The 61,745-nt window shown below is 33.9% G+C and overlaps 5 protein-coding genes across 6 annotated transcripts in view; 2 read left to right on the top strand and 3 right to left on the bottom strand.

Annotated features, from left to right (window-relative positions):
• The first annotated feature begins 997 nt into the window (after window positions 1–997).
• On the top strand, window positions 998–17,406 carry LOC110095452 (DEAD-box ATP-dependent RNA helicase 52B). The gene is made up of 7 exons (XM_020820993.2): window positions 998–1,158; window positions 1,253–2,146; window positions 2,235–2,318; window positions 12,504–12,746; window positions 14,482–14,649; window positions 14,824–14,937; window positions 16,616–17,406. Exons 2-7 carry the CDS (start codon window positions 1,358–1,360, stop codon window positions 17,150–17,152), a joined length of 1,935 nt encoding a protein of 644 aa, XP_020676652.1. The 5' UTR covers window positions 998–1,158; window positions 1,253–1,357; the 3' UTR covers window positions 17,153–17,406.
• A 786-nt stretch (window positions 17,407–18,192) lies between these two features.
• On the bottom strand, window positions 18,193–27,600 carry LOC110095462. The gene is made up of 2 exons (XM_020821012.2): window positions 27,027–27,600; window positions 18,193–18,418 (listed from the first exon to the last, which is right to left on the bottom strand). Exons 1-2 carry the CDS (start codon window positions 27,501–27,503, stop codon window positions 18,413–18,415), a joined length of 483 nt encoding a protein of 160 aa, XP_020676671.1. The 5' UTR covers window positions 27,504–27,600; the 3' UTR covers window positions 18,193–18,412.
• Window positions 27,601–33,557: 5,957 nt separating this feature from the next.
• On the top strand, window positions 33,558–43,306 carry LOC110095483 (dolichol kinase EVAN). The gene is made up of 15 exons (XM_020821039.2): window positions 33,558–33,795; window positions 33,972–34,224; window positions 35,138–35,250; window positions 36,336–36,542; window positions 36,731–36,835; window positions 37,189–37,259; window positions 37,374–37,451; window positions 37,526–37,752; window positions 38,391–38,580; window positions 38,662–38,727; window positions 40,099–40,187; window positions 40,286–40,400; window positions 41,776–41,827; window positions 41,918–42,018; window positions 42,866–43,306. The coding sequence occupies exons 2-15, from the start codon at window positions 34,037–34,039 to the stop codon at window positions 42,977–42,979; spliced, it is 1,716 nt and encodes a 571-aa protein (XP_020676698.1). The 5' UTR covers window positions 33,558–33,795; window positions 33,972–34,036; the 3' UTR covers window positions 42,980–43,306.
• Window positions 43,307–52,597: 9,291 nt separating this feature from the next.
• LOC110095437 lies at window positions 52,598–54,332 on the bottom strand. The gene is made up of 2 exons (XM_020820980.2): window positions 53,798–54,332; window positions 52,598–52,881 (listed from the first exon to the last, which is right to left on the bottom strand). Exons 1-2 carry the CDS (start codon window positions 54,296–54,298, stop codon window positions 52,846–52,848), a joined length of 537 nt encoding a protein of 178 aa, XP_020676639.1. The 5' UTR covers window positions 54,299–54,332; the 3' UTR covers window positions 52,598–52,845.
• A 3,211-nt stretch (window positions 54,333–57,543) lies between these two features.
• The window catches only part of LOC110095463 (carbon catabolite repressor protein 4 homolog 1), a 24,011-nt gene continuing 19,809 nt past the window's right edge, over window positions 57,544–61,745 (bottom strand). For both annotated transcript variants that reach the window (XM_020821014.2, XM_020821013.2), the window contains exon 12: window positions 57,544–57,851. The gene's annotated coding sequence lies outside the window, so the exon portion shown is untranslated. The remainder of the gene's footprint in view (window positions 57,852–61,745) is intronic.

Raw genomic sequence — 61,745 nt, forward strand, 5'->3', positions numbered from 1 at the left:
TAAAAATTTTCCGTGCTAAAAAAATTGATTTAAAAAGCAGTAAGAAAGTCATCCCAAATGAAACCTTATAATTTTATGATTTGTAATATGAACATTATCTCAGCTACCTTCATATGAAGAGTATATCTATTTATAATTTTATTGAACGATGTTTTGATAATTTTAATTAAAATCACTCAAATGTTCTATTGGACACATCTTGTTGATTCTCTTATCATATATTTTCCTTTTAGTGACTTTATAATTGAGTGTTTTTATTGTCGAAATGCTCATTTGATTGTAGTAACCATTCAAGATGTGGAGACCGTTTTATACGACAAATAATATCATGAAATTTTATGTTGTTCTTAAGATGTTTGATATGGGCTCATTTGGATTCATATCCTAATTTTTTTTTTGGCTAGTTTCTTTGAGACTATCAATTCAACTATAAATTCATTGAAATCGAAGCTAAGATAGTTCTAAAATTAATTCTAATAATTTTTAATTCAAATATTATATTAAAAATCACATTTTATTGCTATATCTTCGGCATGCCTCAAAGATACATACAAAATATAATAAATGAGCCAATTTCAAATATATATATATATATATATATATATATATATATTAAAATTGTATAATACAAAATTTCAAAATTATTTTCTTTTGACAAAATAAGTAATTCTTATATTTAATTTTTATCCAATCCAATAATTTTAAGTATTTCAAATATATTATATATACTTAAAATTAAAATTTAAATGCAGTTATGCTGAAGACTTGCAACGAAATTGAAGTCCAAAGTCTCTATAAGTTCCATTATGTGGTCAATATTTCTGTCCGTGTAATTATAGCACATTTTTTTACGTTCAGAATTTGTTCTCCTGCTCACTGCATCGGAAAACGTGTGATCCAATCCCAACCGTCAATAAATGCCGCATGGTCAATCCGACGGTGGTATACGGCTCTCTGGTATTGTTTAATTGGGCTAAATTAAATTTCGCGAGGAGGGATTCTATTTCAAGTCGAAGATATTTTTCGGTGGCAAAAAAGCTTATTTCTTTTAGGGTTTCTTCTGCTGTGTTCTCTTGTTCTCTTTTTTTTCTCTCTGACCATTGCGAAGGAAAATCAATCAATTCTAGGGTTTCTTGGTGGGACGCTTCTTCTTTTCAGGTACAGTCCCGTCCGATATGGATCTGTTCTAGATCTCGCATGCTAGATCGTCTTTCTTCGAGGTGTTTTTGATGCTTGATTTGTGTTTTCGCAGAAGAGATATACATTAGATTTCATACTGGAATTGTTTTCTCGATCTGTACGACGTGCTTTGGGCTGTGTTTGGGATTAGGTTTAAAGCGTGTTTGTCCTTCCAATTATGCGATCATCATGGGCTGATTCCGTCGCGAACGCCGAGAGCTCGGCGGGCGCGGCCTCTGGATTCAACACCACCTCGTCCTCCAGCGCAGGTGTTGCGGTGACTTCTCGCCCTGAGCGCAATTCTTACGTCCCTCCTCATCTCCGTAATCGTCCTGCTGCTTCAGATCCCCCGGCCCCTTCTCACTCTGACGGCGGTTTTTCCGCTGTTAAGCCTTCAGGGTTCTCCGTACCTTCTGGTGGTAATCGCTGGGGAAGCGGCAGTAGTGGCCATGATGCGGGCCGCCCAAACGTCGGTGGTGGGCGTCCCTTAGGTGGTGGTGGTGGTGGGTGGAACTCCCGGACCAGTGGTTGGGACCGAGGCAGGGATCGGGAACCCAATCCCTTTGGACATGAGGATGAGACAGCAGAAGCTGCTTTCGATGATCTGCAGAACACTGGGATCAATTTTGATGCGTATGAGGACATTCCAGTTGAGACTAGCGGTGATAATGTGCCTCCGCCTGCTAATACCTTTGCTGAGATTGATCTTGGAGCGGCTTTAAATGAGAATATTAGGAGATGCAAGTATGTGAAGCCGACACCAGTGCAGCGACATGCAATCCCAATCTCACTATCAGGAAGAGATCTGATGGCTTGCGCACAGACAGGATCAGGAAAGACTGCCGCATTCTGCTTTCCTATTATAAGTGGGATAATGAGGAGCCCACCTTTACAGAAAACAAGAGGGGCTCGGATTGTGTACCCACTTGCTCTGATTTTATCGCCAACCCGTGAACTTTCTGTTCAAGTATGCTGATTTGAGTTATTATTGGCTATAAATATTTGTTCTTTGCATTTCTTGTTTTTACTCCTGTCGCTCCATATTTTATTCACAGATACATGAGGAGGCTAGGAAATTTGCTTATCAAACTGGTGTTAAGGTGGTGGTTACTTATGGTGGAGCCCCCGTTAATCAGCAGGTTTGTTTTATTTTATTTTATTTTCATATTTTGCTTAATGATTCAACTGTGTTGTGACGTATGGTACAAAAATATGAACAATTTGGGTCGAATGTTAGACAACTTTGCATTCTTTTCGTTAATCCATATTTTTACGGAGATCAGGCTGCGTGTTTTGTGCATAGAATTTGGCTGAGTATGTTTGGTCTCATTAGCATTTTCAGTGTTATATGCACAATGTTTTTAGATTTCTAGCTTTGAGTTTAGTGATATGTAGATTGTTTCTTGTTTTGGCACTACTGAGTGGCATTTTCTAGCTTTGCTATAATATTATTGGGAGATTTACATAAATAACGCTTTATTTTTTACTATACACATATCTAACACCCAAAACATAATATTACATGTCTACCATCCATAGAACAAATTTGGGTGCATTGAATGAAATATTAAAGTTTATAAGATGTTATGAATGGTAGAAATGAATTATATGAGTGGTATATTTGAGATTAAAGTTGTATATGAGTGGTAGATTTGTAATATTAATATTTTGGGTGTTAGATACGTAAATAGCATGAAATAAAGTGATATGTATGTAAATTTCCCAATATTATTTATAAGATGATTCTTTTTTTACGGTCAAATTTTTGTTCTCTTGTTTTTTTCTATCTGCTATGCTCATTTTCTTGCTGAATATGACCTTGGATTATTATGGATGATATTGATATGTATAAACTTTATGTTATTTGGATTTTTCACCTATGAAAATAACGTGAAACATTAATTTTTGCTGTAATGGAACATGCAAAATTACTATAATCATGACTTGCATCAGCTGCTTTCTATTGATAATATCTTATGTTGTTCTGTATGTTAATCTCTTTTTTTAATGCAAGGTCTAAATAACTGTTTTTGAATCATTGTATGATGAATATTTGGATTACTCATGTGCAGTAAGGGTAGTTTAAATTTCTTGTATGATGAACAGATATATGTTTAGCCATTGCCTTGAATGCTTGTTATTTGTTTCTATGAATTTGCTTTGCACAATCAAAGGAGACCCATTCTTACCCATTATTCTCTGCATCTTGTTTTCTAATGTTTTTTTTTACCTTTTTTAGATTGTAGCTTGACTCAATGGTGTAAACTTTCTATGCCATTGTGAGAAATATTTTTTAGGGCTGTCAAGTTATGTATAGTGGTGATATCGAGTCCAGTTTGGGTGAGCTAACTTTAAGTTGAATTTGAAGATTTGGATTTTGACTTTCTCGAGTTTGAGTGGAAGCAGAAGTGATTGAATACAATTAGAATTTTGAGTTGATTCAAGCCAAGTTTTTTAGTTTTATAATTTTTTTTATTGTTAAGCTAGATTGTTGTCTATATATATGATGCTTATGTGTTATGTAATATGAATGCATGTATACAATTATGTATACTTATGATAACACGCACATGTATATATATATATATATATATATGCATGTATCACATTTGCAGTTGATTTTGTGTTGAGTGTAGTGAATTGATTTTGATTTCTAGCTAATTAATTTCAAGTGATTATCAAGTGATCTTCAAGTGTTGCACATAACTATTGGCCATGTCTTATAATGGCATAATTTACTTTGTAGATTGTTGCTTGTTTTGCATGTTTATTCATTGATTAGAATGATTTTTTTTTCCATTGACATATTTTTATTTTTATTTTTTTCTATTTCCTGTATTCATTTTTTCTGGTTATCACTTTAGACTATTAGGGATGATTTTGATATGCATACACCTTATGCTATTGACGTGTTATCTGGATTTTTTACCTGTGGAAATAAAATTGAAACATTATTGCTGCTGTAATGGCACATGCAAAATTACCATAAGCATGACTTATGTCAGTTGTCTTCAATTGATGCTACTGTCTTATATTGTTCTGTCAGTTAATCAACCTTTTTTAATGCAAGTTCTAAGTAACTGCTTTTGAATTATTGTAAAATGAATATTTGGATTATTTATTTTCACTAAGGGCCTCTTAAATTTATTTTATGCTCTACAGATACAATCTTTAGCCATTGTCTTGAATGCTTGTTATTTGTTTTTATGAATTTGCTTTACACAATTAGATGACACCCATCCTTACCCATCATTTGCTCCATCTCTATATTTTATTATTTGTATCTATTTCCTTTTTAGATTGTAGCTTGGCTCAAGGGTGTGAAATTTCTGTGCAATAATGAGCTATATTTTCTTAAGGTTGTCATTTGTCAAGTTGTATATGGGAGTGATATCGGGTCCAGTATGAGTGAGCCAACCTAAACTTGAAATTGAAAATTTTGATTTTGACTATAGAAAATTCTTTATGAGGCAAAAATGGTTGATTGCAATTCAAATTTTGAGTTGAATCGAGTCAGTTTTATAAGTTTTATAAAATATTTTTTTAGTTGATCTATATTATCTATATATACAATACTTAAGCAATATGAATAAATATATAGGAATTTGTATATAATAATACACACATATATGCACATATATCACATATTTGGTTGATCTTGAGTTGAATCAAACTAATTTTGAGTTAGCCATATGGAACACATTGATTTTATTTTGATCCAATTTTAAGCGATTATCAAGTGAGCTTCAAGCTTTTCACATAACTACTAGTGCCTATATGCATATTTGCTTTGTTGATAGTTGCATGTTATGCATGTTTATTCATTCATCAAATTTGTACATCTTGGTGCTGTTTTATGTGAGCCATCAAAATCCAAATGCTTGACAGTTAAGATGCTATTACTTCCCACATTTAGGGATACACTTCTTTTGGCTATAACTTATTAAAAAAAATATTATTGATTGTGCATATGTTGAAGCACCCACTTACAATGATAATGAATACTGATGGCATCCCTTACATTATATACTATTTTTCTTTTTTGTCTAGATTTGAATCTAGTTCACGATCATTAATAAAGAAACCAAGCAATGAGCTTTCTTTTTTTTTTTTAAGATAGGAATCTTTCTACATAATTCATTTATATTAAGCTCTTCACATGGTTTGTTTTTCTAGGAGGTTATTCTATTGAGTTTGATGCTGATTAAGATTTTTGAAAACGATGGATTTATCTTATTGGATGTAGTAGTCTCTGAATGGATGCAATGTTTAAAATCCAACAAAAATTCGGTATTGAAGTTGCTGGAAAATATTGAGCCATATTAGATAATTTTTTGGACAAAGGACGAAAGATATTGTTATCTTGGCTTAATGAAAGAAGTTTCTAGATGGATTATATTTGTAACTAATATCATTAGTGGTTTGTTAGACCGGTCCCTCCTGGACCGGCTCTAGCATATTTGAGGCGAAATAGGCTTCCACTTGTTTCAGACGAAACAAGCTTTCGCCTAGGATGATTGCCCGCCATTTTGGGTGGGGCCTAAGGGCAATTTTGAATAGGAGAAAAGGGACAGGCTAGGAGGGAAAGTCAATATAGGAGGGCTGTTTGTGGATTTGGAAAATTGTTGTTTGCCTTAAGTTGGTTGTTTCCCTGGGATTAGGGTTATGTTGTGTTTGCTGAATTTAGGTTGTTCTTAGGTTGAGTGGGATCTAGCTGGCAATTAGGGATTTGGGAGAGCTGGATCTTCCACTCCAATTGAAAATCCAATTGTATATTGTCTTTCTTTCATAGCTACTTCAATAAAAAGGGTTTTGTTTGTATTATTCTCTATATTTTCTCTTGTTATTTGCTTGGTGGCTTTGCTGAAATTCAATTTCAGCCAATGGTTAATTGTTTTCTACAAGCATTTCCTATCATGTTTGTAAAGTGGAGAGCTTGAGGATAGGAAGAAATAATGATAGGGAACAACAAGTGAAAATTTACTTGCTTGCTCGGCTTTTAAATATTTTTTAATAACTAGTTTCATAAGTACGTAGAGATTATGCTTCTTTCATAACGATCCCTTCATAAGTTCTCATGAACCAATTTGTTTGAAATAGTATAGTTGGATATTCATTTGAACAACATATCAATCTATACAAATTTAAGAGACTGTCAAGTTGAGACAAGAATTAACACTTACAAAACCAATTTTTTGCAAATATGTTTACGTTTTATATCATGATTTTTTCAGTGCATTTACAAAAAGGGGGTCATCTATTTGCATATTACATGAAAGTAGGTACAAAAACATGTATGCCAACGTAACAAAAAATATTACGAAATTCCCTAATCTACTCTGCTTTTATTGGCCTTGCTTCCAAGTGCTCTGCTGGGTTGGCCCTTTTTGTAGTATATGCTCTGCTGGGTTGGCCCTTTTTGTGTATATTCATTATTCATTTAGACCCAAAAGTCATACTTTTTGGGATCCATTGGACATAGCTTTGACTTAACCTGAACTATTTTGCCTCCATGTTATTGTCAAGCCCATCAACAGCTTTCAACCTCAACACTCTGATATTCTCCAACTTATTTGGTTCGAACATCCCACTTCAATTGACATTCACTTTCCTTTATTTTTCATCTCAATTAATCTTATCTTCGCACTTGTATCTAGATAAGGAGATGGTCATCTTTGTTTAGCTGCAGGTTTCATGTGATGCCTATTTTTTTTGCACCAAATCAGAAGATTATTTGTGTTTGACAGTATTCAAGATCGAAAGCCTTGGAAGAAGCTCAAATCCAGGTTACACCTTTTGACCAGCTGGGCCCCAAGTCTTCTCTAAACCCACTCTCGGTTGTTGATTGCTTAACTTTGATAATCTTCCATCCGGAAGTTCTCCTTTGCCACAAATTACAACAATCCACTTAATATTGTTTTCATTATTTGCTGTTTAGTTGTTGTCGCCTTACTTGCCTTTGCTTAGAGCTTATTTCAATCATTTGGATTGAGGTTAATATCTATAATGTTGACTCTTTCGATCTTTGGTATTATCACACAGATGATGACTTCTCTCAGGCACATTGGTTCTGTTTCAACTTGGCCTATTCAATAATTTGGTAGTACACGCCTATTTTCACTCCTGCCCTACCCCTTATTAGATTATTATTGTTGTTTCCTAAGGCTTGACTATTCGCTTGCTGTCCTAGACCAACTGTTGTTTATCATGCCTATGCCCGCTTGTTTGCCAATTCAGCATATCTTGGTTGTTGCCTCTATGGGTTACAAACAAATCGATTTCTTCAATTCATGTCCTATTGCTAAATTTTAGTGTCTCATTTTGATCAACCGTCGATGCATTCTATCAACCCCAAGCCGATAAGTACCTATGGAGCCAACAACCCTCCGATATTCAACCCCAGAGTCAAGCCTTGTATATAGACTCCTGATCAACTTCAAAAATTTAGTCCAGAGGATATTTTAACCCTCAAACACCCATATTCTGTGTTATTCTACCATGTTGCATGCTATTGACCTAGGTTGTGTGCATTCAAAGAAAGTAAAAAAGGGGAGGGGTGTAAGTTGTCCTCCACACTAGATGTGCCAAAGATAAAAGTAATTGCTTGTTGCTCTTAGATGATTATAATTGCTCCTCAGTCTGCCAATCAGAGGTCAACCACTTCTCAATAAAAGCCTTGGTTAGCACCAAGTGAAAAGGGCTTTTAATTATCCCGTTGAGACATGGAACTTTTAGAATAGTGTATGGAGTCTCGTTTACCTCTTCTTATTCATCCCTTTTTCTGTTGCTGCGTGAAAGATAATTATGAACCTTCAATGCACATTTTAACTTTTATAATGGGTTTATCACCTTGATTACTTCACAGGTGTAGGTTACAAGTTGAATTACATACATTCTGATCTATGTATTTCATTATTCTCATGTTCTCCGTACTAGATACTACCAAAGATAGAAGTAAACGTTTGTCACTCTTAGATGATTACAATGGCTCCTTAGGCTGCCAATTAGAGGTCAATTGCCTCCCAATAAAACTTTCATTAGCACGAAGTGAGAGAACTTCTAGTAATCTTGTTGAGACATGGAACTCCTTTAATAGGGAACGGAGTCCCTTTTTTGCCCTTTTTCATCCCTTCATTGCTTCTAAATGTGAACCTTGTCTACACATACAATTTTCCTTTTATAGTAGACTTCCTCACCTTGATCTACTTTGTAGATGCAGGCTACTAAGTTGAATCATGTTCAGTTTGCTCTATGTATGCCATCATTCTCCTCTTTTTTTTTAAGAATGTGGCAACCTTTTTTGAAGCTCTTGAGAAAATCTCTATAAGACATCTATTAGTTTTCTCTTCACTCAGTCATCTCACTTTTTTTTTTCTCTCGATCCTGGAATAATCTTGAGTGAAATGATTGCCCTCTCCCTCCCTTTCTTATGCCATTTGGAAGCACTATTTCGGTGGTGGGAAGCACTTTTCATCAGTTAACTTTTTTTTTGGGTGTATTGATGCTTCTTCGGCTTCGAAGTAAAATTATGCTTGTGTGAACCTCTTCATCATCCTTAATCTGTTTTATATTAACAACAAACTTTACGTGCAAGCTTGCATAACTTAAGTGTGCTGGGAATGACATCTCAGTTGCTGGTATCTTTGTTGTCGGAAATTGGAGCAGGTCAGTTTGAACTCTCTAGTCATTCAATCAAGGACAACTTTTGAAATTAAGATAACAATCATCATAGTTAACACTAATTAAGAATAGTGTCATTCTGCTGATTGGGAAATCACGATGAGTTAGCGGTTGGATTTACTAATTGCTAATGTCCTGACTGCATGCATAACCTTGGTAAATAGATTTTGATGAAAAGATGTTGGCCTCGACATGTTGGGTCAAGCCACGCCTTGCTTGTCAATCAAGTCAACTAGAGGCTACCCTCCTAAATGATAGATGGAGAACCTTAATGATTTGTTTCATGATTGCCATACGATTTACCTCATGTTTTTTCTCGGGTTCCACCCTCCATTAATTGGTCCATTTGAAAAGTAATTGTTCCAGTAGGAATTGACCCAATGGAGGTCCTTTGACTCTGAAACAATAGGTTCTAAACTTGCTTGGTTGGTCTCCCGTCTTCTTGGATCCATTATGGTTATGTGAAAAAGAAGCATCATCTGTATCTACTCCAAGATATGCCACGCCCAACCATATGCCACCATTCCTAACACGCTTATTGTTAAACCATGCTAATGTAGGAAGGTTGACATGTTATACCGACGCACTTGCTAGGTTGGTATCGACCTCTTGTTGGATCCATTATGGTTATGCAAAAAGGTTGACATGCTATCCTAACACACTTATTGATAACCCTGCTAGGTTTGTCTCCCCCTCTTGTTGGATCCATTGTGGTTATATAAAAAGGAAGCATTGCCTATATCCACTCCAATATATATTCCACAGCCAACCATATACCACGATTCCTAAAACCACTTATTGATAAACCATGCTAATGTTGGAAGGTTGACATGCTATACCAATCTCTTCCAATTAGCATAACTTATTTCCTTACATGTCTAGGCATGTAGCAATGAAAGCTAGGAATGGCTTATACAAGAATTTCCTTTTTGTGTGAGATAGCGTGTTAGTTATTGCTTCCATGGAAAAGTTATTGAATTGATATGAGCAAAACTCAAAAGATATTGTTATTCCTTAGCATGTTGACCTTCTTTAGTGTTCGAGATTCAAACAAAAGTTTTAATTATTTTCAAACTTTCATAGGTTTCAAATTTTTTTTCAAGAAACATATCCATAACTTTCTTGAATGATATCATTAATAAAAGACAAATTCTTTACTCTTATATGTGACTCACTTCTTGCAGTATACTACAGATCTAAATGCACTTATAAAAAAAATCCCTTAGATTTATGTTTTGAAGTAACGTTTTGGTTTTTTTTCCACCACAGATGTTCTTACGATTCAAATATGTAGGCTTCTTGTTCCCAGAGAACTTTTGTTTGCACAGTTCTTGTAGCTCTCTTTGACTTTCATGTCACAATTTTTAATGTCACAGCATGGTTTCATTAACAAGATTACAGATTTCTGTTATGATGATTGAAGAGTATTTGCACACATTTAGGCTTTTATCATCACATTTAAAATTGCTACCGCTGCGATTTAATTCACCAGGGAAATCAAGTTTCTTCTAAACATAGAAACACATTCATCATCCTTGAGTAGTCTCTGTGCCATAATTGGGGTTTGACTCAAATGGCTCATTCACTTTGAACTTTGCTTGCCCTGTTGTTTCCAAAATACACAATGCCACATTCTTTTTTGTTCAGAAACTCTATCCAACTCCTATTTGTGTCATATTATAGGAGCACCAAGAGTTTTTATTATGTCCCTTATTTGAATTTTAATTCAGGATTAATAGGACCTTGACACTGTCATACCCTCTCTTTGTTGGTGCCACATCTCCTCCATCTTTGACTTTTTCTTGGCTCGTCTTTTTCTCTGGGAACTACTTTTTAAAATGACTTTCTTATGAAAAAGAAAATATTTTCTTCATTCCTTTGACATGGAGCTTGAATTGGTTATTGGTTTCTACTTCCTTGCACAATTAGCCCTTCAACTACATTATCTTGTTTAGATTCAACATTTCTTTTAATTTCTTTTGAATTTAGTGCAATTTTTACTTAGACATAGCCAAGAAATTATTTTCATAAAACAATGTAAAAAAATGCTCATGCCAACTTGGTAATGAACTTAAGAGCATAACTATTTAATTTCATCTTTTATTCTCATAACTTAGGGATGGTGGAATCACTACTTCCTCTAGGCGTGATCATCACCTTGTTCTCACATGTTCTCTTTTTCTAGCATAACAAAGTAACGCATCTCTTCAAGAATTGTTTTAATAGCACCTCCACAGTTGGTAATTGCTGAGATGAGGTTGCTTAACTTTTTCGCTCACAACCTATTTCTCTTGGAGACCACCTGCATGTTATTCTTAAGGATCATGAACCCTAGTAGCTTGAAAGGGAAAAGGAAACAAAGAAATAGAGTGATGTTAATCAATTTTGCCTTAGTATGTGAAATATGATCAACTGCCTTAATAAAACCATATTTTGCATCATTGGAAGGCTTTGCTCTTTGTTCCAGCACTTGTGATGCCATTACAGATGTTGTACCTTTCTTCCAGACACATTTGCCCATATGTATGTTGCCATATTTGAAGATTCAACGAGCATCACCAGGAACTATCTTTTGCTCACCGCCTTTATGCTCTCAACTTCAGTTATAGTTCCTTCCTTTGGCTCATCTCCTCTTGGCGGCAACCAATTCCTACACTTATATATGTTATCCCTCAATCAGGAAAAGGTTAAAACTAAGCTGCATTTTGGAGCCGTGATTGGACAAAAAGCTCGCAGAAACTTGTTGATTTGAGATGGAATGGTGCTGGAAAACAAAGTCTTTATTTTGAGACCACAAACTATTCATAGATCCAAAATAAGGGAGGAAAGATGTAAATTCAAAATAGTCTTCTATGTATGATCTTGGTTGTCCATCGAAATGCAAACAAATGATTGATGTGGAAAGCCAAGCAGCCCGAACCATATGATTACACTTTTAAAAGCTCAAGAACACCTCCTAACCCATCCACAAACCTAAAATTGTTATATTCAAAGATTTTCCTTTGATCATCTCGGAGGACATCCTCTTGCGATCCTCTCACAGGACTAAATCTCTTTGGTTGTAACTCCTAGTTACTATAGTTCCTTGCTTTAACTATGCCAAGTTCTTCCTCGAGTCCTCAATTCAATCCGCGACTAAAAATAAGAGCCAATCTACTCAGTGCTTTTGCAGACCCATTTTGCAATGCTGAGGTCCTCTTAAACACGTTGGTGTTGTCCATCGATAATTATTGCACTCAACCCTTGAAATCCTTCTTTTTGAGGCAATGATTTTAATCACTCAACTGCCGCATTCAATTTATGGTAAGTGGGTTTCAATGAACTCTTTCCACACTTTTCTCCTACTCTTCTTATCCCAAAATATGATATAGAAGCTAAAAATAATTACGAGCTAAAGCAAGTCTAGCAGTTAATTTTGCCTATCCATCCTCTCTACCTCACCATGCAATATATAAACCTAAGTATGTGGCCTGTATGGACATGCCCACATAGACAGCTTAAAAAAACGGATCTTTGATTTATACATTGTTTTTTGTTGCTTGCCTCTTGGGAACTTTATTATTGTTTTATTCAGTTATTTTTATGCTTTATTTAATTATACCTCATTCTTTGTTCTAATCGTTATTTTGCATTATTTTTATTAGTTGCGAGACCTAGAGAGGGGCGTTGATGTCCTTGTTGCAACTCCTGGCCGATTGGTGGATCTGCTTGAAAGGGCTAGAGTTTCATTATCGATGATCAGGTATTTGGCCTTAGATGAAGCTGATAGAATGCTTGATATGGGTTTTGAACCACAGATCAGAAAGATTGTGGAGCAGATGGACATGCCCCCGCCAGGTGTGAGGCAGACTATGCTCTTCAGTGCCACCTTTCCAAAAGAGATTCAGGTTGATTTCTTTGATTCTGCATCACGCTTTGTTATCATCTTGGCACTTGTTGCGTATATGCTAATTTATGTACCATTAATGGAATGCTATTGGGTTGCTTTATGCATGTCACTGTTTTGATTTTAGTATAACTGTGCTGGTCTTACCATTTGGCTCTGGAATCTTCTTGATAATGACCTTGCAATTACATGCATAGGTGAGTTTAATAACTTGTATTATCCTTGACTAATATTCAGTTTCTCTACATCTCAATGTATGCAGTTTCCATTGATGCGAAGTTTCTTGATTGATCGTTCTTAACTATTTAATTTTGTTTGCCATGTTGTACCAAAAGTAAGTATTTCTTAGTACTGAGGCACTTTTTGAAGAAATTTGTGCATAGTAAGTTTTTAATAGTGGCTGAAGTACCTTTTACGTATCACGTGTGACGTGATGAAATTATTGATCCTCTCTCCCTTCTTCTTAAATGAAATGACTTGGCGATGAGTGTTGGTCAAGTGCAATTGGTTCAGGTTGGCTACATTTTCATTCCAACTGAGTTGGTATCTATTATTCCATTTTTTTTTATTTGATGATATTCGGATCATTATTTGGAAAATAATGATAAAGACAACTTTGTTTGTTTGCTGCTTTGCCATTGTTTCTTGAGTGGAAAGACAGCAAAAGGGAAATCATCCCAGATTGTTCTTTTTAAACAGTAAGCCTAAGTCAATGGTAGTCAATTGATATAAAAAATGGTTCCATGAGGTTTTCTTGTGTCCCATAGTTTTCTTATAGTACTCAAAACTTCACTGTTTATGGATTTAACACCTAAATTGTATTATTTACATAATATACCACCCTCCTTAGCTCCATTAACAACAAAATTCTAGACCATGACGAAGGTTGCGACAGGCCAAATATGAGGATGTCGCGATGGGCCGGAGATGAGGATGGCATGATGGGTTGGAATCAAGGAGGCCGTGCAAGGATCTAGATAGTAAGGGGACGAACAGGCTGCGACAAGATCTTGTTGAAGATTGCGATGGGTCTTGTTAGCATTGACTAGATCATTGTTGTGCGAACCGGTGGCAGGCGAAGCGGGTTATGGAACTTACGGCATGGGAAGGTGGTGACATGATGAAGTCTTGAGGGGATTGGACGGCGTGCAAAATTTTAATGGGGTAAGCTGTATTTTTGTTGTTTAAGTGTTACATAAGTAAATAGTGAAGTTTAGATGTTAAATATATCGGTGGTGAAGTTTTGAGTGCTATAGATATAAACCCCTCATGAATTTTGCATGTACACACATAGGGTGGGTCCCTTTGTGGGACCAATCATAGTATTGCAATCCCTTCATTTATTAACTACTTTTTCTTAGTTACTATCATTTTTTTTGTGACAATTTATGATTATTATTATTATCATTTGTTGCAATTTGTTTTTGATTACTGCTGTTCCTTTGTCCTTGGCTCGGTAAGAAAGTTTTTGTGTTGATAATATGTGGACTGTTGGTGTAAATACCAACGTAAAAGCTAATGAAAGGAATCTAAATTTTATATAGCCGGCCTCAAATAAATGGGATAAGACTGATGATGATGATGAATTAAATTTGAGAACAAGGATAAAAAAAAAGTATATTTTGTGTGGTGATTTTTATTACACTGGTTTCTCGATATCTTCATGTCATGTGGACATCTGATAGTTATGTGCTAGAACTTGTGTTTGCCTTGACACGCTGATGACTTTGGTGTAGAGACTGGCTGCTGATTTTCTTTCGAAATATATCTTCCTAGCTGTGGGAAGGGTTGGGTCCAGCACTGATTTGATCGTTCAGAGAGTGGAATTTGTTCAAGAATCTGATAAACGAAGCCATCTTATGGATCTTCTTCATGCCCAAAGAGCAAACGGGGTGCAGGGAAAGGTAGTATACCTTGATTATATTTTCCCACTCCCATGCATCCAGTTAAATCTTACGGATAATTTATTTGTTATGTTCAATGACTCTTTGATAAAGCTCAATATTTCTTTCTTGTTTATTTTGTGTTTATTTTTTTTATAACCTTTTTGAATTGTTACTTCTACGTTACCGCTGCAGCAAGCGCTGACTTTAGTTTTTGTGGAGACAAAGAAAGGAGCTGATTCCTTGGAGCATTGGTTATGTATGAATGGATTTCCTGCAACTTCTATTCATGGCGATAGAACACAGCAAGTAAGAAATCTGTTCCCATTATTATCGACGTGTAACTGCTTAGCATATCTTTTGATTAACTTGAAGGACATATGTGATGTTATTAAATCTAAAATATTCTTAATATCATTAAGTGCTGCGCTTATTTTCAATTTTGTTTGAGGTAGTTTTTATTAATGAGTTTACACAGCAATTATTAAGATACAGCGGTAACTACAACAATTATGTTGGCCTGAACTGTATTTTATTGCTGATGCTATTTCTTTTAAGATTTTGTGTTAGAAAGATATATTATTTGTATTTATAAATGTCCACTGTCATTTGGTAAGCAAGTTGCCGTAACCAAAAAGCTAGATTTGTCTTTTGATAATCGTTGGCTTGGGTGATCGTTTGTTACCCACGTCTTTAAACAAGTTGGTTTTAATCATGTTAGTGAGCCAGGTTCTGGTGTGTTTTAGACCGAAGCCAATCTATTTTTATATAAAAAGGTGTCCCTACAACAACAACAACAACAACAACATCAAGCCTTTATCCCACTACGTGGGGTCGGCTACATGAATCCTTTTTCTCCATTGTGCCCTACCTTTCTTAACATAAGTCATTCCTAATATAAAAAGGTGTCCCTATTATTCTAATTTCTCCTCCAGTAGGTTTTCCAGAGCTTGGTGTATATTACCATCTCTTTTCATAATCCTAGTTATTTGTGATTTTCTGCCATATTAAGACGACCTTTTGATTGTGTCCGAAAGCTTTTTATAACCCCCCCCCATCCCCCACCCCAATGATGCTAAATGATAGTTGATTAAGGCTTCGTTTGGGACGGCTTTCTTACTGCTTCTTAAAACAATTTTTAGTGCAAACCATCTATATTTGTGTTGATATAAAGTTGGCCATAGTTCTTTAAAGAAGCGAACTCATTGAGTCATTTTGGATTGCTGGGTTTGAATCATGTCATTGTGAGGATGCTATTAGGTTTATTTTCACTCTGATTTTGGCGAAGATCTCCTCCAATGCGACGTAAGTATGATTTTTGTGTATAATAGATCGAATAGACATGAAAAGGTTGGGCTGTGGGAATTTGCTGGATTGTGATTGAGGTCCTCTATCCTCCCTTGGAGAAAATGTTTCTTTAGCAACTTGAGTTTCCTCAAGATTTGTTTCTGCAACGCCTGTCAATTTTGATCGTTGCTGAATATGTTAATTGTTCATCTTAACATCGCAGCTGTGGTGCTTCTTCCACTTAATAATACAACTTCACCTGTACTTCTTTTGTTTCTTTCCACATACTTCACCTGTACCCATCAAAATTGATGCTCTACTCTATTGAGGTGTAAGGGCATCTCCAACCTAACTCCAAACGCTTGAATGACGTTGCTGGAGAGCTCCCGGTAAAACTTCCGTTATTTGGTTGCAGGTGAACAGTGGGACGCTAATATTGGCGTTGCACTGTTCATCTCCGCTATTTTTCTGTGTCTACCTAACTTACCAAAGAAACGCGCGAAAAGAAGAAAGAACGTTACCTTCGCAAAATTAGAGTTTGATTGGACGAATCACGGTATTTTTTTCAGTTTCACGGCATTTTGGAGTGAAAAATGAAATTTTCAGTTGGAGTGGTCTAAGTAATTGTTCATCAACTGATTATTGTTTATTTCCTTTTTGCTGTCTGAAGTCTCTCTCTCTTTTTTTTTTTTAAATGCAGGAACGCGAGTATGCTCTGAGATCTTTCAAAAGTGGTCAGGCTCCAATTTTGGTGGCAACTGATGTTGCAGCTCGGGGACTTGACATTCCACATGTGGCTCACGTAGTAAACTTCGACCTTCCTAATGACATTGATGACTACGTGCACCGGATTGGAAGAACAGGGAGAGCAGGAAAGTCAGGTTTGGCGACCGCCTTCTTTAATGATAGCAATACCTCCATGGCCAGACCTCTCTCTGAGCTCATGCTGGAGTCAAACCAAGAGGTACCACCCTGGCTTAGTCGGTATGCAGCTCGATCTTCTTACGTCGGCGTCGGTCGTAATCGGCGCTCTGGCGGTGGAGGCCGCTTTGGTGGCCGTGACTTCAGGAGGGACTCTTATAACAGGGGTGGTGGCGGTGGCGGTGATTACTATGGCGGCGGTGGTGGCGGTGGCGGCGGTGGTGGCGGTTATGGTGGTGGAGGATCGGCCGGATACAGTGGTGGCGGCGGAGGCTATGGAGGCAACAACCCAGGGTTTACAAGCGCTTGGGACTGATCCTTGGTAGCATGTCTTAACACTGTATTTTTGTCTGTTATTTCTTAAGATTATATATTCTTGACTAGGCTTTAATATCTAAGGATTAAGGTATGGGGGTAATTGCCCCCCCTTTTTTGACTTCACTTTAATGAGTAATGTCTCTTTTTATTTGGCTTCCATTGTTGTTTGGTTGGTTGTATCTAGCGTTTGTTTGATTGACCCTACTGTTCGTTTTGTTTTAAAATAATAGTTTCCATGAAAAATATCTTTTAGATGATTTATTGAAGGCATGATTAATAGTTCTTTTTCTTTTTAAGTTATATATCTATACGGGGCTGTTTGGTAGCCTCCTGGATTTGATTTAAGTAGGATTTCGTAAATCCTCTAAATCCGGATTTTGAAAATCCTTAGAGGCTTAAATTTTGAAAACTGTTTGGTAACATTCATGATAAATCCTCTTAAATCTCATGTGACTGTTTGGCTATAGAGCAGGATTTATTGAGTTGATTTTTCCTCTAGCATCATGGATTTCATAAATCCGTCAAAATACAAGTTTTCAGAAATCTGGGATTATTCGGGATTTAGAGCGAATCGGCGGAATTTTTCATCTACTGTGGCCGTTTGGCTGGATTTCGTTCAAATCCAGCCTAAATCCTGCTACCAAACAGCCCCTACAAGTTGTGATATTTGCGTAAACATTTGTTCATTATTTGTTCTTGTTGCCGTTGCATTTTTCTTGGCTTTTACAAGATTGATCACACTAACATTAAGATGTGAATTTTATTTTATGCATACATATTTTATATTAAATGTATTTATAAATTAATACTATTTATTTCTAGTGAATTTTATTATAGATGTAGAATTTATTTAATGTATGACTCTTGTTTGCTAGTCAAATTTATAAATTAATACTATTTATTTCTAAGACTTTGTTTTGAGACAAAAGCAGTGGTTTGACAAATTAAAATATATTTTATTTTATATAAACTAAAAGACAAAAAAAACTCTGGTCGAAATTGATCATTTTTTATATTTAATTTGGATTTGAGGCTGGCTTGCTGGAACTTGACTCTTTATTTACCATAGAGCTTCCACAGGAAGCTGAAAATCATACAGAGATGATAATTGAAACTCACAAAAGACAGTTTATTGTTATCTAATTAATACAAAGGAGATGCTGCAACATCTTAACAACATTACTTAGAAATAAAATAGACTTCATCCCTTTCCAATTGATGTTTGCAGTTAAGGCTCTGGATGACTGACTGCAGGTGCTCAAACCTGTGAAGCATAAAAATTACAATATTGTTAGAGAGAGAGAGAGAGATCACATTCTCTCTCTATATTCTACATTTCTCTCGAGCCTGAGTTTGCAAAGAAATTATTTTGTATAGAGACCGGACGCAGAATGTCATCTGGAGACAAACCAGCATGCACCACACGTCAGCAGTACAGAGCAATGGATGACGTGGTGCATTCTGATTGGTCTCCGCACGACGATCGACATCCGCACAAAATAATTTCTCCAATTTCCATGCCTTTTGTCATATTTATGCATGGGCTGAGGCTAAGATTTAGGAAAATATATTTGTTGGGTATAAAATGTAAATCTATGATACGGAATGATTCATCATAGAAAAATAGATTTTAGGACAATAAGAGCAAATATAAATCATAAAATAAAACAAAAGCATAGCAGTAAAATGTTCTACCAGGCTGAGAGAAGAGTTGATACTAAGGCTTCATTTGGTACTAACTTCATTATTTTCTAATGCAGTCTCTTTTGGTGTATGAACTAGAAAATTTTCTAATAAAATATTGCTTTAGAAAGCAGTATGAAAGTTGCCCCAAATAAAATCTAAAAGTGACGAAAGAACAATATAGTTTTGATAGCGATGAAGAGATTGATGAATGATATCTAATGATTTGTTTAAAGAGAACATTGATCAAAATCATGCGATAGTCGTTCTTGTAAGGTGGCTAATAACCATTGCCTCCTTACCCTGTCTTAAGCAGTTATTGCAGAAATTCTATTGCAGCTAAATTGTTAAGCAGAAATCGGCTATAGCCTATAGATTACTTTTATATCAATATTCAATTATTTTTACTGCAAGTTGTATGAGATGTGGCATAAAACGGCGGTCTTCCGAAGAGCCGGTTAGAAAAGTAGATGCATTAGATTGGACTTATGTTAAGAAGAGTAGAGGTAGACCTAAAAAGACTTGATCAGAAAATATTAGAAATTATCTTTCTTTATTAGATTTAAATGAGAATTTAACTTTTAACATGGCATAATAAAGAAAAATGATTCATGTAGCTGACCACATATAGTGAGATAAAGACTTGACGTTGTTAATGTTGTTGCTATATGAGATGTGACAACTTGAGTCCACCATGTTCTCTAATTTCAATGGTTACTCGGAGGATTTACATATATATAACACATAAAATATTAAGATTTATGTAAAAGTAAGTGTAATTTTTTATCTTATTTTGATGTTTTTAGTGCTATGCGAGTTGTACAGTTTTTTTAATTATATAAATTTGTTGACCTCATTTTTAAAAGCAAAATTCGTAATGTTTTTTGAAAATATGAGAAATAGATAGAATTAGAGCCTTTTCTTTCTCCCTTAGAGATGAAAAGTACAACAGCCATAATGTTTTCAAACTTAAGAAAAGGAAAATCTATGAATATTTTCTTGAATAAATTATATGCATTTAAATGCATATGAGATGGTCTATAAGATTGAATCATGAATGGAAGAATCCCAAAATAGTTATTGATCTTGATCATTCCTAAGAAAATAATTGATTGCAGTATATGTTTTTTGCCACTATTCAATGTTTAAATGGTGAAAACAAGAAACCTTTAATGGTTTATCTTTGCATTGTCTTGAAGGAAAATAAACACATAGGGATTGCTATTTTTATAAATCTCACAAATAAGAATAACTCTATCTTGATATTTTCAGCTCTAGGAAAAAGAAAACAACGCAGAGAACGAAAAATCCTTCCTTTCAACTGCTTCCTAACTATCTATTTGAAGGCAATAAGGGCAAATAATCACTCAATGAAAAGGAAAAGAAGAACTACCAGCTGAATCCTTCACTCAAGCTCCCTCATTACCTCTCAATTTCGTCAGCTATCTTGCTCAAATAGCCTCCTTTTTGTCTATTTAACTTAATAGCTCTTAAGGAAGTCAAATTACCATCTTGCTCTCCCTTCTTGATATGATCAAACAGCTAAAGATAATGTCAAGCTTGAGGAAAATTTGAGGGTTGAATTGGCTAAAGAAAATCTGAACTAAATAAGCCAAATGACATTTGGATTAAACGGATTCAGCCAATTTGAATTAATTGAAGTTGATTCAACTCCAGAGGAGTTAATTTGAGTTGAGTTGAAGTTGTCCATTAATTTGAGTTTGAGTTGAGTTGAAGTCGTCCAGCTTTAAATTATATTCGAGTCGAGTCGAATTGACTTGATATTAAAATTGTTTGATTAAATAAGGTGATTAAAGCCGTTGTGCCAAAAAGAATTCATTGAAGTCAAGTCAAACTAACTCGACGACGCTCGATTGAATTTATTTGATAAAAATCAAATTATTTTTAATTAATTTGGGCTTCGCTCAACTCAATTTAGGTTGATGGTGGCGTCGAAGTCGAATCGGAGTCGAATCAAGTCGGATTGATTCGATGTTGTTCAATTTTATTTATTTGATCAAATAGATTTCATTAGCTGAAATACGGTTCTATTTTGATTTTAAAGAAGGGACGGCAGTGATTACGAATTTTGCTTTTAAAAATGAGGTCAACAAATGGACCGTCAATATGCGTAGTAGAATGTAGTTATACTACACATATTGACGTTGACCGAATCAATGAAATTTAGGAGAGATTTGATTGAATTTTGATTTAGAGTTTGATTGCGATTGAAATCCTAAACAGAGTTTGAAGTTTCAAGCTTTGATTTGCATTTGATGAAAGTTTGAAGGTTAATGAATTTTGAAAGAGATGTCTGAATATGAATGATTTTATATTTTTTTTTTGGAAGAGAATATTTGAAAATAAATGAGTTTCACCTTATTTTGAAATATTGAGAAATTTCCCTTCCTTTTTTTTCGAATGTTAGAAACATTTTCCTTCTCAAATGACCATAACAGCTCGCCACTGTTCCGTTGGGGATCAAGGGCAAATATGCATGCCATTTTCCAAGAGGAAGAAAATATTTTTTTTTACAACAATTTTTAGAGAACCACTAGAAAAGGGGCCTAAAAGACTTTATCATTTACTAGTGGTTATAGTCCTAAGGAAAGAAAGTACGGAGACTCACACCTAGCCTTAACAAATAAAAAAAATCTATTTGTTTTGCTTGATCTTGAGGAAATAAAGCACAGGGACTCACACCTAACCTGAAGTCTAAAAGTTGTAGATGGGAGACTTATACCTAATAGAAATAATTTTTTTTTTAAATTTGAGTTACCTTAGATCTAAGGAAAGGAAGCACGGGGACCTCACACCTAACTTTAGGATACTAAAGGGTGACTAAGTTATGATGTGGCCTAACAGACTTAAACCCAACACTAGCTAGACTAGGTCCTAAGAAATATGAAACTCAAGGACTCACACCTATTCCCAGAAGACCAAGATTTATTTTAATTTTGACTTACTTCTAGATCTAAGAAAAGAAAGCATGGGTACTCATGCCTTTTTTTTTTTGAATTTGAATTTGGATTGATATTGAGATTGATTTGGATTAAGAAATTTTGAATTCAGACAGAAATTTCAATTTGAATAATTGGATTTGAAGAGATTTGAACTTGAAGACTTGATTGATTTAGGATATGATTTTCATCAAGCATAATATTTCTTGAGGTACCACCTATTGACCAGAAGCATTGGGTGGTTCCGCTTTACAATCAATTAGTTGATAAGAACCCCATTTGTAAACTATCTCCATGACAAGCGGTCCCTACCGCGTTGGTTCAAAAAATGTTGAGCTAACATAGGTTGCCGAAGAACTAAAATCAAGTCTCATACTTGGAAAGTTCTAGGACGAACTAATTTATTATGAGCTTGAATCATCCATGATTTGTATAATTCAGGATTTTTTTTTTTTTTTTTTTTTTTTTTTTTTTTTTTTTTTTTTTTTTTGTTTTTGCAATAGACATTCTTCAAGACCTTCAAATTTTTATAATCAAAGCAAGGCATTTTGCTCAGTTTTGATTTGATTTTGAAGGAAGATTCTTAGTTACCAAAGTTGTACCTCCAAAAGGAGAACTGCCTCGGACCCATTATAGAATAGGATTTTGCAGAGTATGTTGAATTTAATCTTTAAAAATGATCTATTTTAATTCGACGATGCCTCATTACAAAGCCAAAAAATTTTTGGAGTGATGTCATAGGCAGATTTTAGGGATTTATTTCGATATCAATGACATAATCGTTCACAAATGACTCTAATATTATTAAAATGATGAAACAATCATTAAATTTGAAAGTCAATTTAATGAAGTTGTTTAATTTATCCTCGCTCAACAAAGAGCTAATGAAAATGGGATAAGGGGTATCCTCTGTTCTAAGATTGATTTCCTTTAATTCATTAATTATACATTTAATTTCTTCTTCAAAATCAGGATGTACATTCCTGACTTTTAAGTTCATCTAAATCATCTGAGATTTCTAAACAAAACTCTAGTCAATGGTTTCCATAAAGATCTTATCATATTTAAGACGATTAGTTATCGTATTATGAACCTTTGGAACATTGGATTTGGGGCTCGGTGCATCTGAAGAAGGATTTGATTGTTGATTTGAATAGTGAGTTCAATCATTGGATTTGCCTTATTAGTTGCAAGCCTAGGTGGCAAGATCCTACCATAATAAAATTATATTTCTATGATCTCTTCGAAAACAGAGAATGTCAAGGGGTTTGCACTACCCCTAGGTGATTCAATATTATTTTCCAATAAGGCACTAAATCTGAAAATCTATCATGACAGGATTACCATGAAAGTTAAATTCAATGGCATCACTCTATGAAAAGCTTCTATATTCATCATCCTTAATGTATGCTATGATTCGAGAATAATCTTTTTTTTTTTTTCGTTTCGATTGTAAAATTTTTATTAATCATGTAAGATTAAGATTATTATTCTAATTATCATTTTTTATCCTTCATTTTTCTTTTTATTTTTTCACTTATTTTTCCTCTCAAATTATCAGTGACTTGAAAATTGTGAAAGCGGCACCTCCAGTTGTGGTTGCATCTCCTCCATAATAGATGATGCATGAAATTCCGATATGATAGGAAGTAATTGTAGATCACGAGTATTTCCTATCAATCTTCTCAAAACATCGAGAATTCTTCATAAAAAGTCCTCACAAAACCACGAAAACAGTAGATAATTTGTATTATTTGATGAAAGGAAAACATAAAATAGCAAGATACAATTGATCCTCAATTCGAGAGGAGGATCGATCTCTCCCAAATCTCTGGACGACGCTAGAGCCCAAAGAAAACCTAAAATCTAAGAGATCTCAAATTTCAGCCAAATGCAAGATGACTTAACCTTAGGAAAATCATCTATTTAATGAATACAAATAAAAAGGAAATCCCTAAATAGTCCCTACATTCAAATTTTCCTTGTTAATGAATACAGCTATATACTTGTTAAAATAACAAAAATTGTTTATCAATTTTTTATTTAGAGTACGAAATTTTGAATTGGCAAAGCAAAGGATCATAGATTCAATTTCTATTTAAGGTTCACGTTGGAATTTGGATCTTGATTTGAAGGGATTGATATCGGGCTCTGTCTGACCAGTTGTGTTGAGTTACAAATGAAGTAAAATCAATTACTAATAATTTGATGCAATATAAAACACTAGCACAATTTAGGATGCCTAACTACAATTTAGGATGCCTAGTTTTTCATTATTGTTGTTGTTTCATAATAATCATGATCCAATTCCAACACCTACTTGAAATTCAACTTAAATAGATTAGAGTTAATTTTGATTAGACTAAAAAATTGAGTTGGCTTTAACATCAACTTAATGAACAATACATTATAAATCAAATGGATCTAACCAAAATTATATGAGTAGTCCACCAAAGCCCATTCTAAATCTAGATTAATACAAGTGGATAATGAACTTTGGAAGGCATAATTAAATGGGCATCGATAACCCATTTAACAACCGTACTTCAATACAAACAATCTATAAGAAATTCAACACATGATTCATACCATATGTGATATTGATATGGAAACCACAAATAAATGCATGAGGATGAAACTGTTAATTTCCAACGATTGTATATCACCACATATCCAAGAGACTTATTTCTTCCAAATTTCAAAAGTAGTAAATTCAACATCAAAACAAAGAAAGAGAATTATTTCTAGACTGCAGCATTCATGCCGTCTCTACGCTCTTTAAATATCGCTACTTTTCATCTTACTGTATAACTATGCTACAGTTAATTAACTTTCTTGACATCTAAGGTTTCGTTTGGGACAGTTTTAGATCACTATTTTTTCTCTACTTTCAAGAAATTTTTGTACTTAAAAACATCTTTGCAAAGCAATAAAAAAATCATCTCAAACGAAGCCTAAATCTCATAACAATAAAACAACAAGGAAGAATAAGAATTTGACATTAGCATGAAAAGTAGAAATGTATATGCATTTAAGGATGAGTGCATCAAACATATATATTCATCAATATATATGTATTTGTATATGTTTGAGTGCTTGTTTGCAAGTTTAACTAAGAAATTATTGTAAGCGAGGAGAAAAACATAAAATCAAAATCCAATAGACTATTTAATCCATCTATATGACTATATTAACACATGTAACATCTAAAATTTACTATTTACTAATTGATGCGGTGAATCATAGTCACCGATTATCAACAGTGGATTGTATCTTCCATTACCAGTACCGGACAATATTTGGGAGGACTTAAGTTTAGATTTTGTAATGGGTTTGCCTCGCACAAGATGTGGACACGATTCCATTATGGTTGTTGTTCACATATTTTCAAAAAAGGCTCATTTTGTTCCATGTAAGAAGACATTCGATGCGCTTAATATTGCACGCCTTTTCTTTACTGAATTTGTTTGCCTACACAGGATTCCCCGAAACCTTACATCGCATCGTGATGTCAAGCTTATTAGTTACTTTTGGAAAGAATTGTGGAAGCGTCTGCACACTGAAATAAAACTCAACCATCTTATCACCCTCAAATTGACGGTCAAACTAAGGTAGTGAACAGTACACTCGGCAACATGCTCTCGTGCCTTGTTCAAGAGCACCCCAAGCTGAGTTTGCCTATAACAGCATGTCGAATCGTTCCACTAAAAGAAGCCCCTTCAGTGTCGTGTACACCAAACAGCCGAACAACACAGTTGACATTATCGCACTACCCAAGTGCACAAACAAGATTGCCCCCTCATTTGCCAATCATTTATCTTCCATGTTACAGGATGCTCACAACAAACTTCTCGAGTCCAATGCTAAATACAAACCAAAAGCAAATGAACACCGACGACAGAAGATATTTAAACTAGGTGACTTAGTGGTGGTCCATTTGAGGCGTGAACGCTTCGCTCTAGGAACTTTCTCAAAATTAAGTCGAAGGAAGATTGGACCGATTCCTATTCTAAAACAAATCAACCCACATGCTTATATTGTGGATTTTCCAGGTCGCCTTAACACTTCTTCTATATTTAATGTTGCAGATATCTCACCGTACCTTCCACCAGATGACGCACAAGCCACTTTTTCATCATCAGAGTTTGATTCTTCACCTGCTATGGGAGAATGATGCGGTGCATATAGTCACTGGTTATCCATAGCCATTTTATACCTATAGTTATTTTATTTTGCACTCTGTTAGTTATTTTCTCTATTAGTTATTTCTCTATGCATTCTGTCATGTTGTGTCAGTTTCCACTATCTTAGTTTCTATCCTAGGAAAAGTAGTACAGGACTTGTTTTCTGTTAATTAGCTAATTTCAGCAAGAGGAAAGACCTCCTGATAGCAGTGGTTTGCATATCTTCTTCCTGTGAAGAAGAACAGAAAACAGATTACCATATTATACTTTAGGCAAAGGGCCTTTTTATAGTTATTGTTCTCTGTTTGAACATGCCTCTTCCTTTGCATACCACATCACTAATATAACACCTAAAACTCTTTAATAGCTCAAACATATCACTCCATTATGACCCTGCTTAACACCCTTGGTAAACAGGCCTTTAAAGGGAATGGGAATCTGCCGCTATTGTTAAGAAAATATCGGCCACATATCATGTTGGGGATCTTGGAGTAATGCTTGTAGCCTGCTGAGCTCAATGACAATATGAAAATTGCAGAGAGTGTTTCTGGGGAGTTCTTTATGTTGGAGCGGAGAATACTGGAAATTATTTATTTTCTCAAGTATATGTGCTGAGAAGTGAGAAAAGACTTTTGGATCAGGCTGTTAGAGTTAAGAAGACGAGCGGAAGAGGGCTGGGAAGATGCCAGTATTTCTTTGGATCTGAAAAACGAAGGCAGCGACAGATTCCGTATATTTGTCATTTAAGAGCATTAGGTGTTATATCAGTAAATAGTAAATTTTACGTGTTACTTTTATCCATATTGGAACTTGGATCTTGGATCTAGAAAGAATGACGCAACCTTTTTAATCGTAAAAGAAAAACACAATCCTAACTTGAACCTGAAAAAAAGCGAAAAAAAAAAAAAAACTCTAATCCTCCCTGCGCCAAAAAGAAAACCACCCTAGCTCATCAGTACGATCCCGAAAACCTAATCAGTGTCTTCAAACCATACAAATATTTTCAGACGCACAACAATTAGACAAAAGGGATCAGGAAATCTACCTCAGAAACAGCAAGGGCATCCCCAGCAACCAACCCCTCCGATCCACGATACGATCCCTTCGCCGCTCCGCAATGAGGGATCTTCGCGAATAATGAAATCGGGAGCAATTCAGACAAAAACCCGACCTGAAATTCGAGATTTTTCCCATCGTCACGTGCGAGGATTCCCGTGATCGGAAGCCAGGCAAACAACTTCTTAACCTTGATGCCCTCTAGATCGGAGATAAGGCCATAGGAGAGCTTTCCCTTTACCTTTTTGCTGTAGTAGACGAGATCGGTGAACTTGACGTAGCACGTAGAAGATAGTTCCACCTCGAAGTCCCCATTGCTGTTGACCGAGTAGTTTATCACTGATTCGGGGAGAAGACCCGGTGGGAGGCCGTACTTGGAAAGCTCGTCGTGAACTGTGGATGCGGTGGCAGAGGTAACGGCAAGGAGCAGGGATACGGCGGCAATGAGGAACTTCGAGATCGCCATCTCTATCTTCTCTGCAATTTTTACTTGCTCGTCGAAGAAGCTTTGCTTGGGAGACTGTATTATGTGAGGAGTAGGGAAGAGAGCTTTGAGCCCACCACGTACGAGACAAGAATTAAAAAAAAAAAACGGATTTATTAAATCTTATTTGGCACAGTTTTTTTTCCTAAAATTTTATTCTAAAAAAAAAAAAACTATATCAATATGAAATCTTAGCCACAAAAAAAATATAACAATGACAGATCTAAAATTTATTGTTGATATAATATATCTCTCCTAACTTCGTTATTAATGAAATATTAAGGGATTGTTTGGTAATATTTATGATAAATCCTATTAAATATCTTGTGATTGTTTGATTATAGAACATATTTAATAAGCGAAATCTTCATCTCCAGCCAACGGATTTCGAAAATCTGACAAAAAACAGGATTTCGGAAATCCCAGATTTAGCACGAAAAGGCGGATTTTTTCGTCTACGACGGCTTTCATTTGCTATGAGATTTGGGTTTGCATTTTAGGCCATTTGGCTGGATTTCGCTCAAATAAGGCCTAAATCCTGCTACCAAGCAACTCCTAAATGTCACGATTACTTAGAGGACCAAGATGAGAAAGTTGTGACGTAGATTGCGTTGGAGGTCCTAACAAAAATCTCGCTATAGGTTGTGATGAATATTGTATTGATAAGGCTTATGATGCACTGAATCCGGGTCGTGGGGATGAAATTAATGATCTGTTAAATTGGCTATAGGATTGACAATTTGTGTAAGTGCGACGATATCGATGGCATTCGAGGATGAAGAAATTGCAATGAGATTTGAACGAAGTGTGAAATTAGAATGAGATGTGTGATACTTTGTATTGATATTTTAAAAATAAATAGATGGATCAATAAAGTTTAAAGCACTCATAGATTGTGTTTTGCAATTATTTTCTTAATATCACATAAATATTTGATGAGATTGATTTAATTTTTTTTATATAAATTCATATGATAACACAGTTCTAATTTTAATTTATATATATAAAAAAAGTATTTAGAATCATTTTGTTTAGTTAATTTAATTAAAATGAGGAGAGTGTCATAAATCTTTGCTTGAAAAAGTTTTAATGATCAATTCAATCAATAAATAATATTACATGAGTTTTGTATAGTTTTTATGGAAAGTATAGCACTAATCTAAAGTAAAATCAAATTTCATTAAAACCAACTCCAATCCCCAACAAAAAAAATCCAATCTTTGGAGCAACAAACACATAGTAAAAAAAATCAAATTTCATTAAAAAATGTCGAAAGTACAGTGGTTTTCTATCTCATTCCGCCGGCAAGGTTCATCTGGCCGAATCTGGAATGATCACATTGGTTCAATAAAGCTAAAAGAAGAGATAGTCGCTACAAGCAACACAACCACCATTGCCACCTCGGCCGCTTTCACCAGCTCCACCACCATTGATGCAAAGCTACATACTTATGCAATTTTATAAAAGATAAATATGTAAAAAAAATTAATTGTTGTGTTGAAGAGGTGGCATATTGCTCATGGTGATAATTTTTCTTCAATTGACTCATATTCAAAATACATGAGGGTTCTTTCTTAAAATTGTGAATTAAATTTGTTTGATGAAATGCATATATAAATGGAGCAGTTTATTAGAATATGAATATCTATTAAATATATAGGTTTTTTTTTAACAAATGAAACTTTCTTATCATATGTAGAAAGATATTTTAAGATAATTTCAAATTTTTTATATTTAAATAATTATAGAAAATAAATCATTTTTATTGAAAAATCATTAATGATTAAATGTAAAAAAATGATATAATTATATCATTAAATGGCTCTTATGTTAGATTAATGATAAGGCAATGATGAAAAAAAAAAAGAGCATATGCTGCAAAACATAAAGGCTTGATTATTGTTCATGTAGAACAAATAGTGGGTTTGTGCTGGCAATTATAACATGGCTTCTATACAAACTTGATATGTCGCTAAAAATTGTCTTAATCAAACACAAATCTTGATGCAAAACTATATTGAAGACTTTAGAATAAAATTCGAGACCATCTATACTCTGATTTCAGCAAGATTATAATCAGATTGAATATCTTATGGAGATGAATGCAAGGACACCAAATTCAGTCCAATTTGAGTCCAATGAGCCCAAATTAAAGGACCAAAACATTCTTGGAAGCTTCAAAACATTAATAAGATGAGCAAATGATATCTGAATATGACATGCATATAGTCGAATCGTGCTACTCAATGTGCCAAATCTAACGAGCCCAAGAGCACACAATTTTGACATCATTAAGGTACTTAACTGCTCGATTAATGCTTCATGATCAAGCGAATTAGTATGAGATGACCGATATAACACTCCAAATTTGTCCAAGATCTCCATAATTATGAGGCATGTTACTCCAAAAAAACTATAAAAAAATCATCATTCTTGACACGAGGGGAGGAGGAAGAGAAGAGAAAGTTAGAAAGCTCACTTGTATTCTCCAGTCAGTGCTGCCACCTTCGAATCTCTTACGAACCACCGACCGTTTCAGAACTTCTGTCGTATTGTTGGCCTCCGCCGGATCTCTTACGGACCACCGACTGTCATTGAACTTTTGCTCATTTGTTGCTCACTGCCAAATCTCTTCTCAACCATTGATTGTCGACAGACTTCCACCTATTTGTTGGTGGCCGCCGGATCTCTTCTTGACCATCGACTATCGTTGGATTTTCATTGATCCATTGACTACCTCCATATCTCCAAACATTACCAAGCCTCCACCTTTCTGTTGATTATCACTGAATATCCGACCATCGTCAGACCATTGGTGAACATTCTCCTGACTGCTACCATCAGATTTATAATATCTATCATTTATTCAAGATCAAGAATACTCATATAAAGTTTTACATATTCTTCAATATATTGTATTCTCATTGTCCTTAAGTTAAGGGACGAGTAGAGATTTGTAATATGGTCAAACACCAGTAGAATCATTTCAACTAAGCAATGTTCCATAGTTTTTTTTCCCTTTTTCTGGATTTCCATTTTCAAATTCTGACATTCGGCTGTAAATGAGCCGAGCCGAGCCGAGTATGTTTGTGTTCATTTAATATCAGGTTGTTCAAGTTTGGTTCATGTTTGCTCGAGCTTTATTGTTTGTGTTCATGTTTGGTTCATTTAAATTAATGAGTATTCATGTTTGGTTCATGTTCAGTTCATGTTCATTCATTTAGTGCTTATCAAGCTTTAAACAAACAAATATGAACGAGCTATAAATGAGCTATACTTTTAGATGTTCATGAACTTAGCAAACGAGCTTTATCGAGCTTCCTAACAAACGATTACATCGAGCATGTCCACGAACATATCTAAATTTTTTTACTTAACTATCAAAGAAATACGTTCATGAACATATCTGTTGCGTCCTGGAGTATTCGCGGCGGTAGATAAATATATAGTTTAATGTCTAAGCATTGTACAAAGATCTAGCACACAATCAAATAAGTGAGAGGGTGTAGTATTCATAAGAGATAATAGAGTTTTTATGTGGAAAACCCCTGAAAAAGGGGAAAAACCAGAGGGCCTAGCCTAGTTTGAATGAATCCAGTAGTATTTGTAGTCGATTACAAATGAGGCCCTTCTTAGGGAGAAGGCCTTGGCTTGCTGTTACAAATATATGTCATATAGAGAGCATTACATGGTGAGAGTTATAATATAGACATGTTTATTTGGTTGGAAGGGTCATTATCTATGATGGGTTTTAGAAGGACCGTAGTCGGCAAGAGATAGAGGTCAGAAAGATCGTTGTATGGTGATGTAGGTCGAAAGAACCGTAGTCGTCAGGAGATCGAGGTCAGAAAGATCATTGTCTGGTGATGGAGTTCGGAAGGACCATTGTAGGCGACAGAGGTCGGAAGGACCATAGTCGGCAGAAGACCGATGTCAGAAAGGCCGTTATCTGGTGATGGAGGTCGGAAAGACCGTAGTCGACAGGAGACCATGGTCAGAAAAATCGTTGTCTAATGGTGGAGGTTAGATGGACCGTAGTAGGTGACAGAGGTCAGAAGGACTGTAGTCGGCAGAAGACCAGGGTTAGAAAGACCGTTATATGGTGATAGAAGTCGGCAATATTCTGGGAGAACTATGGGCATCAAGTGGTGGCCTGGTGGGGCTCAAGGCCTCAAGTAGTGGTCCGGCAGAATTCTGGGCCTCAGGTGATGTTCTGGTGGAGCACAGGGCCTCAAGTGGTAGTCTGGTGGAGTAACGGCATCAGGCGGTGGTCCGGCGGAGGTGAGGGCCTCAGGTGGTGGTCCGGTGTAGCAACGGCGTCAAGTGGTGGTCCGGCGGAGGTGAGGGCCTCAAGTGGTGATCCAGCGGAGCAACGACGACAGGCGGTGGTGCGGCGGAGGTGAGGGCCTCAAGTGGTGGTTCGGTGAAGGCGAGGGCCTCATGTGGTGGTCCGACGAAGGTCCGGCGGTGATCCGGCGAAACTCCAGCGGTGGTCTTCTTCCTTCTTCTCTTCTTGCTTCCTTCCCTCCCATCCCTCAAGAGAAATGAGGGGTCTATTTATAAATTTTCTGGAGTGGCATGGCCCGTAAATAGGTAAGAGATCAAGGGTAAATGGGGAGTGGTTGGATGGACGACCGATGTTGAATCCCTTGATTGTGCACCGTTCTTCAGATAATTGAAGGTCTTAATGATGTTGGAATTTGGCGATCTTGGGCTCGTTGGATTTGTCTCGTCGAGCCGCTCGATTCGACTATAAGCACCTCATTTTTCGAAACCGTTTCGTAACCCAAATTGTGGTTCAAACCTCCAACAGCGCTTCGGACCCTTGATTTGGATCCATTTGGGCTCGGATTGAGTCGAATTTGGTGTTGTTGGGTTCATATTTCCAAGACGTTCAGTTTGAATGTAAGTTTGTTGAATTCGGAGTTCAAATGGTCTCAATTTTAATTTTGAAAGTTTCCTACTTGATTTTGCATTGAGATTTGCGCCAGATCAAGATAATTTTTTTGATGATATATCAATATCTATGAACAATTACATTTATAATAAAAGCAATTGTCTATGGTGGATGCTCTTGCTCTTTCTCATTCTTTCCCAATGCAACCTTCTCCCATCTCTTCTAAAGTTATTATTACAAATAGTAAATTTAAGGCTCTTTGCTCAATGGAGACCCAACCTTCCCCTCATAAAATCCCTCCCCTAAAGGTTATTATGCAACATTACGATAAAGAAGTTAAAAGAACTAATTGAAGTAATATTTGAAGCCAAAACTTACCGTCAACACGAGCTTCAACGTTGTCGGGGACGTCGTCGGGGAGAAGGATGAGCGGAGAAATAAGAAGATTCGTTAGAGTGCCTCGACGAGAAAATAGGAAAGAAAGAAAACCTAGTTCGTTAAATAAACAAACTTGAACAAATACATTTATATTATTTATATTTAATAATTATATAATCAAATATTAATTATTTTTATCGAGCTTATTCATGAGTTTAAAATCGAACATGAATCGAGCTTCTTATCAAGCTTAATTTTGAGCTTGTTCACGAACTTCAAATGAAGTTGTTCGCGAACATAAACGAGCCGAACGCATTAGTGATCAAGTTTGTTTATTTAAGAATCGAGTATCTAAAATATTGTTCAAGTTTATTTGTTTAGTTAATTAAACGATCACAAACGAATTTTAATCAAACAGAACAACGAGAAACTGATCGAACCTTTAATTCACTTTTAGACCTAGGCGAATTTGAGCCAAATCCAACCAAACAGCCTAGAATGCAAAGCCAAATCTTACGTGAGTGAAACACGCGGTAGACAGAAAATTACCCCTTTTCCCGGTAAATCCTCTATTATCACAAGAATAAATAAAAGTATGCTAGTTTTTGAATTTAATGCTCTATAGTCAAGCAGTAATATTTTACAGAATTTATAATGAATATTACCAAATAATTTTAACCGCAGGATTTCGTAAATCCGGCATGAATGAAATCCTGGGACGCGGCTCGCTCGATTTCGGCATAAATGAAATCCGAGGCAATGGTACACAACGTTCACAGACCTAGTCACGGACTCACGGGCAACGGGTTTGCTTTTCCTTCGCTCGATTTCTTCGACGCGGCTCGACTTCGCCTTCTTCACCTGAAGTAGAGTTTTGGACGAATCGCTAGCTTCCTTTGCCTCCTTCGACGACTTCCCTTCCCCGTCGGATCGGAAGCCACGACGGTTCGACGAGGTTGGATCGGAAGTTACGACGGGAGCTCGCTCGCTGCTGCGAAGGTAACGATGTTTCACAGTTTCACCCTTTCCCGCGTTTCTTCGGCTAAATCCCGTTAATCCGCCAAAAAACGGGGTTTGCTAAATCCAGGATTTAGCACAAAAAAGTAGAAAATGCCGTGAAGTGGAGTGTAGACTCACCGTGAGATTTAAATTTGTATTTTTTTGGTGTTTGGCAGGATTTAGCTTCTTTAATCGGCAAGAAATCCTGCATCCAAACGGGCTCTTAGGAGTTCCTCGTGCCATGGCCGGAGCGTTCGAGCTCTTCAATGGCGAGAGGGTCGTCGTCTTCCTCTTCGTCTCTCGCATCCTCTTCACCGTTCCGTTCTCCTTCGCATACGAGTCGGCGGCACTCGTCCTCCTCGCGATCGCCGGTGTCCTCGTTGAGATATCCATAGAGAACTCCTCTGCCCTAGATTGCTATAAGAATAGGTTGATTCGCTTGCACATGAGTTATATTTTGTCCATTTAGATTTATTTTCAAAATTTTCTGTTTCCTTGCACGCCCTTCTTCTGATTTGGTTAATAATCACTATTCAGTCTTATCTAGTCTACCTTACGAGTAGATATGCCCTATATTTTATAAAATTGATTGGCTTTAATGAAATGTTTATTTATATCTGACAATTTGGATCTGTTCTATTTGATATTACTTTTGTGCATTCATTTTTGAAAGCTTTAAGCACTTTTTTTAGCAAGAATAGAATCTTAGGCCTCCATTTTTAAAATAAGGTGCAATACCACTGGGCTTCATGCCCAGCCGTAAGCACTTGAACGTCAACTTTGAGATTCATCTGTTGTTTGTTACTAAATGTTTTGAAAAGACCATGCCCTTTCTTCATTTATTTCAATCTCTAGTAAGCTATAGTAATTTCAATAACTTTACTTTTTTAAGTTATTTTCATGTGCAAAACTTATTTTGGAAAATTTTAAAGCTTAAGGCTTCTTTGGGATGACTTTCTTGCTGCTTCTTGAAGCAGCTTTCTAGTACAAAAAATTTAATTTTTGTACTAAAATGCTGGTTTAAGAAGCATCAAGGAAGCCGTCCCAAACGAAGCCTAAGATTGCCATTATAACAGTTATATCTAAAACTTATTTTAATAATCCTCTCAACCTTTGTATTTTTATGCATAAAAAACACATCATAGCACACAACAGTGATCTCTAAGAAAAGTTTTAGCTGTGTACTTTTTTTCATTTATTACAGGCTCTCATGTGGCCTTGTATAGCTACTTGGTTCACTCTTATTTGCGATGTATATTATGTGATAATAGGAAGGTTTATTCATATCACCATGAAGTACAATTCTTTTTGCACTTAAATCTGATGGAATTATCTTTCTTAGGTCTGGTGCAGCTTCTGGGATACTTTTAGCTACTGTTACACTACCCTCTCTTATGCTATCCAGGATGATACAAATGTCAAGAGCAATTTCAAACCATGAGGTTGGACCTGAATGTAAGAGTTATAGTTTTATTTAACTAGATTTAGGCGTTCATAGATAATGTGTGGTTTGATCTTTCTATTCATATTCACTCATCCAAGGGCGGAACTGCCTAAGGTGCAGGGGGGGCAATTGCCCCCCCTAAAAAAATTAAAATTCTTTTTAGAATAAGAGCTATTGGATAATTTGCCCCTTTGAATATTATTTTTTGTCCTAAGACTTTTTTCATCTTCCAAAAAAAAACTTTTTTAACGTTTTCTATTTGTATATATTTTCGCTCCGATTATCCACCTGCTCTGTTTGAGATAATTGCTCTTCTTTCAGAAAATTATTACTTTCTTAGTTATTTAAGCATAAAGCCATAAATAGTCTTTCCAACTATGGAATTATGGTGCATTACACGCCAATGGTAATGCTGGGTCTAGTTTTGAATTTCTTAGAAGCCACTATTACCACCGAGTTCTAGTACTTGTTTGACAGAAAGAATGTAGGAGTTGAAACACATTAAATTTTGCTTTCTGCATATAATTTTAACATAATAGCATATAGATAATTGGGGTAATTGATTAGAATATTAATTTTATCTATTATTGTAGACTAATTTAAATAGATTGGAAGGTGTATAAAAATGAAGCTTGCTAGAAACGAAATCTAAAATATTTTTTTGTATACTAGAAAGCAAAATTTGTAATTTTTTTATTTAATAATTATAATGCAATATAAGAATTTGATTTTGAATTTTTTCTTGTATATATTTTTATATTTTTGTCCCCTCTAAAAATTAAGGCCGGTTCCGCCCCTGCACTCATCTTGTTGTCCTTGTAGATAGGCCCTTGACAATAATTAAAGATATACCATAATATCAGGCTACAAAAAATGTTAGCTTGTTGTTATGGGAATTCATCTAGATTATTAACTGCCTTAGAATGCTAATGGTGCCATTTAAGCTTTGACTGTTAACATTTCTGGGATGATATATGCTATTTACTTTTAAATTTTTTTTTGGTGGATTTGTATTTAATGCTGGATAATTATTCTTATATTGATGAGTAATTTTACTATCTTTTGCTGATTATGATGTTCTATTTTTTCTTGGCAGGGCTTTCATATTTTAGCCTTCAATTTTGGGCGGCATGTTCTTGTTGCTTTGCTGTTGTTAGCTTCCTTTCGTTTATACTGAAATATTCTTGCAGCAGTACCAATAGTTTGCATTTGCGAAGAGCTCAAGCTTCGAAATACAGTTTATTCTGCATGGTTGTTTATGGTCTACTATGCTATCATTCTTTGGACAGAAAATCGTCTAGCGGTTGGTTTCTTTCCTTTCCTTTCCTTTCCTTTGTCTTGGTCTAACTTTTTTCTAAAGGAAATGATACGACTCTATGCTCTAAAGATTTCTAATAGCAAAGCTTTATTTGGTAGATTATCTAAATTTGTTATCGCCTTAGAGATTGATGTTTTTATGATAAGATTTTGATTTCTTAACTGACTCCACAGACTGGTATGTTGTAATGAACCTGTTATGGCTGTTCTGCTATGGACTGACAACTATGGTACTTCTGAAGCATATTCTTTGCACTTTTCCATCAAGTGCTTCAATAGGTATAGATCTGTAGGTGTTTCAACTCTGTTCTTTATTACCAACAAGAGCTATTTGTGAGTTAAATTAAATATGTTTGACCTGGAAATTAGTTTTTTTTTTTTTTTTGAGCTATTCGTTTAAGATAATTAACACAGAAAATACATCCAGTTACATTACTAGGATTAGTGCTATTTCTTTTTTTTGCATATTCTATTCCCAGTTGTGGTTTATACTATATAATTGAGTATGATAGTTGCTTTTAATACTATTTTTTTCTTGCAAATTGATGGCGTTTTCAATTTAAAGGTTATCATATTTTCTTAAATTATTAAGTTCTACATTCTATGTTTTAAACTATTTGTTTTCTTCTCAGGTGAAGGTCTGCTGGTATCCAATGGCATAGTTCTTTATTTTGGTGACTTGTTGGCAAATGTTTTGTCAAAGGTATATCAACTAGAAATTTGTAATATCATTTTTGCCTTATATTTTTATTTATTTGTTGTAGAAGAAAAAGGAGATCACTATTAACCTGATTAAGGTACTCAAATTTTTTGACAGATGAAATTGACATCTGAATCAACAATATTTGATTTTCTTGGTCACGATGGCAGTAGTGAAATAAGCACAATTATTCAGGTAAAATCTTGCAAATCAATTTATTAAAAAACTTTTGACATTCATTTAACCTTTTATTTATTTTTTTCATGTAGGGAGGGTTGACTGGTCTTCTACTCTTCCCTCTCTTTTACAAGCTTTCTCTTCAAATGTGGGAATTGACAATTTGTAGCTCGGTTAAAGTGCAAGCTGTTGATAGATGGATTCCAAGGGTGATTGGAAGTTCTGTATTTTTTTATGCTTCTTTATCACTCATGCTGACCATATTGGTTCCTGCTTTGATCCACTTCACACAGGATTTTGCGATGCATCCTTTGCTATGGTATGATTTTCATTATATTTGCTATTGGGAGTAGCTTGATCTACTTGTTCTTTTATGTGTGAAACAAATGTTATATTTCTAAATGTCTATTATATTGGAAATAGGAGCCACAAATGAAAGAACACCCTACTTATGAACGAATACAATTGAAATAATTCTTAGAAAACCCCATAGCCTTAGTTTAATAGCGCTCATGGGATCATCAGCTTTCAACTTACTAAGCAAAGGAAGCTGGCAACAACAACTAGAGATTTTCTAACAACGGGGCCAACATGACTCAAGCTTTCATCCTGTCACTCAATTTTACAGAAAACTTGCAGCAATTCTATTGGTTTCGTATTGTCTAATTTGTGTCACTTTTAAAAAATCTTCGACAATGTTGTTGATTCTGGCATATTTTTGGCTCAAATGACATACCAAAGATGCTAACATAGAATGTTTGTTTAATCATTTTAACTGTGAGCCAGTGTGGTGAAGATCTTAGATAAATGGCATGGATAAAGTTATTATTTGGCGAACTTCTTTATTTGTTAAAGCTCATCCTTTCCTTTGTTTATTTGAGGATATCATTGACTATTTTGAATAATTGCAACTCTTAGCAGTGCATTTATACTTTTGTTTTTATCTTGCTTTTTCAGGGTACTTAATTTTTTGTTCACAGAGCCACTCAGGCGGATTTCTTTATGTTTCTATTGGATCGTTGTTCTCTGTGTGTCTGTTTTCCGGTTCTATAATATTTCAAAAAATAGCAAAACTGAAAGGATTCTACTTCGAAAATATTATCATTTGGTGGCTGTTCTGATATTTGTTCCTGGAGTTATCTTTGAGGTAGTAAGCAATGTGACAGTTTTTAATCTGTTCACCAGCGCATAAATTTTAGGCTAACTATTAAAAATCCAAATTTTGCAGCCTGCTTTTCTAGACCTAGCATTTGGTGCAGCCTTGGCAGCTTTCTTGATTTTAGAAATGATGCGAGTAAGTTATTTTTATCTCTTTTTTTAAATTAGCTTCTCTTTAGAAACATGCAAAATTTAGTTATTTGTTTAAGTTATGTATCTAATGCTTACTTAAGGATTTTCTATTCTCTATCTATAGTTATTTAAACTACTGAAAATGATAATTAGCCTTGGAGCCTAGAGCGGCACCCAAACCTTATGGAATGTTAAGCCCCACAGGACTAACGCTAACCTAAGCACCTACCCTCTTCAACACCGTAAGGCATTTTTGCCTCAAACCATCTTCAGGAGAGCCTCGTTGTGTACCCCAAAAATCTTTTTTAAAACAGTTCTCATGGTCAAATACAACTCAACACATTGAATGTTAAATAACTTTATTTATTTTATTTTTAAATGTTTTGTAAACATACTAACCATTTAAAACATATTTAACATGTATAACATTTTCGAAGTAATTCAACAACATAAGTGAAAATGTTGCAGGGAGGGAAACAACTTCTGATATTATTTATAAACTGCTTCTTTGACCAAAACTCTTTAGAAGAGTGACTGAAACTGATACAACTATATTATGAGATTTGATTTAGCGAATAAAGAGGTTGTTATAAGTAATTTTGTTGTTGAGTTATGAATATGAAATATAAGAGACCAATTTTGTTGAAAGTCAATACATTTCCATTATATCTGCTTGAGATAAATGAGGACATGACTAATACACAGATAAAAGTTGCATAGATAAAATTCAATGTGCTTCTAGGGTACCTCAGTAGTTTCAGGACTTCATGAAGTTATAAAAAAACCCACCTATGCGTTATTGAATAGAATATGGTGCAAAGTGCAGGATTTTAATATGTGATTTCTATATGGCTGTCATAAGAACTTTCTTTCTTTCTTTTTTGCTCAGATAATGGCTATAAGATTTGGATATGTTGTGAAAATTTAGGCTTTGTTTGTGACGGCTTTTTTACTGCTTTTTGAAGCAACTTTTTAGTATACAATTTAAAATTTTATATTAAAAAGCTGCTTCAAGAAGCATTAAAAAGGCTGTCCCAAATGAAGCATTAGTTGACTCCAACTTTCTAGGGAAGGTAATCAGATGAATGTCCAACATTGAATATGCGTTATAGGGAATCTCATCAATGTACAAAGATTACGAGAAGCTGCATTTGACAACATATAACTTTCTCAGAAGGTGCCAGAAAACATTATCTTATCGATAGCTGCACATTCTTCTCAAAGAAAGGAATTGAATGAAAAACAAGCTAGATAATTACAAATAATATTGTCAGAACTGATTTGAAACATTTATCTAAACAATAACGGTCTACAGATCCATATATATATATATATATATAATCAATCTTACTCTGAACTTCCAAATTCTTTGCAGGTTTGGAGTATTTGGCCCTTTGGACATATGGTGCATCAGTTTATGAATGCCTTTACTGATCATCGCGATTCAGAGATTCTCATTGTCAGGTACGAACTGCCATGTTTTCCTTTTATCTATGAAGGAACTTAATAAGTTCAGCAAATATGAATATTAATAATGCTTTGCTATGATCCTTTATTTGCAGTCATTTCTCTCTTCTACTGGGTTGTGCTATTCCTAAATGGATGTCCTCTGGTTTTAATGATAGACCTCTTTCCCCATTTGCTGGGATTTTGAGTTTGGGAATTGGTGACACTATGGTTAGTACTCTTTTCTTGTTTAGTAATCAGGTCATATTGACATCTGCAAAACAGCTAAGATTTTAATTTAACATATGTAAGAACTAGTTTAATTGTATTTTCACTAAGTTCATGTGAAAAATATTTTAAAAATATTATAAAATTTTAGAATATATTCATTTATTATTTTTTTAAATAAAGAGATCAATTGAATAAATTTATCATCACAAGTAATTGTAATAATGGTCATATTAATAAAAATTTTGAGAATTTTTTTAAATCATTATTGATAAATAGTTTTAGGATAAATTTAGTTGTTAAAAATCATAGTCATGTTATGAAAACTAGGATTAATCATGCATATTAACTCCTTTTTGAAATACACTTGCTTTATGAGCACAGAGTTCATTAAATAAAAATAAAGACAATGAGTGTCGAAATTCTAGTTTAAATACTTGTTGATAATATTTAAAAATTAATAAAAAGATTATCTTAAATTTTTTAAAAATATAATAATATTTTTTTAATAATAAATAAATTTTTGGGATTGATTTCAAGCTTGATTTTATGTATGACCATTTGTGTTGATATCATTTAATTACCCCTTATGTTAATTGAATTCCTTATCTAGTATGTAATTGATCAGTTGATGTAATTATAAACTGACCAATAACTATGGTTTAAATTAGTTTAATATTATTATAGTTAATAACTGATTTTAAAGATTTAATGACTGGAGTAATAGCTATAATTAATATTATGTCTAGGAGATTTGATCAGTTTAATATTTCGTGATTGTAATATATCAAAAACATTGACATCATTTTTATTGTGATTAAACATTATCATGCATATTTGTATTTACTATTAAGCGTTTTAATATTATTATGTAAAAATTACATACTAAAACATTATCCAAAAATTATCGTGACTTACTAACAATATTATTATATCTAAAGTTATATCATATCTTGATATCATCTTTTCATAGCATTGCATTTTAAAATAGTATGTTATCTAAAACGGTATAAAACACTTGAACTTAGTCAACATTAGAGTATTAAAACTATTTAATTCAAGGTTTTAATTGAAGGCTTAATAATAATTATGATTGTGCTTATAATAATTGTTCATTTTCCTACAACTGTAGTATTTTTTTATATTTTGTTTTCAAAAGACCCTCTCTAGATTTGGAGAATGATATGTTGAGAAAGAATAAAGTGAAATTGATGTAACCATAACCTGTTGAACTAAGGTTGTAACAAGCCTAATTGAGTAAAAAAAAAATCTTAATTTTGTCTATGCACACTTTTTTCAACTTTCAATATATGAACTGTTAATATGTGGGTGGATATCATAGATTTGCGATACTCAATGTAGCCATATATTTCTTCAGGCTTCAATGGTCGGTCATAAGTATGGTGTTCTGCGGTGGAGCAAAACTGGAAGTAAGATAACTTTTGAACCATCCATTTCTCATAGTAATGGGTTTATTTTCTATTGAACTGTTAACGTGATAATTATGTTTATGCCCACAGAAAAGACAATTGAAGGTACCGCAGCAGGCATAACGTCAGTCCTCGCTTCGTGCTCACTTTTACTACCTCTACTTGCCTCCACCGGTTCTATACTCTCTCAGGTTTGATATCTTACTACTATTCAAACAAATATTTTTTAACAAAACTCAGTTAGCACTGGAGCTTAGTCACTCTGGTATTGGGATGGCAAAAATTAAGAAGTTGGTCTAAAAAAATGTTCTCTGCTGGTTTGGGAATATGTGCGTGATCTATTGGCATTAGAGTTAATTGGGATAAAATTTTATTTATATTTAAAGGATGAACATGTACTCTCTCTGAAAATTTTACATTTTCAAGCGATGGTTGCATGTGTTAATAAGATAGATCTAAAGTTAAAAGATGCCATAGCACTCCATGTGTGCTCCCACACATGCTATGGAATTTTGGGAGAGATTATTTTATGCGACACTTGACCGTGAAGAGGCGAATCAGAGTGCACCACGTCACCCGGTACACAGTGATGTAGTGCGTTCTGATTGGCCTCCAGATGGCGTCCGTATCCGCACATGCATTTGGTCTTCATTTACTTTGCACAATTATTATATGATATTTTTAGTTATATATACACATGTTAGTGTCTTATATTTTCAATAATATACGTGTCGGTGTCAGTGTCGGTGTCGGTGTCGCATCATCTTTATGTTCATTTTCGCATAAATGCATTGGAGGTAAAGTATGACTTGCAAATAAGGATTGCTTGCCATGCTAATGTGAGAGAAGCATTGATCTTCAAAATAGTGAGGATATTTAATAATCATTTATATGATTTGCTCTGCCATATCCACCAACTAGGGAAATATGCATATATGATCGACTTAGAATGATAATCAGTTGAACTGAAATATGTGACTTTCTTCTTTTCAATAATGGATTAATATGATTCAAAGCTCATATCGTTTTTCTTAGCAGCACTGGTTCTCACTGGTCGTTGCAGTTACCCTGACTGGCTTATTGGAGGCTTACACGACACAGCTTGATAATGCTTTTATCCCTCTTGTATTCTACAGCCTTCTCTGCTTGTGAGTGTGGAAGAATTTTTGCAGAGTTATGTACAGTAAAGCTCCCCACTCTCATACATGTATTTTTTTTTAAGAACAATTCGGATATGTGAGTGTACACAGTGTGTATCAAATCAGTATATACACTGTGTGCACAATCAAAGTCCGAACGGTTCTTTCTGTTCGGACTCCGCATAGAATAATTTATCATAAATGGAAGGCAAAGAGTGAGAGCAATAATTTAGTGTAGTTCACGTACCACAGCTATAGTATTACTTGTATTTGCAGAGCCTAATCTTTTGCAGAAGTTAATCACATTTATTGCAGTTAATTTACTGCATTTAGAATCGCCTATTTGTAGATATAATTTAGAATTTTTTTGTGTTTCAGATGAATTGTCTGTAATTTATGCTAAAACTTAACTGAAAAAGAAGTAAAAAGTTCTAAGTAGAATTACAAGTTTTGGTTGGTGCTGAGGAAGGCTGCTATTTTTTTTTTTTTTGGAGGTTTTACCATTTTGGTCTTCTGTAATGCTCTTAAATGGCAAAATTATTGGAATGTATGATGCCATGGTGTGGTAGAGGATTAATTATTATGTGTGGATGTTGAACGTCGTCCAGAGACCAATCATAATGCGCCATATCATCCCTGTGCTGGGTATCGCAGCTCGTATTGCTGACGTGGCGGCGCATTCTGGTTGGTCTCCGGATGGCGTTCAGCGTCTTATCTCTGCAAAGAATAATTTTTCGTGGTAGAGGGGGTTTTGGTGTAATAACCAACATTCATCAGAACAATGAATCTGCTAACGACTATTTGGGCGAATAAGGATGTTTTTTTCTGCAAATATAAAAAGATGAAAATTTTTAGTAGTGTTGTGGTTCTGAACATTAGTTCGGCGAAGCAACAGTGCTAAGCTATTTGGACTACAATAACTCTGAAAATGGTATGCAGTGTTGCAGCGTTGGTCTATATTTCTTTCTTCTCCACCATATCATTTAAGGGTTGATTGGTTTACTAAAAAAAAATGAAGTGTAAAATAAATATTTTGAGACTGTTTGGTTGTCTATTGTCTATAAAGTGAATAAATGGGAACTATTTTTCCTGTTTGATTGGATGAATATAAAATAAAGCAAAATCTTATTACAAGCAATTAGTATTAGAAGATTATCATATTAATGTAATGGGAGGTGGATATATAGAAAATAAAAAGTTGTCATCAAACATAACTTTGTCCCAAAACATAGAAATCTATAGCAAGCCAATTCCTTCATTTCAAGTTTTCAATAAAGCTCCTTAGGGTTTAATTTAAAGGTACAAATAATGATTCCAAAATATTGATGTGATAAACTTATAGCTTCAACATTATTTTTGGCATTCAAAAGATATATTTTTTATTAGTTCTCCTTGTATATAGGGGCCGAATCAGCTTTAATTTAAGAGTAATTAAATATTAAAATAAATAAATTCAAAGTGAAAAGTTATTTTATGATTGATAAATAAAAAAAATGATTACAAAATTTTCATTCTATGGCCACCACCTCCGCAATTACGTGAGGGCATCTGTACCCAGCGGTACCGAGCATCCGTCAATGCTTGTGCCGGACGGGCACTTCGCACCTAATAATCTCTCCTTCAATTGACAGTGCATCATTTCTCTAGTGAAGATCATTGCATCACTATATAAATTAAGTTATTCAATATTTGTTTAAAATAAAAATTTATTTTTATATATCAAATATACTTTATTTTCAACCAATATCTAAATAAAATAAATAAATAAAAATGAAAAAAAAAAATTCTTAAATGTTTCCTTAGAAACTAATTAAATAGTAATCACATTAAAATCTTAGACGAACTAAACTAAAATAATAATAATTACTGTCCACAATGGACCAAAAAAAAAAACAAGTACTGTCTTTTAACTTGTCAGACAATTACGTGGCATAAATCCATTAGTTCCTTATTGTGTTTCCTACCATCTACTGTGCAAGTAACTCTTACAGCTAAGGGCATCTCCAACCGAGAACTCAATTTTTCACGATAAAATACAGCAAAGCTCCAAAATTTTATGATTATGCTCCAATCAAACTCCATTTTAGATGCTTCTGCGAAGGTAACGATCCTTCTCCCCTTTCGCACGTTTTTTTTGTCAAATCCGATTGAGAGAGCAAAATAGCGTGGGTGAACAGTGCAACGCCAATATTGATGTCGCGTTGTTCACCCGCAAGTAAATGACGAAAGATTTGGCGTTCGGCTGGAGCGACTGAACGACGTCATACGCACGTTTGACGTTCGGTTGGAGATGCTCTAAGCCCCCATTCACATGGTAGGGTAGCCTGAGCTCGGATCAGAAAGAAAGAAAAAATGTTATTGCCACAACTAAACTTTTTCATTTATTCCATAGTTGCTTTCACACCTAAAACAAGGGGCAGTGGGGTATATTAAAAATTTTTAGGGGATGCAAGGAAAATACATCGATCTCTTGCAACCAGAAGCGATCAACATGCAACAAATGTAGACACCTACGAGTTTTTGTGAGGGATTCACCGTCCACCAGAAAATATAAAAAGGTTGTGATAAATGCCAATGTCTATGAGCAGCATCATAAGGTTTATTAGTACACGACGATGCATAAAGTAGTAAATGACCTGTAAACCCTAAACCCTAACGTTGCGATATGATTCACTCGTAAGCAAAAACAGAGAATCAGCAATAAAAATAGTAGGCCACCAATAAGCTGAGGTAATAAATTTGTGGTGCCATGTTATCACACTAGGTAAATCAGCTTAGTCACAAGAGATAAGTAGGAGTTTCCTAACGCACCGTGCAGCTCATATGTAGGCTGAAGCATATTCTCGTAGGCTAAATGTTGAGGAAAATAACAACTTGTAGAAGACAAGATAAACTAAACAATGTTGTCAATGCATGACAAATGAAACTTAACGTGTTGCTAAACAACGTCACACCACCAGATCCGCAACATGCATAAAAGCGAACAAAAGACGTCTATCAAATCCAAAACCAAAATCTTGCATGCATGTCAACAAGGGTCATTTGCATAGCTGATCACTGCAAAAACACCTCCCTTCATGCATTAATTTATGATTACCCGCATGGACCCCAACAAGCATTTTGAATGCGTACACACGTGAAGTCCGAGGATGTTGCGCAAGTCAAACGATGAACTTAATATCAAGCTTGATCCTTCTATGTAATAGATAGGAGTCGACATGACTCGAATCATCAAACAAATATACGGTTATGGTGTTGACCAGAATATTTATTTTATATATTCATATTAGACATTCAAGGCCTATAACAATAAAAACATATTAATAAAAGCGATGGCGAACCCAATCTTTTGTCGACAAGTAGACATAGTCGATAAGGTTTAACCGACAAAATAAAATTGCTCATAAATACCTCAATGATGGCTCTGTAGACAAAAAATCTCAACCTGATGGGACCACAAACATTTAAAATAACTCCTAAATTCCCATGAGAAATTCAAACTCACAAAAAACTAAAATATTTAAAATTGAAATAAAGCATCATACACTTAAAGCAAAATCCATCAATCATCCGTAACAATTTGCTAATGGAGACAAATTCGAAAATCATTTATGCTCACAAAGAGCGAATGTCTGGTCATGAATATTACTAGTATTTATTTTCAATTAGTCAGGTCCAAATTGCACCATAGGTAAACAGTTATGATTGGGATCCTCTGACTACTTGGTTTTGCCACCAAATGACATCATTATATTACGTTTATAGCAAGAGCCCGTATGTTCCTCAGTGCGTTAAATTATTGAGCAATAAATCAATAGGATATGACCGATAGGGCATAAAGCGCTCTTTTAGCTAAGATAGATTTAAATTTTTGTCCCCGTATACAAATATTCACCCTATGTCTATAAGATACCATTGGACAAAGCAACCAATTGTTGGAGATAAGGATCCTTATATGCTGGATACTACTTATTCATTTGATGACTAGCCTTAATCGAAAGTTCTCTCTTATTATCCGGATGGGTAATTAACTATATGGGCTTGCACCTATAGGAAACCAAAACTCAGATCATAAAGTGCTCGCAAAATGGGGGTGAAATCTCTGGGTAATGCTTTATTCAAAATCCAATCTGCTTCTAAGAATTTGCCTCGGAATTTACTCATTAAAACTCTCCTCAACAACTCGAAAGAAAGGCAAGGAACCACGGAGAGGCCAGGACGAGAATTTTCAGAGCCCACAATTTAATGCTTACCCTCATTTGAATTGTAGAACTGCGAAAGATTTTCCTATTCACATTGGTCCTTCACTGATTATTTCATTTTTTTTTTAAACAATTCCTCTTATCTTAAGAAAAGAAAAGTGGTCTTATGATTAATTCTAATAACAACTGTTTTCTTACTGCTAAGTGCTAACGATATGAAAACATCTCATATACAGTCTATTAATCATCAAATCCCTCCTTTTAAATATGGGAAATTGTTGGTTTAATATTAGAGTCAGATAAAACAACTTATTGTATTTTTTTTTTTTAAGTTGTTGCTTGTAAGGCTATCTCCAACTGAACGTTAAATGAGCGTTTGTCGTCCGCGAGTTGCTCCACTAAAACGTAAAAATCCTGTGCCATTCTTCCAAATGAAAAGTGCGACCCCAATATTGGTGTCACGCTGTTAAAAAAATGTCATTTTCTTCGTCAGTTGGAGAAAGAATATACTCAAAATATTCTTTTTTGATGTTATAAAATGGAGTTCGGCTGGAGCTGAGCTATTGAATTTTAGAGTGTTATTACATTTTAGAGTGAAAAATGTATTTTTCGGTTGGAGAAGCCCTTCTCACCATATTTTTACAAAACTTCACCAAGACCTCCACAGTCTAGGAATCCACTATTCCAATCCTACTATTTTAAAGACTTATTTTACTTTTTAATTTATTTAATTATATATTCTTTAATCAAAATTATAAAACAATATATCCAACGGTTCATATTGATCTCCTTGATCATAAATCGTTTATTTAGCATTTGAGTGCCTTAATGATGTCATAATATAATGATCTTGAGCTGGTCAGATTTTTCTCGTAAAATTGCTTAATTCAACTATAAGCATGCATTATTTGTAGATTGTTTGGTTCTTGAATTAATGTTTAGATGTATTGCTTACAAATATGCTCAAGTGCTTGTTTGCTTCATTTGGAGCTAGATCGAATTATTTGATTTGAGGTGTCCATGAATTCATATCATTAATATATTTTGTTTGACTAAAAATTTGTTGAAATAGAAGTTCAGATGGTAATGAATTTAATTATAGTCAAATCGAGCGGCTCGACTAGATGAATCTAATGAGCTGAAGACCGCTCAATTACAGTGTTATTAAGACATCTAAATGTTGAAGAAACAATCTATGATTAAGGGAATCAATACTAGCTCTCCAATCGAGTGCTCCAAACTTGCTCTAGACCTTCTCCATATTTACGGGGCATGCTTCTTTCAATGTCTATAAATATACCCTCATTGGGAATGAAATTCTCGATATTTTTGTGACAATATTCATATACTCCATTGAACGGTCCATATTAATCCCTTGATTATAGATCATTATTGCGATATTTTAGAATGTTAAGGACATTAAAATCGAACAAAATCGGGCTCGTTAGATTCCTCAAATCAAGAAAATTATTTTGATTTGAGCATGTAATATTCATGAAATAGTATGGTCATGCAAACATTATCGTAAAAATTCCAGCTGTATTTTTGAATGTTTCATTTAGGGTTCTTCGAATTCGGAAAAAAAGACACTTTTGATGTCATTGAATTCGTTTCATCATAACATAACATTCATTGAAAACACAATTTTGATGATCATGAAGTTTATATATAATGGGGGTAATAAATTAGAACTTATAGTAAATAAATATTGAGTTAAAATATCATAACCTAAATATAGAAAAGAGAATTAGAGCCCCAATTATATAACTAAAACAGGTAAGAAAATCATTGGACACACTTTAAGAAGCAATAGAAACCCCAAATTGAAAAAAAAAAAAACTAACGCAGATCCTCCAACAATAAAAACCCAATCTTTGAAGCATTAATAAATACAAATTCACAAATCAAATCTCATTCGAAAATGTCAAAGTTACAAAGATCTTCCGTCTCGTTCCGCCGGCAAGGTTCGTCCGGCCGAATCTGGAATGATCCCATCCGCTCAATAGAGTTGAGAGAAGAGATCGTCGTTACAAGCAACACCGCCACCGTCGCCAACTCCACCACCATTGATGCAGAGGTACATACCTCTGACTATCTAAAATCTTCGCAGTCTAGACCTCGCACGATACGAGCTCAACCTAAGGCCCATAGATGTGGCCTATCAACCATTTTCAGATCCTGCCTGAGGCCTTCCATGACCACCCAATAGGTTTTATGTATGTTTATTTCTAAGATATTAAATATTTGATCATATGTCACATAAATGTATAATATATTATTGATACTTATTTTTGGGCAAAAAAATCGCATTTAATTTTTGTTCTTACTCATTTTGATTGCTTGTATTTGGTTTTTATCAATTAGAGCTTATATTCAATGCTTGGTGATTATTAAAATTAAGGTCAATATCAAATGCTAATAATATATTAATGTAACATTTCAATATATATATATATATATATATCTTGGTAATAATTTATCTTCAGAGGACTCTGTACTGGAAACAATTGAAGAAAAAAAAGTTTTTTTGTTGAAAAAACTCAAATAAATGAAGAACAAATTAAATAATAAAAAATAATTATAAAGACAAAAATAAAAGCTCTATGCATCATCCTATGTTGAAATTAAAGTGGCCAAATGATTTGTTTTAGGTTTCGTTTGAAACAATTTTCTTAAAATAATTTTTTAGTTAAAAAAACTAATTTTTATATAAAAAATTAAAATAGTTGTAAACAAAATTAAGCTTCGTTTAAGACAACTTATTATTTTTAAATCAACTTTTAAGCAGTAAAAAAGTTGTCATAAACAATTTTTTAGTGCAAAAATTTATGTTTCGTTTGGGGCGGCTTTCTTAATGCTTTCTAAAAAGTTTTTTAGTATAAAAATTTATTCAATAAATTTTGGTACTAAAAAATTATTTTAGAAAGCAATAAAAAAGCCGTCCCAAACAAATTGTTGGTATCAATAATGTTCTTAAGACCAGAAGTTGAGTAGAAGTATCCTTTGAGCTCGTCATTAATAACAATAGAAAAGTGCACAGCATAAGTAGGGCTGTAAACGAATTGAGTCTAGCAGAGTATGTGAGTGTTCATGTTTGAGTTCATTTACATTAGCTTGTTCAAGTTTGGTTCGTGTTTGATTCGAGCTTTATTGTTTGTATTCATGTTTGGTTCGTTTAATTTAAGGGTATTCATGTTTGGTTCATGTTCGTTCATTCATGCTTATCAAGATTTAAACAAACAAGCTTTAACGAACTATGTTCCTGAACATATTTAACAAATAATCTATTGAACAAACAAACATTAAATTTATTCATAAACATCTTAAACAAACAATCTAGCAAACTTAGGCAAATGTGAAATGTCTTTTGTTCAGAAAATTAAATTTATAATAATAGTTGTCTATTTAAAATGAAAATATGATTAATCTATATGAATATATTCTTAAATGAAGCTTACATGTTGCATTTCTCTCCATTCGAGCTTTTATCGAGCTTAATGTCGAGCTTGTTCACGAACTTCAAATGATGTTGTTCGTGAACATAAATGAACCGAACACATTAGTGTTCAAACTTGTTTATTTAAGAATCGAGTATTTAAAATGTTGTTCAAATTTGTTTGTTTACTTAATTAAACGATCATAAATGAGCTTTAATTTAACCAAGCAGCTCGTCGAACGCTTGGTTCGATTGCAGCCCTAAGCATAAGCACACAATAATCCATTTAATGAAAATATCAATAAAAAACACACTTTTTTTAGTCTCTTGTATAGAGATTGTCAATTAACATTGTCAAAGGCCTTCCTGATATCAATCATAGCACAAAAGCAATTGAGAGAAGCATGAGAATTGAAATCATGAAGGAGTTCAACAGCACAAAAAACATTGTTTGCAATATCTGTTCAAAAATTTTAAAATAGTAAGAAAATTGTCACAAAAGAAACCTAAACCAACCAAGGTATACTAGAATTAGGGTGCAAAAGCTGAAATCCACAACTTAAGAAAGCAGCTTTATAGTTAAAATCACCAAAAATCAACTAGGTTTCAACATTATAAAGAATCATATCAGTCAGTGAAAGAATCCCATAGCATCTTCCTTTTCATATCAATATTCTCAGCATAAATAAGAGTAACAAATAACTTAATAATAAAAGAGAATACTAACCAGCCAAGAGGATGGAAAATTACAACCACCAATTATGATTTAAAGTTATTACAACAATGCTTTTGAGCAAAAGCTATATATTATCTAGCTAAAGGATTATCAACTAAAGAAGAGGTAGAAATTTAGCCACAAGAAAATAGATAAGACCAATCTTGTGATCTCCTGCAATTGCTGATTCTAGCATCACCAGTACAGTCATTAGCATTTCATAAGATAAAGTTTGGAACTGGCATAGATCACTATGAATTTGTAGGGAAAGACTCCTTTTGTTTTGCTTTTATATCCTTCGAGGTATAATGGACATACTGATTTGTCTCTACTAATTCCAATTAATAAGTTTTTGAAAATGTCTTAAAAGTGGAAAGAGTTTTCTCCCTAGGGGAGACCAAACATGAGCGATTGATGACTGCTATAACAAGTATTATAAGAGGGAGAGGAAACTTTACAAAAGGGAGATGAGTTCTACAACAAGGCAAGATCGGGGGATAAGTCATTCAGGGTCCATTTAGAATGACGGTAGTTTTTTGTAAAATGATTATAAAATTGTTGTGAGGAAAATAATTTTTTTAAAAGTTTTTGTAAAAGCAACTTCCTAGTACATAAATTTCTTGAAAGCAGTGAAAATATAATAATCAAATAGAAACTATGATTGCGATATGAAAAGCTGAGCAATAAGAAAGCCATCGCAAACAAAGCCTAATCTAAGAGAAGAAGAGGATGTATCTTCACTGTCAATAAAAAAAGGATGCGTGAATATTAAGATTAGGAGTCACAGTAGGAGAAATTATTATGTGAGGAAAAGGAGACCGTCTGATGTCAACTATTTTCTCTAGCAAATCTAAGCCTTAAACACTGACAAATTTTGATAATATTTCAAGCAAACATAAACATGCATTAGATATATAAATAAAGCACTCTATTAGAATATTTATCAAATAAATATTTTATGATGTAGAAATTATTTTTAAAACAAAGGAGACTTTTTATCATACATAAACAATATATTTAAAATAAACTCAAAATTTTAATTTAAATAATAATAGAAAATAAATACTTTATATCAAAATCCCTTAAAACCCATCTATTTTTCATCAAATATTTAAAAAATGATACAATTATATTACTAAATGCATAGGTTGTAAGCTAACATTAATGATTTTGAACTTCTATCTAAATACTATGAATATATGACTAAAAGATGAACAGAGGATAATGTGCTAAACAAAAACCACCAAGCTAATGAATCTATGTATAGTTCAAAGAAAATTTGAAAATAAAGAAAACTATTACCTGCTGGAATTTGTTCAAACAGATCAAACAAACTGCATGTTATACAGTAATAGGCAGTATTATGATATATCATAACCACATGAAGCACAAATCACCATAAAGCTTACCAGAAGTTTCTTCTACATAGTATCATATAGTTGAAGTGGCTGACATTTGCAAATTACATTACAGACATTTTAGAAAGGCCTGAAAGAGCAAAATAGTTGTTTTTCAATGCGTTCTGCTTATTCTGATATTATCATGCCAGCATCTTCTGAGAGCTGCATATTTCAACAAAATATTAACCATGTCAAACATAAATCCAGTTGATTATACTTTATAGTATAGAATTTGATGGGTTAATCATATTTGACGAGCTAATGATGGAAAAAAAAATATGCAGCAGCTGCTGAAGAACATAAAGGATCTGAAAATACTAAGCAATTGTTTGAAAAAATGAAAAGAAAAGAGTTAAACAAAAGGCCAATCCTTGCGTTTTGAAATATATTATTTGCACATGGCACTAACATTCTGCAAGAAGGCTTACTGTTCTGGAAGGAGAAAGTTTTTTTTTTGGGACGTTTAGACCGTCTAAAGTTATCATGGTATTTCGTTTTCTTATCAGCCATGCAATTAACTTTGGGATTGAATCCGTAAAAATCCAAGATATTTTCAATAAAATTTCTGGATTCAATCCCACCTGCACAAAATCGAATCAATTTTTTTGATTCAAAATTACTCTGATTTTGATGAACTCAATCCCAGCCACGCAAATTCGTTTGCGAGGATGAAGGCAACTTACAATGTTATCTGGTAACTGGAGAAGATTTGATGTTCTTGCTAGTCCTTGTAAATTGTAATACTTTTTTTTTTTTAAGAGTAAAGCTACTCAGTCCAAAAGGTCCTGCCCAACTCTCTCACACTAGAATAGTTTAAATCGGAAAGCAACCCATTTCTCCTCTTTTTTAATCATAAACCAATTTTAGGGTTATCTATTCAGCAAATTACCCTAGAAAGCTTCGCCCAAATTTAACTCATTTTCCTCCTCATTCAAGAAATCATAAAAAACCATTCATTCCAGATGCTTACGGCAACAAAAAAAAAAAAAGTCAAGTTGACATCGTCGCATAATTTCCCATCAAAAAAAATGAAAAATCAACAAAAAACACTAAATCATATTAAAAGAATAAGCCTTACCCGATCCAACCCCACGCCATGTTCCATCAAATCCGCCGACAACCCCTTCTGACATGAATGAATGTTCTTAAACTGCCCGACGCTAAGCTTCTTCGTAATCAACCCAACATCGAAGTAGATATAATTGGAGGGCGGAAGATCGACCTTGATGGAGTCGACGTCAAACCAGATGAAGAAACGGCGCACTTGGATGCCCTTGAGATCGTCGATCTCGCCATAGCGTATGACACCGGTTATCTTGGGCGAGTAATAAACCAGGTATTCGAAGTTAACGTAGCACTCTCCAGCAAGGTTTACTTCAAATTCGCCGTTACTGGCGAGGGAGAAGGAGGTGACAGTATTGGGGACGAGGCCCGGAGGGAGACCGAATTTGGGGAGAAGTTCGTATACTGTGGTACCGTTTGACGGAGGGGATGGCGGCGTAGCTTCAGCAGAAGCGGCTTCACCGGCGCCGGCGGCGAGAAGGAGGAGGAGAAGAATATTTAGAGAAGTGTCAAGCATGACTTCAGGATTTGAAAATGGAGAGGAAAAAGAAGGGGGAAGAGAGTTGTAAACAAAAAGTTTATAACTCTGCCTTATTTTACTTATTATTAAAAGAAAAAAATCCACCTTTGAAAGTTAGCAATGTCCTCTTTATTTAATTTTACTATTTTTTTTTATAAAAAATATATTTTAAGCACTTTATTAATACCCATCTTAATTAAAATTTTATTTGGGAAGACTTTTTTAAATTGCTGTTTACAAATAACTTTTTAAATATAAAATTTTATTTTTATACTAAAATTTTAACTTTTAAAAATATTAAGAAAAAGAACGTTCCAAAATGAAATCTACGATATTTCATCGGGAACAGCTTTAGTTAAAAAAATTAATTTTTTTTCTAAAAACTGCTTTAATAAGCACAAGAAAATCTCCCAAATGAAACCTAATGATCATAATAAAAAAATATTGGGGCTACTTATTTATAAATTAACTTTCAAAATAAATAATTTTAACTAGATAAAAATTTGATTATGATATGATTCTATAATCCTATCATTTCATGCAAGTTTTGAGGCTTATTGCACTAAAAAAATAGTCAAAATCTTAAATTTATTGTGGATTAATTAAATTTAATTTAGAAAGTATATTATATAGTATTATATATTATACATTATGATTAATAATCAAAATTTTAAAATTTTAATTAATGGAAATTTATTATATGATGTTGAACTCAAAAGTACATACATAAGTTCAAATTTTTAATGATCTTATAATATACTTAAACTAAAGTTATATGATTTGATTATTCAAAGTAAAATCAAACTTACCTCTAAAATAATAAAAAAATCTATTAAATAGATTTTTTATATTTTATAATAAAAAAGGTGCTTTTATTACACATATTATTTATTTTAATCATCAAATTTTTTTAAAGATAATTAAACTATTAGAAAAACATAAATAAAACTTTAAATACTCTATAAGTAAAGAAAAATATTATATAAATATCTACATTTTAATTTATATTTATCTAATAATTTAATTAGATTGATAGATACCATGTGAATATAATAATGAAACATATTTAATAAAAAAAGTAGGGGAATTTAGATTCATTTTATAAAATTCTTAACTATTTATATATCTAATATCTAAATTAGTATATTTATTTTTATATCACTTTAGTATCTAAATATATTAAAAATAAATAAATGAAAATATCTATTATTTTAAATAAATTTTCTTTAGGAATTTGCGGAGTTGCAATTTTTTTTTTTTTTTTTCTCCAAAAAGAAAGTACATTTCAAAATATGAAATTTATTATCCTTTTAATTCATTAAAATATTTTATTTCATTTAATTTAATACAAATTCACTTCTTTTGAAATAAACTTTTTCTATTTATTTATGCTACCCATAAATCACAAATTTTATTTACTTATTTTTAAATGTATATTAATAAATCACTATTAAAATTAAAATTTTGAATATATAATTATTAAATTTCATCTCATCAATCAAATATGCATTAATAAAAAGTTAAATACATTTATTTTAAATACTTTTAGCAAAGCAAATTGCCCACTTCTATTTGAAAACTCATCAATTATTTATTAAGGCTTTGAAAAATAAATTTTTTTTAAAATGTGAATTTCTGCATTCTGTGAATAATAATGTATGGTTATAATGGCTAAGGATGTCGAATAAATAATAATTCTCACATTAACAAAATTTTAATGTAATTTTCAAATTTACAGTGTACTATTCTCCCAGAACAGAATAATTCAAATTAATTAAAATATTAAATATTAAATATAATTTAAAAAGAAGCTTAACTGGACAGACTCTGTTAATGCAAATTTGGACAGATGAAGTGAAGACAAGAATTTATTGTCGCACGTGAAATAAATGATGGAAGCTTCCTTGCAATTGCATGTGAAGTTGCTCTCACCCAATCTTTAGCGTACAATGATAGGAAAAAATATTAAAATCCCCTCAATGATCAATCAGAACAAATAACATACATATCAAGGGCGAATTATTACGTCCATCCGGACATTTAAATCCGACGCATCACATCATCCAAATATATCAGGATCCGATATATTTTGATTACGTGTCGTGTCTAGATTAGTGTCTGGATGAATCCAAACACCGAACGTAATAATTTGCCCATATCAAGATTGCTATAATGATATGATGGATGAAAATTGTTATGGAAGTTCAAAGATCAATCCACTCTATCACCAAAACAAAATTCAATTATTAGTATCATATATTTTATAAACAAATTAATGTTATAGTAAGTTAAAAAAAAATGCAAATCTCATAAAGAATTGAGTTATAACTTTGTTTTTAGCATTTTTATATTCCAAAATTGGTATTTATTTGATTGAATTATTCACAAGCAATTCAGAAAATGTACAGATATATATTTTTAGACTTCGCAAGCTTTTACGTCAGAAAATATGGGGACAACTAATATGTCACCAAAAATTATCTTGATCAAGCACAAATCTCGATATAAATATGAATCAAAAACTAAAATTGAAATTCAACAAACTTATATTAGAGAGAGTCACCTTAGATGATTTAGTCATCTAAAATAGATGTATTCCAATGATCGAATTAAGAGAGTAAATGTACTAAATTTGACTTATAAAAAGAAAAATAGAAATAGACTTTAAAAGATTTGATTATAAAATATTAGAAATGATATTTTTTTGTTAGATTTAAATGAGAAGTTGACACAATGGAGAATAAGGATTCATGCAATGAACTCCACATAGTAGAATAAAAGCTTGATGTTACTGTTGTTATTATTGTTGTATCATAAATACATCCAAACAACCAACCCGCAACATTTTACTCGACTGCATAGCAATGAAAAATTAGAAATACTTTTCATACATATCAGCTCGTCTCATTCAGGGCGAATTATTTCGTCCGGTGACCGGACCATCCGGACACCAATCCAAACACGTCACGTCACTCGGATACACTGGACCCCATGTGTATGTGAGTGACATGACGCGTCTGGATTGATGTCCAGACGAATCAGGACACCGGACGTAATAATTTTCCCTCATTCAGACGGACGTTTTTGGATACAACAAAGCATTTCAATAGAGGCAAAAGGTCACCTGTAATCCCTCTGCTTTTTCAGATAACACATAATTTAAACTCACAAAATGCTTATACTTTGTTGATGCGGTTCGATCATAAAAAATAAAATAAAATAAAAAAGCACAGTTCGTCAAATTTATGCTCATGCAGGTGATCAACTGGACAATTTCAGAAGAGCCGCTTATAGACTAAAATGAAGAACATAGCAAGTAATATGCTAATTTTGAGACTAATACTAAAGAAAAAATCAAGCAAGATATCAGAAATCAGATCTGCAAACGTTAGTTCTATGAGGCAGTAATTAGATGGTACAAATGCTTGTGATGGAGCAACCGCTTAACATGAAATAAAATCATAATTCTTCATTTTTGCATATTTACCCAATAGAATCGTTTCTTTGATAAGTGCTCTTTGTACATGATCAACGGCACAATATATGGGACCTGTAAGACAGCCATTTAGTCTGTCAATAGGATAAAATAATGTTTCTGCTTGGACAGAATGAAAATTACAAAATATGAGCACAAAATCAGTAGCCCGCTTTGTTACTGGATAAATTTTTTAGAGGATCTTAATAAGATTATGCGTTAAACAAAAAATCATGAATTATGCTTTAAAAGGGCATTTGGGTTGCCACGCAAGCAAGCAGGAGGTCACCAACTTGGCGACGAAAGTCGCCGAGTTGAAGGGTGACTACGCTTCAGTTGTATTTTTAGTATGTATTAATTTTAGTCCCTCTCGAATTTGAGGAAACATTCTATAAGATGGTAGGCAGATCTGTAATGCTTCATGGTGCGGAATGTTGGCCATTAAAAAAGAAGCATAATATTAACTTTAAGTGTTGCAGAGATGGGGATGTTGATAGGAAATACTTGAGTTCGCAAGTAACCCTAATGGGAATACTTGAGTTCGCAAGCAAATCTAACAATATTTGATAAAAACAGCGAGAAAAATAGAAGTTGGGTGGAAGCAATCAAAATCAGTATATAATTTTATAGAAATCAAAGCGAAACAAGAACGAAACAAATATACAATTGATCTTTAATTCGAGAGGAGGATCATTCTCTCCCAATCTCTAGAGGAGAAGCCTAGAACCCAAGACACCAAAGAGAACTTCAAGAGAAACAATAATCATGCATAACCCTAACCCTAATCCCTTCTCCCATACTTAAAGCATACAAGTAATTGTTTGAAGCCAAATTACTCCGTTGCCCTTACCGCCCCCTCCTTTGCCTCCAATTCTTTTGAATTTGAATCCCTAGTGGGCCCCACTCCTTCCTCTCTCCTTATGTCGCAACCCCTCCTCCTGCAGCAAAGAACCGGCTCTTTAAAGAGATCGGTTGTGGTTGGGCCGGTCCACTAGGGACTGGTCTAACAGATGCTCAGGTGGATGAGTGGCTTTACTTTTAAAGACAAAATACGAAATGAGCATATACATGAAAAAGGTTGGAGTAGCTCTAGTGGAAGATAAGATTAGAAAGAATCGCCTTAGATGGTTTTGTCACATAAAATGGCAGCCTTCCGATGACCCAGTTAAGAAAGTAGATGTATTAGATTTGACTTATGTTAATAAATGTAGAGATAGGCCTAAAAAGACTTGGTTAGAAAATATTAGAAATGATATTTCTTTTTTAGATTTAGATGAGAATTTGACCCTTAACATGACACAATGCAGAAAAATGATTCATGTAGCCGGCCCCATATAGTGGGATAAAGCCTTGTTTGTTGTTGTTGTTTATTCCATTGCATGTAAGTTTACCCTTTTTTTTTCTTTCTTTCTTATAGAGATGAAACTGAAACTATTACCTCATCCTTGCTTTCTTTGAAGGATTAAAGATGCAATACACTCATGTTTCTCTAGAAAAATGTTTAAGGGGTGATAACTATTTGAGCTGAAATTCATTTGAGTAAATGCAAGGCATTATCTAGATTAATTAGAATTTCCTTGTTAACCCCAAGACAATGAGATTTTAAAATAAGTATTGTTTAAAGCGGTGATTTCCTTCTCAATTTTTGACATCTAGTGAATTCACTTCAGTATTTTTGCTGGGAGGATTTGTGACTTTCATGCTAATGAGAGTTCTTCTTTCATGGAATTGATTGTTTCAAGAAAACAGGGCTGTTTTTCTTCTTTCGAATAATTCTTGATTATGAGAGATTGCAATCTTGATAAACATGGTGTCTTGTGGTAGATTCGAATAAGATCTATGATTTTATTAGAAAGTTTGTCTTGCTAGCATGAATGAATTTCATATGGTTTATGTTTTGTTATTACAAGCTAAACTTAATGTGAAGCAATGGGAAAAGCGAGCATAAAATTCTATAATTCTTTCTTTGCATACATTCATGAGCAATTGGTGAAGCTCAAGTAAATTGGAAAATTAAATACATATTTGTGCCTCAAATACATAGCTTGCCATTAGTGATATGCATAGAGTATTATCATGATTTTTGTCCTCCAACAAGTCTTGTGCGTGTGTTCTTTGAAAGTTTTGTTGGAAAGAATCAATATCTTATTGTGAAAAACAAGATGTTGATAATCTCCTGTGACAAGTTGTGCAATGCCGATGTATGCTTGAGATAGCTTCTTAGTAAGTTTGAGGTGTTGTTCCATTGGTAGATTTGAGGAGTTGAAGTGCCAACTCTTTAGTCTGTTTCAGCTTTGATAAACAGTCATTGTCCTTTAGAGGGTGAGATGATAATTTTCTTGTGTTTTAACAAATCATGTGTTAAATGCATAAATATTCACTGTCAATATATAAGAATGAGAGGCAAATGGCGATAGCTAATACCATTCTTATTAACAAAATCCTATGATTTGATGTTATAAGTTGGGTTTGGCTTGAAATATGTGATAGAAGTGGAGTATCATTTTCTATGTTTGTCTTCTAGAGGTTTGTAACAAAAGCTTACAAAAATGAGTTACTTGAAGGGTTTCATATTGCAGTTTGAAAATAAAGGGAAGGTATTGGAATAAAGTGCTTTATATCAATTAGTAGTTGTTTGGGAAATGTATGAATGTTGGAAAGTGAAGTGTTGAAGAAAAGCATGCTCTCTTAGTTTCTTTCTCTCTCTCTACCTCTTTCTCCCTTCTATATTCTTCTTCTCATTCTTGTGTCTTGGGATGAGTTCCAAAATCACAAAGATACTTTTAAAATTTAAGTTTCCAAAATCAAAGTCAACAAAGCTGGTGTAGAAACCCGAAAAAATTTATGTTTAAATTTAATTGTATTTTTTTAAATAATAACTGCTAACCATTGTTTCATCTCTTTCTTTGCTATGTTTTGCAAGGAACAATGTTGAACATCTACAAGGAGATGTGACGAACATTCGGACAAGGGATTTGGACAACAACAAGCAGCTTGAGTCACTCCCATTTCTTCTAAATGAGGGTGCTACGGCCGAAACCACTGTTGACTTACTCCGGTGAGGTGAGCATTCTTAAACTTAGAAAGCCTTAGATTTGATAAGCATATTTGGTGTACGTTTCTCCAGCCTTATGGTCTTTTTGAAAACCATTGTATTTAATTTACATTTATTTTATTGAAAATCCACTTCACTTATAATGGGCATAGGTAGAAAGCCTAGGCACTATGTCTCTATAAATATATATTTATTTCCTCTTCCCATCATCTCTTTTATAAACAAACATATGGCTAATTGCAACATCCTAAGCTAAATAATATCAGTGCTTTAAAAATCGGACCGGACCGGCCGGTCCGACTGGTTCAACATTGAACCGGTTTCAGGGCCGGTTCGGTCCAATCTGAAAACCGGCTTCGCTTTGAACAGGCCAGTTTTGGGAAGAACCGCCAGTTCAACCGGTGAACCAGTCCCGATTTTGTAAAACCGGCCAGTTCAAGTTTTTATAATAAAATTAGTTAAATAATTTATTTAATATTAAATAAATATTAAACTTAATCATTATTAATATAAATATTAATATAAAACTCTTAAATTAAATTAAACACAATATTATCATAATTCCATCAATCTCATGTCTTCATTATTCCTTAAGAGCTCTTATCATAAGTGAAAGCAAGAAGGTATATACACTATACAAAGCAAAACTTTTAAGTGATGTGGGACTAAACATACAAAGCAAAGAATCACCTTTAGTTCCATATTCACACTATACAACTTTTTTTTTACAACAACAACAACAACAACATCAAGCCTTTATCCCACTACGTGGGGTCGGCTACATGAATCCTTTTTCTCCATTGTGTTCTATTAAAAGTCAAATTCTCATTTAAACCTAATAAAGAAAGGTCATTCCTAATATTTTCTAACCAAGTCTTTTTAGGTCTACCCCTTCCTTTCTTAACATAAGTCAA

This window comes from Dendrobium catenatum, unplaced genomic scaffold, assembly GCF_001605985.2.
Source record: "Dendrobium catenatum unplaced genomic scaffold, ASM160598v2 fragScaff_scaffold_370, whole genome shotgun sequence".
NCBI lineage: Eukaryota > Viridiplantae > Streptophyta > Magnoliopsida > Asparagales > Orchidaceae > Dendrobium > Dendrobium catenatum.

Coding starts and splice junctions, on each gene's coding strand:
- LOC110095437 (XM_020820980.2), bottom strand. CDS start 54,298: ATGCTTGACACTTCTCTAAATATTCTTCTCCTCCTCCTTCTCGCCGCC. Junction 52,882..53,797: donor ATGGCGTGGGGTTGGATCGG/GTAAGGCTTATT, acceptor TGAAATATGCAG/CTCTCAGAAGATGCTGGCAT.
- LOC110095462 (XM_020821012.2), bottom strand. CDS start 27,503: ATGGCGATCTCGAAGTTCCTCATTGCCGCCGTATCCCTGCTCCTTGCC.
- LOC110095452 (XM_020820993.2), top strand. CDS start 1,358: ATGCGATCATCATGGGCTGATTCCGTCGCGAACGCCGAGAGCTCGGCG. Junction 12,747..14,481: donor CCTTTCCAAAAGAGATTCAG/GTTGATTTCTTT, acceptor ACTTTGGTGTAG/AGACTGGCTGCTGATTTTCT. Junction 14,938..16,615: donor ATGGCGATAGAACACAGCAA/GTAAGAAATCTG, acceptor TTTTAAATGCAG/GAACGCGAGTATGCTCTGAG.
- LOC110095483 (XM_020821039.2), top strand. CDS start 34,037: ATGGCCGGAGCGTTCGAGCTCTTCAATGGCGAGAGGGTCGTCGTCTTC. Junction 37,452..37,525: donor AAATAAGCACAATTATTCAG/GTAAAATCTTGC, acceptor TTTTTCATGTAG/GGAGGGTTGACTGGTCTTCT. Junction 40,188..40,285: donor TCAGAGATTCTCATTGTCAG/GTACGAACTGCC, acceptor CTTTATTTGCAG/TCATTTCTCTCTTCTACTGG.